Below are 72,089 nucleotides of genomic sequence, written 5' to 3'. Positions count from 1 at the left end.
GGATAGGTGGTGGTGGGAGGGGGAGCTTGGCATACAGCATTAAATTTACGTTTTCTATCACCTGAATTAAAAAATACTTTCTTCACTTCAGAGATGAGAGTGTTTGTATTTTGGAAATAATCAGGACAGAGTGTTGCTATTCTGTTCAGACCATGAGCTAGAGAAGTGGCATGCAACATCATTGGAGAATGTTGTTTAAGCTTTTCGGCTGCTTAAATATAATATGAAGTTCTGTCGGTAATAAAACCTTCAGTCTTTAGTCTCTTAAATCTGAGCCAAGAACGTTGCTGATATTTTTAACGGCAACACTTGTAATAGTTTTATTGTCGACTTTGGTAACATTTTCCAAATTAATGTGATAAGGACGACTTAAAAAATAACCATTTAAATGACCAACCAACACAACACAAGAAACTTAATGAATTATTGTACTTACAAAACCAAATATCAAGTCAATACTTTATCTCAAACTTCATCATGAAGCAACTTTACACGTTTCTAAAACTTATGAAAATAATCAATTCGTAGTTACAGGCTACTTATTTATATATGATTAATCATCATGAATTTTGATATGTTTTCTCCTCAAGAATGAAAAAATAATTATGACAGCTTCTAGTATTATAAGGATACCGACTGCAAAAATCTGCTCCCGCCTTTGAGAGCAAATAATATTCATATCTGCTTCTAGTCTTCCTTGGTGTGACAAATATATCACTTTTTTCCATTTCTAATTGTTGTTCTGAAGTATCTAGTCCGGCGGGCTCAGGACATTAAGTAATTAGAATTAATTCTGAACTCATCTGCTTCATATAAAACAAAAATAAAGACCGAAAATTTCTAAAATTATTCTCTCTGCATGTATTTTTACACACTTTTTTTAAAAGAGATTATAAGGTTTAGAGATGAAAATATTCAAGAATCAACTGTTGAACTGTCATTCGTTTAACCTTGGACTATGTAAAAGGGGACTTGTAACTTATTTTTTATTCATAAAACATTTGGACACGTGTGGGCATGACATTAAATTCAATAACTCAGCAATCAGCAGAAGGAGGGAGGTGAGAGAAGAGAAGAGAAGAAATTGAACTGTGTGATAAGGTCATTTGGATGGATATTATCTACAGAGCAATCGCATAGATGGATCAGCATCCATCCATCCTTCTCCTTCCAAGGAATTATTATTTTTCCAATTGGATATCCAATCCCCATGTCTTCTGCTACGTTTCTCAATGGCATGGTATGTTCAAAAGATCTTGCCTCTTTGTGCTTCACTCAGTGGATATAATCTCCTTTAATGGAAGGATCCTCCATTTTGAAGGTGACTTTTCATATGAAAGTCTGTGAAAGTGACTTTTGATCTCGTTAATCGTTGTCATATATAAATTTATCCAGATCTTTTACAGAATCATTGTATAATCATTACAAATCCTTTTTATTAAAATTTTGGTTGCAAATTTCAATTTGACCATTTTTTGACAAATTAAAGATGGAAATCTTATCTGGACGATCTTTTTTCATCCATATATGTGGGTATGTTCTTTTAACTTTATAACACACTTAGTTTTAAAATTCATAAAAATGTATTTCATGTAATATACAAGTCCTATAAAAAAATGGATGTAAACATACCCTAACGCTCGCCCCAGCAACTCCAAGTAACCCTTTTGCTAGAATAATGTAATTTTAAAATATGTAGGTAGACAAATTGAGTTATAAGTAACATTTAAATGAAAATTTGAGTTTAAATTGATGTCCCTTCCGAAAAACTTTTCTGTACGTGCTGATACACATTTATAAAAAAATTAGACAATTAATAAAATATGATCAAACCTGTCAATTGAAGAGTGTAGTAAAACAAATAAAAAAAGTAACATGACGAGTAAAACAAGCATAAATAATAAAACATTAAAAAAAAAGCAGCAAAAAGTCTAAAATACCCATTAAAAAATTATAACTTCCCAAATGTTTCATATGATATAATAATTACTTTCAAATTTTTAAATATATTACAGATATTTAACAAATTCTACCATTTGATACTCAATAAACATTATCTTATTATTTATTTTCAGATTTTAAAGGGATTAAAATCTGAACATGAAGACAATGACAAAAGACATATTGGTAAAATTTCTACAACAGTCTGTGCATGGAGCGCTGTAAAAAATAAGACTGGCTGATATTTGAAGTTGTACTGCTCACCCTTGTCATCGTTGATGTGAAGCAACAAGACTTGGATTTTCTTGTGCCAGTGTCTAGGTAAGTCTAAAAGATTCATATAATAATTGCATCGTTTATTAATATTAATACCTAAACGTTACAAATAACACATTTTCAAATGACAGGGAGACGGAGGAATGTGATATTTGTGAATCTTTTTTTAGGAAAACTAAATTTACTTCTTACAAAGACTGAGGGGGATTATTTATTAAGATTTTGAACTATCATGATATCATCGTGTAAGGCTAAATTCACCAGGAAATGAGTTTAACTCTGTATTTTTTTATGTGATCTGTGTAATGTGTAATTATGTTAATCGTTGTATTGAACTCATATTTAGGTCTTCCAAGGCAACCCATAGGATGAACAGAGCCACATAATGCCGATATTTTTCCAATAGATTCATTAAATGGAATAATTCCCTTCATTCAAAATGTTTAGAAAGTAATATATATTTGACACAATTGCTGTCCATTCAATGTCAAGTTTAGGAGTTATATCAATAAATACTTTTCGAGACATGCTCTAATTATTAGAATGGAGAAATATTTATGATGGAATTTTCAGCCAAACATTTGCTTATTTCATTGCTTTTTCAGGTAGATATTGTAAAAATCAATCAGTCCGAGAATATTAAAATTTATCCATTCCTTTACTTTTTTGTGGATAGTAGAATTGAGTAACATCAAGTTAACTTGCGTTTCGCCGTTTTTCTGCCATTCAATGCTTAAAACTAAAATTTTTCTCAGAAATGGAACAGTCTTTGATTTTAGATTTAGATTATGCATCCGGATATCACGTGGGGTTTGTGTTTATTTCCTACGTTTCAAAGCTGCTAGTAGTTAATTTAATGAAGCAAACTAATGATGTGAATTATAAGGTCTTATTTTTAAATAAGTAATAATAAATAATTAATCTTTTGCAAGTTATTAAAGAATTTTCCCATCAAAAATTGATTTTTTTTTTAAGGGAAAAATGCTGATCTGATGCAAAGGGATCTAACATTTTTATCGTTGTGGACATGTGCGCCAACATAATACAAAAAAGAATATGAGAATCGAATAATAATTGAAATCAGTATTTAAAGAGAAAAAAAAACGGTTTCTCTTTTGTGAAATACATTTTTGTACTAAAAGAATTGTATTTTTTTCTACTATGTCTAACTAGTGGAATTTTTTGTCTTACTCTAAAATTAATCTTCAGTTTTTTTTTATCAGAGTGTTAGATTCAAATGTAAATGATAAGATTTGGATTTAATTTTTTTTCCTTGCTTTTACAAATTGCTGTAAAATGTGAGATGTTTAATATTCCTTAAAATTTAGAAAAGGGATTTATAAATTGAATTTTTCCGATTATTCTTCGCCACACTTACTGTATCCCTGTTCTAAAGGAACGTAAGTGACCCAATTATACAGTTTAAACATAGGAGAAAGCTTGAAAGTCAAGTTTTAAAAAGATGACTGGCTCTAGGAACCAGTCAGAATTCTCCAAATACTTTCAAATTAGAAGCTATTTTTAGCAAAATTAAAAGAGTAGTTTAATCTACCAAATGCCATCAGGCTCTGATGTCAATAAATAAAGAAAGATTTTTAGAAAAGAAACCTGATGTTTCCAGGAACATTACAACAAAAAAAAAAACCACTTAATTCTTACCTAAGATTTTCAACCTCTAAGATTATCAAGAAATGTAATGAATAATTCTAAAGTTCTCCTTCCTAATTAATCTTTTAATTCGTACATTCTGTCAAAAAGTAACAGGAGTTGCTAAATAAAACACAAATTTCACATTTAATTATTAAAATTTATTTTGTAGCCTTACCAAAGTAATCTCCATTAGATGCAATACACATATGCCAATGTTTTTTCCAGAATTCGAAACATTTTTTAGGCACTTTTTGGGATGGACTTTAGCTCCTAACAAAAGATTTGGTTTTATGGACTCAATAGACTCAAAACAGGTTCCATGGAGTGGTAATTTAAGTTTGTGGAACAAAAAAAAAGTCATACGAAGCTAAATCACGTGAATATGGTGGTTGATCGATTGTATTTATTGGGTGTTTGGATTTAAATTTGCTCACAATTGTGGCTCTGTGCGATGGCAGATATCATCGTGTAAAATCCACGAATTGTTCTTCCATAATTCTGGCCGTTTTTGACAGATTTTATCATGCAAAAGTCTAAGTATGCCCAAATAGTACTCCTTATTGAATGTTTGTCCCTCAAGAACGAATTCATGCTGCATCAGATCGCATATATCAATGAAAAACAATGAGCATCACCTTAACTTTTGAGACTTGGTCTCACGGCCCTCCTTGAACACTTAGTACAACTCATATGAACGGGTTTTTGATAAAAATGATTCACCAATCAGTTTTTCTAACATTTTCAATAACTTCGTTCATTGTAAAAATCGTGGAGCACTAGTGAGGTAGACTGACTTATCCAGCTGACAAAATGACCTACATTTTGTACTCGAACTTGGCATCAAAATCAAAGAATACTGCCGACCTATAAAAAAATGATTTTAAATCCGTTCAAAGCGGGCAATTTAAATTAACCACTCTCGGTACTTTTTTGACATAATGTTTATTAATACCTTTTTTTTTAATGATCTCCATGTCTGGATATCAAGGATTACATTAAGAATATTTTGGAGAGACCAAGTTGTGAAATTTCGTTCATTACTAGAAGTTTCATTGATGATTTATTTTTCTATGCATACGTTGGTATAAGTTTATTCCTTAAGTAGATACGTTTTTCCTAAATATTTCCTTTTATCGAAACAAATATGAACACAAATTTTAAGAAGGTGAAAGAATAACGAGAGAGAGAGCTTATTAGACAGACTCCAAGGAAGGAATTTTACTCTCATGTACATCACTAGTGATGAAAATCGTGTGAACAATGGGTATGTTGAAAAAAAAAACAGAAACTAAAAATGAACATGGTAACCCTGAAAATTTGAAGAATGTTCACGAGGAATTCACCTAGTTTCAGCTGTAACAAGGGAAGAGAGGAAAAGGAAATGAACAAGGACATTGGCAAGAATTACTCCAATGGTGATCCCCAATTATTCTATGAGTCCAACAAACACTTACAATTATAATTCCTCAACAAATCTTAAAGGATACTCTCAGTCATTATGAAAATTGCTGAATAAATAGAAGATTTAAGAAGTTAACAACTCATGAATTAAATAATAATGACAACTGCTAAGGAAAAAAAAAATTCATTCTTCAGATTACCAATTTTATAAAAAAAAGTGAGCTTACGATTTACATCACTGAATATTAAATATGCGCATGCGGACATTCATTTGTATCTGTATACAAATACAAACAATTTCAGCAATGGTCTCTTCAAATTACCAACTTTTAATAAACCAATTTATAAAAGTAGTTATATAACAGTGTTGACAATTTTGGGGACTAAGGCCCCCAAATTATGAAAGCTACTCACCCCCCTGTTTTATATAATTTGAAAGTTTTAACAATTTGTGATAATTGTTTTTTTTTTTTTGACACTTTAGACAGTTGGCATTATTTTTATAAAGTTATGGTAATTCTAAATCGATACACATAAATAGAATAACAATTTGCTCATGGAGTACAAAAAACAAAGGTATTTTTTGATGTCTTGTTAAGTTAATAATGTAATAAGGAGTTAAGGTAATAAAAAAGGAAGTTCAATCACAAAAGATGCATGTTTTTTGTTAAGAGCAAAAGTAAAAAATATATATGAAACATTGTTTTCCGAAATTAAAAACAACTCAGTCAGAATGAAACGACGATAAAAGTAATTTAATTAGTATACAAAATGGTAGATAAATTATTTGAAAGTTAGTATCGGATTTATTTTTTTCTGTTCCAAAAAAAACTATTCTTTTTAATAAACGGATTGACCTAAATTGTTTATGTAATCCTAGTAGCATTTCTATGATTTCTAACTCTTCTTGCTCTATTTCAGTCAATAATTAATAAGCCTTACTCAAATAAAACCATATAATTGAGCGAATCCAATCAAATTAGCTTACTTATTTGTGTATTGAGATGAAGATTCATATTATTTAAGTAAGTTTATATAATCAATACTGGGAAGAGTAGAAGAAACCTTTTTCTCACAAATTAAAAATATTCAACCATAAATTTGATTTAAGATTTTTTATAATATAAAGAGGATTATCGTGGAAAAAAATCAAAAAAGCGTACATTGTACAGGGTGGTCCATTGAAATATGAATAATTACTAATTCAATAATCAATGCTTACTGAAATTAATTCAAATTTCAATATATTAAAGAATAAACAATTTGTTACAAAACAAAACATACTTGAGCTCTTTAGCTTATGTACAAGTCCAAATAATTACTCCAAGCAGTTGGGCATATCAAGGACCACCGTCTACACCTTCAGCAAGTACAAAACATTGGATAGAAAGAAGGGCTCTGCCAAAAAAGCCAAATTGGACCTGTAGGAGATAAGGAAAACAGCCCAGGTATATGGTCAAATTGAAAAAAAATGACTCTCCTCAAGTCCATGTGAGCCCATGAATTAGATCTCGGAATTTTACACAAGTCTGTCCGGAGAACTATCCAAAAAGTGGGTTGAAAGAGCCTTGTGAGAGTGGAGATGTCACTTGTGACACCAGTGGTGAAAGAATCCCATCTCCTCCGTTGCAAGACTCTTTTAACGTATATGGGCTGGGACGCCATCACAAAAGGAATACATCCGTAGTGGGTGCCAGGCCTTCCACATCTGCCTAGAAGCCATCATTGCTGCTAAGGGCAGCTAAATTATGCTGAAATTCTATTGTTTATGAATAATAAATTAAATCTGGTTGAAGTATTTTTTAATAGGATTTTATATTATTCAATCTTAACTATGAGTGAAGAATGGCTACCGAGGTATCGGTCCTTAGGACCACTGAATGGTAAAAAATATCGCACCGACAAAATAAGACTGAAAGGGCGAAGGGAAGACTGATTTGGCAACCAGTCCTACGACTGATCCAACACTACAAATATTAAATCACCGGAATAAAGTTGACAATCCCTTCACTAGAGGGAGCTCATGTAGCATTAGTGATAACGAAACTCGATGGAAAGGAAAGCAGTAAAAATTTCGACGAAGAAAAAAAATTATAACCTTGAATTTTGATATGTTTACCATAGTCTACTGTACGCTATGTTCATTTTTTGACTCTAGATGGAACAATAACTAGATCATGATTGTAAGATTTGATATACAGATATTTATATAAAAAGGAATTTTTTTATTTTGGTTTTATGCAATTTTCTTCAAAAAATTTAAAAAAATTTCCAATTTACAGCCGTAAAAAAAGTTTCCTCTATGTGTTAGCAAACTTTTTGCACAAAAAAAAGTTTGCAAAATTTCTCCGTTGAACAATTTTTTGTTACTTTTGAAGGTACAAAAAAGGTCACAATTTTGGTCAAAATCATGTTTCTCGGAATAATAGCTAACAATTTGTAAATCTACATAAATAAGTAAAATTGCCCCTTTTTCTAAGGTTTTTTTAAGTATTTCAAAACTACAAATATCTTGACAACCAAGAATTTTATAGATGTTATAAAATCCAGGTATATATTTTTTTTTAAATTTGAAATCCATAAAATTGAAGCAGAAAATAAATTTATAGTTATATTATTTAACATTAGTTTCTTAATATAGTTTAATATTTTGTTTGAGATCATACAACCCCTGTATTAAGATTATTTTACCAATTTCGAGTTATTTTTGGATTAAAAAAAAACTAAATAAATATTGCTAAACTATCCTCCCTAGAAACATTTATTAGTTTCGAAAAAAAAAGTTATTCATACATATTAAGAGTTCGTATAACTTCTTAACAGATGATAACATTATATATTAATCTTCCTAGAATAAAATTCTTAAAAAAGAAGATTTTTTTATCTCAAAAATGTACTAATACGTTTTAAAAATCAAAGTTAAATTTTAATGGAAAAAAGTTTATTTTCATGTAAATTTCTATTTTTTTTTTCTTCCTCAAAAGTTGTTTTAAACTTTTAAATACATTTTAAAAACCGATTTGTTATAGAAAACTAATTACAGATTCGTAATGGATGTGTACTTTTATATATGAAATCTATAACTTTTTAAGATTTTTTTTTTTTTAAGTTTGTATCTGGAGTTACCTAAACGTAACTCCAGCCTCAATAATTATAAACTAATCCAAAATTCTGTGGATATAAGCAGTTTCTAGACCAAGTAAAAGTGATGCTCAATTTAGTTAACGTTGTGTTTTATATAGTTATTCATTAAAGAAGAATTGCACACAGGTTACTTAAAATGCTGAAAAGCACCTCTTCAAATTAAGCGAGATCAAAATTGTAATTTTTATGGTACAATAATACATGATTTAAATTCTTTAATATATTTTGGCTAACATTAGAAATAAGTTTGCTTCTGTATACAAAACTAGAACTTTAAAATCTAAATGTAAGTTTAAGGAACTTCTGATAGTAAAATATATTTTCCATAGAAGTAAAAATGTACAGTTGCAAACCAGGGTTGTGGAGTTGTACAAAAAATGGCCGACTTCGACTTTAACTCCAGTATTTTGAATGTCCCTTACTCGGACTTTATTTTCAACTACACGACTTCGACTCCAACACATAAATTTTTAATAATACATTTTATAGTCCATATAAGTACGATTGAGTCATTTATGTCTAGAGACTAAAAATATAGATTTAATTTATGGCTATATGTATTAAATAATTGTGGCATTGTATAAATAATATATTGAAATATAAGATATTTAACAAGATGAACAACAAATGAAATGGATCAAAGCTATCACTTGCTAATATATTCATGAGTTTCTTAACATAATTTATGTATTCGTAACAGAGGAACAAAAATGCAAACAACCTCTCACTTCAACGCTACACTTTACATTGTGGGCATTCACTTTTCACAGGACTAAGTAATGAATAATGATAAAAATCCACCAGTGTGTATTGGGCATGTTAAAAAAAAAGAAACCGAAAATCAACATGTTAACCCTGAAAATTTGAAGAATCTTTTGGGGGAGAGAAAGAATGAAACTCATGACGTTTCATTAGATCAGCTACAACTACCTGTGACAAAGGAGGAATGAGAAAAGGATATAAACATGGGAATTTCCTATAATTACTCTGATGTCGACCCTAATTCTACTCAGAGTCCAACAATTATCATTCCAAACAAATCCTCAGGGTTACACTCCCTCTTTTATGAGCATACACGAATTTTCAATCAGGTTTGAATATAATCGAATCTATTTAGGAAAGAATGTTCACTACTCAGGAATTAAATAATAATGACAGCTTCGAAGGAAAAGAAAATACATTTTTCAGACTATCAATTCCAAAAAAACGGGCCAGCTAAAAAGTACACCGCTTTTAAATCATTAGTAAGGAACTAGTATTGCTAGTGGCTAGGCTCTACCCAACATAATAATTTAAACTTAGCGATGTTCGGGAATTGTGATTGTTTGGACTATGGAGCACGTTTGAAATTTGTGAAGTAAACTATTAAATGAGTCAGCTTTCAAGTTTTTTAAATTAGTAGTACTTAATACCTACAATTTATAAGCATTTAGGAAAAAACTTTACGAACATTCGATTTAAGAGTTAGATTATAAATAAGTTTTATTTGCATAAATTATAATAATCTGAGTCGTTACAAATTTTCCAACACCAACAAAAAAATTTACTGACCCTGACTTCACGTCTCGTACTCCAAAAATAAAAAAACCCTGACCCCGACTCTGTTATCCTTAACTGCAACAGTCCATGTTCCATCCATACATATAATATTCATCATAGAAAATTTTTAAGTATTTACAAAAAAAATGGATGGACGACGTGGATAGAATATATTTTATGACCAAAAAATGCAACTTATATTAATTCAACACAGACTTTATATATTTTGACAAAAATAAAGTCATTTATTGAGTCAATAATTATATAAATAGGGGAATGTGTCGTAAAGTATCTTTATTTTATCAGAAAGCATCTTTGAAAATTAATCGATGCACTCATAATTTGACAAGTAGATAAATTGAGTTAATTAAAAAGTTTTGACCTTTTTCTTAATATGTCTTTGGTGATCTATATCTCACAATAGCATAAAAAAACTTAAATTATTCTTAAAAGTTAAGCGTACACTTAACAAAAGGTAATTTACATGTTTGCGTTTTAAGACAGTTGTATAGTACAGCGTTCCAAAATTGGAGTAAAAAAGATAACATTCGATACTTTCTTGAGTATCAACCAACAATTCTTTTAGAAGAAAAAAACACAATTTTTTGTATACTTCTTCGGAACCTTTTCAATTGTAACGACTATAATAATTACACATAAAAGAAATACACAATTTTACAATTAAATATTTTAATCTTTGTATTTTAAAGGAAACTGGGATGCAGTAGTATTTGACGTAGTTTCCTCACGATTTCCTATTTAGTCATGCTCTCTTTGTGTTGAATTTCCGAATCCACATTCTCTCTCTAATCAATCTCATCTCTTCTGTATTTGGAGTCACTTTTTCAATTATTTGTACTTTCATTTAATGGATCTTAGGGGCAAGTGTGAAACGTACTAAAGAGGCTTCTTCTATTCTATTGATGTAATTTATATGTTTTATCACTTTGTTTTTGAATCTTCTTCCTATTTGTCCTACATATTGGGCTCCACAATAGGATTCTTAGTACCGAAATTATCAAAGTACAGAAATATTTTGGAACTTTCACAAAATCATTGTTACAACCATTGTGTCTAATTTTTTGTTCCTTATTTGTTGTGAGTAAAAAGTTCATTTTTCAATGTTTCAATTATGAACATAGGTCTATTCTTTTTTATCAAAGTCTTACTATAATAGTTATTTTCAATGTATCAGGTCTACTTTTTTTTATAGTCTTACTATAATAGTTATTTACATAAATACTCATACAAATCATTTTAAAATATACATTCTAATCTTAACATTTAATAATAATTTTTCCTCAATTTTTCTCAAAAAGGATATAGAAAAACATTCATAAAGTGTTGAAAATATATTAGTTTAACAATATATATACATTTATCTCAAAAAATGTATATATTATACACTAAAAAGATAGAGGCTCAAATATCCATTCCTTCATGGTGTGACTTGTATTTCAATCAACACGATGATTAATTCAATTAAATATCAACATTTAATCAGTCATTTTTTAAAGCTTGAATTAATTTTCTATTATTCATCGTTTCCAACTATAAATAGAAGTTGAATAAACAATTAATATTAATTTTTATATTCATATGTTAAAAAGTAAATAATCAAAATTAAATTGATAGAATAAATAAGCCCAAATGATGAGTAGATGGTGTTGTAGATAAAAAATGATAGTATAATTAAATTATTTTATACATAATAAAAGAAATGTTAAAAATAAATATAGAATTTGTTAATTTAAACTCGACTTTCACATAAATTTTTTGAATACTGTAATATAAATAATATCAACGGAACTTTTACAACTTCAATATTCTATCAACCTCTCCGGCTTTCTTTTTAGAGAAAATTAATTGTAAGCATATATAATTTTAATTTGTGGACGCGTATTCGCCCATTATAATTTTGTATCAGTAGGGTTGAGCAGAAACAGTTTCAATTATATTTTTCAACAAACTACATTTGAATGGAAATACTAGAACTATTTCAGTAGTCTAAGACGATTGTAACACATTAAAAGTCGACTTTTGTTTAAAAAGATTACAAAATTAGACTATAAGTTATTTTTTGTGGAATAAATAACAGGATTTTTAGTGAATTTTAAAATTACTTTACAATATTTATAACTTATCAAGAAATAGATATTTTATTCATATAAAATATATTTTCAATCATATTATTTATAACTTAACTTCAAATCAGGACTTTTTATGGGTATTATACATCTATGAAGAATAAATAACACGGGGAATTTTCCTCTCTGTGAAGCGTAAATATATAAAATAATAAAGTTACGACTGACCTCGTTGTAATACTGTGCGTTATTATACTTTAAATTTATTCTGAGTTATTAAGTTTTGAATTTGAATAAAGTGATATCAATTGACATTAAAATAATCAATAATTCAAATGATATAGTGCATAGCAAAAATAACTGACTCCAGTATTAAAAAATGATATCTTTGATGAGGCTTGTGAGTTCTTTTGAACTCTGTTTGACATTTTTGTCTCCCCCCCCCCCTACAGCACTGATACCAAACCCCTCAAATAAATTTTTTGGATGCATATCGAGAAGAAACTTGCAGTATCCGTCATATGAACATCGAAGGCCTCAGAGCCACTGTCAGCCAGCATTTGCATCGGGTGCGAGGCATTCCACCGTAGCCTGGAATATCTCATTTCTGCTAAGGACTACTACATTAATGATTGAGAGAGCTCAGATACACATCTATTGATAGTATTAATTGTGCTGTAATTCTATTTTTGATTAATAAATTATATCTCATCGAGGTTATAAATGCAAAGTGTTCAGATTTTAAAGGATCATTTGGTATATTTTATAATCGTAAAGCAAAATTTTGTGGATGTAGCTTATTTGATCTTCGGCCAAAGCCCAAGTAGAGACTGTTCCCAGCCTCTCCACGCAAAAGTTACTTACTTTGTTGTACTTAAGTTGAGGCTCATACAAGGGAATTTACTTTTTGCATTGTTTGTGTGTCAACACAAATACAATATTAAATAAATATCAAGAAAAGTGATGAATGTAAGAGAAGGATACATTTTGGGATGAATTCACTCTAGCTTGTTTTTGTGTCGACTGAGTGCATTGGCAATTTTTTACTTATAATCACGGCGTTACTTCACTAGCACAAAACATTGCTCTGTATTTTTTATTGTATATCTTTCATCTCCTTTCAGATCCTTGATTGTTGAATTTGAATTAGTTCTTGTTGATTTGGGACTTTTTTTCTGAAGATTCTAATGAGGTTTTAAGTAGATATATTTATGAAAAATTAACATGAGTCATATTTCATTTCCAAAGGGAAAAAAAAATACGAAAATGAAATAGATGTAACAAAAATGAGAAAAATATGGAACAACAGCAAAGCAACTTTTTCGGTTGGTCAATTTTCTTTTCCTTTGTTTTTTTCCATCTTATAAGAAAATAAATAAAAATGAAGCAAAGAGACGTGCAACCATCTTTTCAAAAATAAAATTTATACATAACTATAAATCGAATTTAGTCATTTCTCCGTAAAATTGCTTTTATTCTTATTCTCCCTCCTCAGTAGAGGAGGGAGATTAAAGAATCAAATAAATACATCACTTCCACCATTTCAAATGCAATGGCTACAAATTATACAAACTGATTTATGTCTAATATATTTCTATATTGTTTATATATGACAGGGCTTGCAAAATCACGAACTGAACGTCCCAGGACTATTAAAAATATACTCGATATCTTGGCTGCTTGAGGATGAGAGAAGACAGCCCAGTCTGAAAATTTTCCGACCGAACAAGGATACAAAATATTTTTTCTAATTTTTTTATTTCATGTTTTAACTCTACAAACTTCTCCCAGCGATGCTCCCATCTCTAAAACCCGTCTAAATAGTACCTTGTGTTTAATTCTGCAATTGTTCACGAGACACTTTTGGTTTTTGTTCCATAACTTGGATTGACTCAGACTTGTCAAATTTTAACACAACATGCAAAGATTACACTTTCAAAACAAATATTTAATGACAGCTCGATCCATGATTTTGGGCATTTTTACAAAAACAAAAAAACTCACATCAACTCACTCAAATGACTGTTTCATAACAACGCCACGTCCAAAATTGCAGAAACTTTCGTGAGTAACTGTCCACCGACGCTAGATATATGTGATTAGTTTTTATATAGGAGTGATTGGAAAAATTTTCAAACCCCTGGTCAGTAATGTATCACATTTAGTCATTGTTTCATACATCCACAGTCTTAAGATATCCCCTCTCGGATACTTTACCCTTTTGTAACTCGGTCATAATCTCATTTCTTCTTATTATTTTTTGACGTGAAGGAAGGCATCTTATCTTACTCCGTATACAAATTCTAATAATATTACACAGCGTGGTGGACAGAATATACTCGTATGTAAGTGATTTATGATTTACTTTTGAACCCTCTAGAATGATAGAAAATGATTATTTTTTTTTCAATTTCTCTTCTTTTTGTAGAACCAAATTTCATTAAGATGATAAAAAATACATCGATTAAATGGTTTTTGTTGTTTGTATAAGTTTCCATGGCCTCAAGTCCAACATCGATGGATAATTCATTAATTTGTAGTTACATATATAGGAAAATAAATATCTTATATGCTTTGCCTAATAGACACGAAGAAAGGAGCGGGCACTCAGGAGAAGTTCTCCTTCCTGGTTTGTTTAAAATTGTCAGCTGCCATATATTCCTATTCGAAATGTCTTAAAGCATTATATTCAGTATAATTAACCACCTATTGGCATATATGTTTATCATAATTGATCAGCTACCGTGAATAAAAAGTATCTAGGCTTCACGTCCATAATTTTTTTTTAGTTTTTTAGAAAGACATAATTAGAAATAAGTTTTGGGATTAATAGCATCAAACGTACTATTACGCTTTCAACCAACTTGACCGTATTTAATTATAATTAATTATTTAAATCTAACATTTCTATTTAATATTGTTTGAGTTTATTAAAAGTTATGATTTTAAAGAGTTCCCTCAAGTATTTAATATTTTTAAGATTTAATTATGTTCATTTAACTTTGAATGAAATCTTGAATAATAAATTTGAAAATGAATTTATAGATTAACATAATAAAACGAAGTATAATAAACTATTTCCTAACCATTTGAAGTTGTATTTGAAAAAGCTCATTATTCACAACAAAACTATCGTCAACAAAAAATTTAAAAATATCCCAAAAATATAATTCCACGACATTCAAATACATAACTGAGTGGTTCATTAAAATCTTAACACTTTACATTTTAAGCTTCAACAAGATATAATTTAATATTTAAGAATAGAATTTCCACAAAATTAATATTTTAAATAGATATGTGTTTGAGCTTTCTTAATCATTAATGTAACTGTCCTTAGCGGCAATGGTGGCTGCTAGGCGGCGGAATTTTTGATACTCATGTACTTGACTCTATTTTCTTTGAATCCTCCAGATCGAGTTTGGTCTTTTTGACAGGGACCTTCTTCCTCTCCAACGTTTCAGACTTGCTGACGGCGTAGACGGTGGTCCTGGAGACACCCAAGTGTTTCAAGTGTGCAATAAGTATTCATCTATTATGTTCAAGTACCATTTTCTCGACTTGTACATAAGCTAAAGAGCTACAATTTGGTTTTTTTTTGTGTCTAGGTGGTCATGCTTTAATATATCGAAATATTAATTTAATTTCAATTACTCAACTTAATTATTGAATTAGTAAGTGTACAGATTTCAAATGACCACCCGTTTCGTTTCGAATAATTAAAAATAAAACGACTTTACAAGTTTTACAAAAGAATCTACAATGTAATTGTATTATCCATGTTGTTTCTACGTAAATAATTTGCCGTACCCCTATCATTTTTGCATAAATTATCGGACCACAAAAGATGGACTATCCTCTCAGATTACACAACAGTATTTGATGATTTTTTAATGATATTTTTCAAGGGAAAATCTACTTGCAAAAACCTTCCCTCATTAGTGTCTCTTTTTGGAGGTAAAACTATGTTTATGATGCAATCAGGGCTATTTTATTACTTGATTGAATATGTGAGGTAGCTTGATTATGGCGACACTGAATTAGACGGAGGAAAAATTTGGCCCAAAATTGACTATTGAATAATCCCACTTGAATCTTCCAAGAAACGATATTCGCTAAATTTCCAAATCTTAATTTGTCGGTATAATATAGTAAAATTTTGAATAGATTAGGCGAAAAAATAATAGAAAACACCTCTTTCTTATTGAAGTTAAACTATGTATACTATGCAACCAGAGTTATGATTACATGATCGGATTTATGACATATCCAGGTTCTGACAACATCCAATAAGATTAAGGGTAAATGTGTCGCAAAATAACTGTTGAATAATCCCCTTTAAATATTTCATTAAAGGAGAAATTATTTTGTACCAAGTTATCAAATCCGGATCTTCAATTGATGCAAAAAATTTTAAGGTATATACAAAAGTGGTGATGATGAGATGCCTGTATCTTGAAAAACTCCTAAAGATCTTGCAAACTTCAAATTTGTGTCAGCTACTAAATTGGACGTTAAATGGTATTTTAGTATGATTAAAACTACCAATAGGACTAATCGAAAGCAAAAAAGTTAAGCGAAAAAAATCTTTCTTACAACTTGATTTGTTAATATAATATAGGAAAATTTACCAATAAATTCTGATAAATATATAACATCCCTAAATAACTTTAAATTATTCTTATAAAACAGCTCAATAATGATGTTTTGGGTCCTCATCTTTCAAAATTTTAATGTTCTTCTTTTTTTTTTACTAATAAAACGCTCAGGGGTATCAGAGGTTAGGTTACTTTTTTTAGCCTTACCATAAAAGAACTTGTAGTAAACTTAACTTACACCAAACTAGTGTATAAATATATATATATTTTTTTTTTTTTTTTCGGAATTTGTTTGAAAAAAATCCAAAAATATTTTTTTTTTTGAAAACAATATCAAAAATCAATGGCTTTGTACAAAAATTGATTTTTTTTAAAAAAAATCAACAGGTGTCACAGAAAGTTGATTTTTTTGGAAAAAAATTCCAAAACTAAGTTTCATATAATAAATATTTGGAATTTATTTTTCTTTTTAAATCCATAATTATTAACAGAAACCTAAATTTTTTGGAAAAAAAAATGAAAAATCCATTAGCTATTCCCAAAAATCATAAAAAAATATTTTGAAAACAAAATTCAAAATTTTACAGGTTTTGCATTTCTTGAGACAAGACTTTCAAAAATTTAATTTTCATATTTTTTGAAAAAAAAAAATTCAAAAAATTAAATTTTCAGGATTTTTTTTTTTTTTTAAACCAGCTATTCACAAAAAAAAATTGACTCATAATTTTTGCATACATTCCAAAAAAAAATTTTAGTCAAAAGCAAAAATCATTTTTTGGGGAGGGGGATATAGCCATCCAGCCCACCCCCTGCGGACGTCCCTGTAGTGGCATGTTGTTTGTTTTTTTATTTCATTAAACACTAGGAAGCAGTATTCCCATTACCCCAAAAAAATTTAAATTACCCCATTTGAGGACCACAGGTCCATATGAATTGTAGATGACGAGAAATATCGATCCAAATCGGTCTATAAAAAATCATTAACGACTGAATCAAGGGAAAAACTATGTATTGGACCGAGTCTCAAAATTAAGAGAACCCCTAACTTTTTTTTTTTTTCCATTCTCAAGAGACACTCGATTTATGAATGGTTAAAACAAATATTTAAAAATATAATAAACTCTATTTCAACGTCAGGCATTTTTAATGTGTGTATTTTCATGTACCATTCATAAAGATCAAACAAAATAAAAGCTACATTTTTATTATTTGATTGAGGGTCTTTCAATGCAGAATCTTCCCCCACTTTCATTGGTACACACAAAAGCTTACATGAATAGCCCAAGTGTGTCAATGAGAGCGATTTCACTCCCAAATATATAATTTTTTTATAAACCTTCTTTACTTTCCCTACAAATCCTAATATAAAATATGTATCGGGGTTTTTCACACAACATTATTCTTAATGGATATTCTAGATGAGTGATTCTCAAACTTTTTACTTTGGAGACCCCATCGGAAAATATCAAAATATATAAAAATCTTAATTTTATTTGACTGAGTGGCACCTTAAAAATATTTATCTATTTTGGATTACAAAACGTTGTCATGGGAGGATATTCTCCCTATTGACCCTTCCACATAACAGAGAACAAACTTTTTTTCATAAATTTGATCTTATCAATGAACAACTTCATCGTTTTTCAACATTAATTGAATACCAGAAAAGGGTTACCCGGCGTTGCTCGAGCCAAAGGCATGTTCAATGTTATTTGTTCTTTATGTTTAGACCCCGAAGGGGCAGGTTAATTATGAATTTAACAAAAAAAAATATAAAAACTTATAATAACATACAATATTTATGCATGAAAAAATTTGTCGGCATGAGAAGTGATTCTTTTACCAAGGTCAAATATAAATTCTCAAAGAAAATTGCAAAAAAAAGGGGGCTATTCTGTACCCAAAACTCTTCAAAAAAAACTATACAAATAACGGCGTTTTCTAAATTTATTCAAAATCAAAATAGTTATGAACAAAATAACAAATCGATCCAAATTGCACTTTTTTTTCAGGTACAAAAAAGGGATTTCTAATGGAATATTGGATTCGTAAATGAAATAAAATTTTGAGAAATTTGTCTGGAGATTCGTTTCATATAAATTTAACACATAAAAATTGATGTTTAACTAAAATATCTGTCATTTTCTGAATAATTTTTCAATTTCTTTCTATTTTTTTCATTATTATTATTTTTCGTCAAACGTCAATTTTCAATTTTTAAGAAGAAATACCACAAAACGATGTATTTTGGTCTAGAATTTTAAACTTGATGTAAAACTTTTTTTTTAAATTCATAATAATACCTATATTATAATGCTCGCATGCACCGAAGGGGTTTAAACATTTAATTAGAAATAATGTGTACCATACGCTTCTTCCTTAGTACGAGTAACGCCGGATAAAATAAAAGTCTTTTTAATTTGAGACAATCGACACAAAGAATGATAGTTAAATTAGTAATAAATATATTTTTTTTAATTTTGGGAAATAAATGTATTTTAAAGAGTTGCAGCAAATTTGATGTAATCGGAAGTAAAGGAATAAATAAAGTGACTTGTTAAGTATATGTTTGCTATTTAAAGTAGAAACTTCTTTACTTGGATAATGAGTAGTATATTATTGAATGATTAAATCTTTGTATTAAAAATTAGAATAAATTACATCATCATAGTTGATGATTTTCATTAAGATATATTCCAAATATATGTATTGTTGGGGATAATTTTTCCTCAAAGTGAAGTTTTGTTGGGATGAACTTTCCTCGCGATGAGTTTATTTCGGAATAAAATTTCTTTTTGATGAAAAATGCACTGTAAATTTTCTGTACATGGTCCAAAATTGCCCCTTATTATTGGAATTATAGAGTCTTTTTAGCGATATTTTCTTTTTTAGTTAAAAAAACAACTTCCAAAAGACAGCTGAAAGTAACACGTAATATGCAGATTAATTACCTTTGACATAATATAGGCATTCCAAGATAATATTTATTTTTTAATGTTTCTTAAATTGGTAAAATGGAGTTAAACTGATTAAGTCTAAGTAAACATTATTGTATAACATTTATTCAATCAAACCTAAGAAACCCAATACATAAAGTATATTTCAATCTCTAGGAATGACCTGGGGGCAAACCTACGTACATTGAATTCCAAAGAATAATTTCTCCCGACTGCATTGTCTATGAGCTACGTCGATTCCATAAGATAACATTTTACCCCACATATTTAGGGCAAACGAATTGAAAAGATGGCAGGTTTAGGTTTAGGTTTAGATAAAATGTACTTTTGATTAACTTCAATATTATTCTCCCTAATTCATAGTCAATTTATTTGTTCAACTATAACACAAAGTTTTTCAACGCCTTTATTTGCCATATTCATTGTACAAGATAGTCCATTTAAAAAGAAAGACACATTTTTTATGTTGATGAATGTTTACGCCCAAGTTTAAATTTAAAAATTTGTTAAAAAAATATATATTTTAAAGAAATTTTAATATATTTAATATATTTGATCATAAGCTCTATAAAAAATTGTCAATGGCAAATTCAGATACTAAAGTATTTCTTTTGAAAGAATAGTATTTATACTTCCGTCTTGCTTTAAGATATATAAATCATTTTTAGTATCAATTAAGCATCCAACGTATAACTAAGAATAAATTGTTTTTTTAATGTCACACGTTGAGCTTTACACGCTTTACACTTAACACGCTCGTTACTACATACATTGTTTATTTTAAATCAAGTAGTCATACAATCCTAAGCTATTAAACGTACACTCAAAAGTGAGTACTCCAAAAACAGACAAACTTTTCTTTGTTAATATACTAACCAAAATACCTGGCATTGTTAGGAGTTATCAGGCGTCGAAAAAACAAAAACAAAAAAAACTTTTTTTATTAACATGATTTTTTTTACCGAAATTTATTACCGTTTAATACACATTACAAAAGAAATACTTAAATCATCAAACAATACTTCAAGTAATAAAAATGCTCAAAGGATCACTATTTAAAAGAACTATAAAGAAATAAATAAAAAATTTCAATACACAAATTCTAACACTCTAATGCTTTATAGTTGTATATTTAACCAGAATCCCTTCTCATCAAAACTGTCAATTACTGGTATTATTGATCTCTTCTACGTCTTCTCCTTTCCTTGAGGTATTATCACCTTTTTATTAGGTTTTATTTTGAATTTTTTAGACTATGTTGACGCCGTTGATAGTAGCCAATCACCCTTTGTGATTCTCGTGATTCTGCAGTTCCATTTTTTAAGTACTATCTTCTCCATTGTTACTTAATTCCCGCATGGAGAGAGATAGGGAGTGAAGGTATGATATACAATTATTAATAATATGAACCTTATACTGTTTGACTACAATTCTTTTTTGATGTATGCTGCAGCACAATTTATTTTAATCATATTTTTAAATAAGTTACATAATTATATTTGATGTGGAGAGTCTGAGTTTATTTCTTCATAATAAAAAATAACACCATAAATGTTAAATACAATAGTGAACATATACATGAGAAAATAGATCAACTGTTTTAATTTATCAATGTCACTGAGTTAATATTATAAACTGTCGCCACATACTTGAAATAAAGCACTACATTTAAAAGAAAGAAATTATATTTCGTTTCAAATCTCGTAAATCGAAATTTTCATTATTTTCATTAGAATTTATGATGAAAGTATTTAGTTAAAATAATGTACCTAAACATTTTTTTATCCAAAAGAGTTTTCTTTATTATCCTTTAAAAACGTCCCATATTCTAAAATAGAGGGCTTACATGAATTCTTATCCCAAATACTAACAATTTTAAGGAATATAATTGGTTGATGTTAAAGTCTACATAATTGAGCACCTCGTTCAGTTCATTTATAAAATAAAAATTTATGTATTTATATATAGTTCTGGTAGTATCTTCAAACCCTTAAGATGTACTTGGCGCTCATGGAGGACCAGGCTTAGAGCCATTATAATATTTTATTTGTGGCATAGGCATATCCTCTATCTTGTTGGAACATCAAGGAAGAATTGCCAACGATACATTTGATCCATGGGAGAACTTTGGTGTACAGAATTTTAACGTACTCATCACCCGTTATCCAAAAAGGGAACCACACTTTATTCAGGGGATTCCTGATGGATGCAACCAGGCCTAACATCATAACTGAAGTAGGTTGTTTATTCCTAGAGACATACGGATGCTCTTCTGCTACATTCTCAATTGTCAATCGTACTGCCAGTTGACGACAGGGTCAACAATAAAGGTCTACTTAACAGAAAAGATTTTTCTCAGCTGTTTTTTCCACCGAGGGCGTGGAATAAATAAATAAAGACTATCCTCTTGCCTTTTTTAGAACTCTAGACACCGCTGATGGGGACTTGTTCATCTTCTTGGCCATGTCAGCAATTGAGGAATTCTGGCTGAAGGCCGTCTTCCGGGGTCCAATTATACATAATGGTATAATGGAGACAATAACTGTTGTACAAAAGTTGCGCAGAATTAGATCATGCTTACACATATGTGAAAGTCATGTCACTATACTACTACTAGAAGACTCCAATAAGTATTTTCCCTCGAAAATCGAGAAACAGTCTTATAAAAAAATGTAAACAAAAAAATAACATTTCAGGCTGACCTCAATAAAAACAACAACCTCCTTAAAAAATTAATTGAAATTGCTCGTTTTTAAATGAATATATCAAATGGAAATCAATATTTGACACGGAATTTAGCATCCATTGGCTTCACAAACAGCCTACAATCTCTTCCTGTACGTCCTTAGAGACAGGATTGTAACAAACCTTGGACATCATGGCAAATTGTTTAATGACTGTGTGGCTTACGACATCAATCTTTTGGTGGCGAGGTCTACAGTTTTTCTTCTCTATTTGAGGCCAGAAGGTAAACTCCAGAGGATCAAAATAAGGGATGCAGGATGTGGTTCTCTAGTCTACTTCTTTTCCATTTTTATTAAACTCGAAATAGGCACATTGTCCTCCTAGAACTTATAAGCAACTTTTGAGGGGATATATGGGACACCATCCAGCTGCAAGACCACTCACCTGGTGGTTTTATAGTTTAAATACTGACATTTTGGGGAAAAAAAATAAAGTTATCTCCATGGGTCTGCATACTCTTTAGCGGGTTGTCCTGATAATACTTATCCATCTTGTGAGTAGTCCCCACTTGGATAAATGTTTCAAAACGGATTATTCGCTAGGTATTTCAAGCATCTTTGATCCGACGATTTAAAAAAAAAAAAGAAGGCTGCTGATAAGTTTCATCTTCAATTAATTTCAAGAAAGTTATGAGAAAAAAATCATATTAAGTCTATAATAAAAATTGTTATCTCAAGTTTAATTGAATATATTAATTCAGAGATATTGATGAAGGATTGTTTGCAAAGAGAGAAAATTCTTCCTTTTTCATTATGGTACGAAAAAGTATTCTTATAAAAAACATATTAGCAAAAATTTTAACATCATTTAGATATATTACATAACTGTTTATAGGTATAATAAATATGTGAGTGTCTAAGATCTAGAGATTTCTTAGTTAGGGTTTAATGTTATTTTTTATTTTTACATGTCATGTTTTATAATAATTAAAAATAGGTATTTTTATCACATTTGTTTCAAGGGAGGAGACAAGTAATTAACAAAATTTTATGGTTTTTATTAGTATATAAAGTCTAGTCTTTGCCGTCTTTCCCTGCTGATAAAAAAAGAAGACGTTCATTATGATGATGAAGTAAATGAAACAGACATAGCTTATGGCCTTAAATAGCCAATACTTTTAGTAGGGGAAGTTAGTGACAAGGAACCATTAAAAGCCATTTTGAACTCCTCCCTTTGTGGACTAAGCTACATCTTAATTTTAACTAATGTACGTATAATTAAAATATACATAAAGAAAGCCAAAAAATCTTAATAGAAGTCTTGGGTTTTAGTCTGAAACCGTAATACTTTGCAGCGGTCAGAAACAAATATTCTATATAAATTGTTCCAAAAGAAAAATGCAGTCCAGATGGATCTCATTCAAAATTTTGGCTAAACCGATTCTATAAATAAATTATTGATGACTTTATGTGAGCTTTATAATTGTGAACATTCACACAATAACGTCATATGAAGTTAAATGTGCTTAAGGGGAACAATCATTTGGTACAAATGAATTCAAACTAAAAAATGAATTTATCTTTGAGCGCACAATACAAAACTAATTTTCAGTTTTTCTCAAAGTCATCTGAATTCTCAAATATCTGGGATTATAATAATTCTAGACTATTATTATCCAGAGTCATTCTTTACACTTAAAACAATTCCCGAATAAAAAGTAGGTTTAATAAAACTTATGTAAAAGTGGTTTTATTAATTCAGTATTTTGTTCTGTACTGGATATATTTACATTTTTAGGCTAAAAAATGATAAAGACCTGACACTCTTCTTGAGACCCTTGTAACTTATTCATAATACATAGTGATGGGGAATATTACAGCCTTTATTATAGAAAAATAATATATGTATAATTTACAAAAAGATCTATTTAAAAACTATGCATTTCCAAGGATTTTAGTTCTATTTTGTATTTTTTAAGTGATCCCATTTTGAAATATTGAAATTCTCTACTCATCGTGAATAGATTGTTTTATTCTTTCGGTCCATTTCGTATAAATTTATGAAGAAGCTTTCATAGACTTTATGAATTGTCATTTTGTACCCCGAATGTTGGGGGTGTTTTTGCGTACCGCCGATTCTTAAGTAACTACTAAGAGCCCCTTACAAACCCCCAAATGTACCCTGAATGTTTGATTGTGGTTTCGGGTACCTCCAGGTTGAAAAACGGGATGCAACTTACTGTCTATACTTGAAAAACAATTAAGTGCCCCTCCCCCCCCCAATGTACCCCAAATGTTTTTGGGTTCTAATTTCCTTAAAATTATTATCTGCTATATGTTTCTCTATATGCTCGGTGTACCATTTGGGGGTTCTAAAGAGGTCTTAGTAATTTCTTTAAGTAACAGCGGTGGGTTGCATACCGTTTTAGGACCCATTGGTACCTAAAAACACCCCCTAACATTCGTGGTACAATTGGGGGGCTGTTAGGGGCTTTTTAGTAGTTACTTAAGTATCGCCAATACCCGAAACTACCCCCAACATTCGGGTATAAAATGACAATTCATAAAGTCTATGCCACGTTTCCTCATAATTTCATACGAAATGGTTTTATAAGAAAGTGTTTTATACGAATTGTCCTCATAGGAATATGTTTAATACAAAGTTACTTATTACCAATTTTTCTATGTTAATTAATCTATTTCTAATATTTAAGTGTCAATGATAATTACTGAAAGCAAGAATTTTTGACAATGTGGAGATATTTCATTAAAAAATTACTTATGCAGTGGACAATTCAAAGGTTCAAATGGAACTAGCTACAGATAATAAATAAAAGGTTTACCCGGCGTTTCTCTGGCAAAGGAAGGGTGGGAAATCATATTGACAATGGGAAATATCATTTTTTTCTAATATTTCGACCATATTATTATAACAGTGCATTTGTCTAGATGACAAGTCCGACGATGGTCGTTAATTCGGACTTTTAGGTGCTTGTATTAAAAAAAATCAAAAAAGCTGGGATTTTAATTGCCTTTTTCCCTTTTTATTGTTTTTTCTTTTACCCTTGTTAGATATTTGTAGGGGTTGGATTATTTTTAATCGGAATGTTTATTTTTTGTTAGAAATATATATAAAAGTATGCCTATTGGGCTTTACAAATAACAGACCAACATATGCATAAAAAATTGTCTAGATAAGAAGTGCTTTATTTTATTTTTTTGTCAAAAAATTACCAGATCGAAAAACCTTTTTTTTTTCCTTATTTTGAAAAAAAATAGTTCATAACATTTATTGGTATTGTAAAGAGAGATAAAAACTTACCAATATTTTTTTCGTACTTGCAAAAAAATTACGGAGGATAATGCGCTCGAAAAAGTAACCCTCAATAACTAGTTCATTTTTGCAAATATTTCAAAAATTATGTAATAATATGTTCCAGAAATAGAACCTAGGAGTCTAAAATTTGATATATAACATGCATCACTTCGCGGCATTTTTTCTTAAAAATTGAAAATTGTCGTTTGATATTTGACAAATATTTTAGTTAAACATCAATTTTTATTTGTCAAATTTAAATGCAAACGAATTTCCAGACAAATTTCTACAAACTTTATTCACTCAACGAATCCAATATTTCAATAGAAGTTCATTTTTTTTGCACTTGAAAAAAACCAAATTGCAATTTTCACAATTTCCTTTCCATACCCATAACTTTTTTGATTTTGAATAATTTTAGAAAACGTTATTATTTTTATAATTGTTTTTCGAGACGACAATCACTTTTTTTATTCATAATTCAACCCCATATCTAGTCTCTTCTAGCTCCAAAAAACGGTTTTTGTTTTTGGGTATGGATAAGCCCCCTTCCAAAAATCGGCACCCTTGTCTTAACCTGACCATGTTCGAAAGAGGCACCCTTGCAAAATTTCTGCCTCCTAGATTCAAAGTTGTGGGAAGACATAAAGGAAACCCAAACTCTATTTTACACGTATACAGATAATGGTAATTAATGATGTTCAACAAAGCAGGAACATGTTTGGAACAATGGAATCTTACTAAAACAACAAACTTATATCTAGGTCTTCTTTTTGATATACCCCATAAATAAAGATTTTGTAGACAAAACTTGCAGTGGCATTTAATTACTATCTTATCCCATTTCTTCGATATTACAAGGTTTCCTTACACAATCAAACGACAGTCGAAATAAAAAATAAACGAGTCTTCTTTTTATTCCATGTCTCTAAGTGTAAAAATAATGCTGCAAAAACAAAAAAGGTAGCGCGTAAGCGATTTCTACGCAGCTCTTTCCAGTGCCGAAAAGACTGAAAAGACCGGACTACCTACAACATCAAGAAGTCCTTTAAGGATAGGTATAGTGTTTCCCCTCCAATCCAGCCAAGAAGAGCTAAAAATCTGCACCAAAAATATATCTGACTTCTAGCTTATTCAAAAGTGTTTTTTTTTTATGGATTCTAGTGATGTGAAATTTGCCTTTTATCCCACTGGTCGGATTTTGATATTTAAACATTTTTGTCGGGTTGGATGGGGGTTACAGAATTGTAAAAGTGCAAAATGAAGACAATACGAATATACAAAGGATTTTGACTAGCTTTTAATTTATTTCTTCTTCTGAAATGTAATAGTATTTATTATTTACTAGTTAGGGTATCCCGATATTTAAAAGTTTGTTTTCCAGAAAAGAGAAACTAAGTTACCCACTACCCTCAAAGAGTAGTAGTTAATGCTAACATAATATTTAGATATTTTACTAAGGTGATGGAGCACAACTTGTAGAAACTTGCTAGAAATTGGAGACTGTCAATTAGGTCACCTACACGTAGTTATCTTTACTATCTTTTCATAGTATTAGTTTATAGTTCGTCAATTCTTCTCAACTATCGAATTATTATTTGATAATTGTTCATCGCTTAACAAGTACTCATTCTAGCTCAAACAACCAAGGGGAAAAGAAGCAGAAACAACCTTCAGCCGACAACAAAATGCAGTTAAAGTTTTTGTGTCAGAGCCTATTAGTCAATCTCCCCAGGAATCGTGTATATAAATAAATCTATACATTAATAATCTCATTTCCATACTGAAAGAATGAGCATAACTTTAAAATTACTCTTAATACCGAGTAATCCATTAAAATCTAAACATTTTTAACTTTCAACAAAATTAATACTATAAATAGATTTATGTCTGAGCTCTCTTTATTATTTATGTAGGCGGCTTTAGTGCCAATTAAACCTTCCAGGATGTATTCATCTGTCATGAGGTACAGTGCTGGCTGGATGGACACTGCAGGCTTTCTCCTATATTCTCGTATAGACGGTGGTTCTGGAGACGTCCAACTCTTTGGAGAACGTAAATGGTAATTCGTCAATCATGTTCAAATGTCATTTTCTCGACTTGTATTAAAGATAGAGGAACTATATTTGTTCTGTTTTATAACTAATTGTTTATGCTTTAAAATATCGAAAAATGAATTAATTTCCTCACTCAAGCTTCATTAATTATTGAATATGTAAGGGTTCAGATTTCAATGGAACACCCAGTATTTAGGCAGTAGATGAGGTTTTGTTTGCCAATTTTTGGATGAATTAAATGTTATTTTATGGAATAAAATCAAATGATTTTTTTTAGTATATGTTATATTTATAAATATATGCAACTGATTTAACTAAAGGGTATGAAGAACGGACTAAACAAAGGGATTGAATTCGTGTTAAATGACAATTAAATAGATAATTGCTTTGCTTATTTCCCGAACACAAATAAGTCTATGAAAGTACGTAATAACATAAACAAAGGAAAAGGTACTAAAGGTGTATATTTCTGTCCTAATAATATGTAGTAGTAATAGTAGAGAGACAAAATTATAAACAAGGTTATTGTATTATTATTTGACATATAGTTTTTCTTTAAAAATATTTCTCAATTATTATTGTTAGTAGTATTAGTCAACAAAGATAAACAAAATTGCAAATGAAAAATCATTATTTGGCTTTTTTCCTCCACACTGTCTCTCCTTAGACTTGAAAGAATATCCTCCAAGATACATTTGACAGGAAGAAGAAGAATATGAGAGAGAACGACTTCAACAAACTCCCTGACTGTTGATGCGATGCCAAACTACTCTTATAGTGGGGTGAGTGCTTCCTTTCAGGGCGGATGATTTGTGGGCTCTTCTCATCGCCATCAGAGGCTTGAATAGAACTCAAATTATATTTTCCAGAATGCCATGACTCTTTCTTTTGGGTGTTATCCAGGAGATCGTCATCTATTGGGGAGGATCCTTGGGAGTTTTGAGGAGAATCTTTGATCTCTATACATATAAAAGGATGAATGGTTATTATAAATAATGAAAGACAATAGTATGGTTGCATGGGTAGTTCCTTCGTGATATTAATAAACTTCCCCATTAACCATTCATTATAATTTAACAAAAATAAATTAATATAAAAAACAGTCTAAAAACTTTTTTATAGTATTATGTTGCTAGTTTTTAATTAAAAAAAAGTGTTGATTTAATTTAACCTGTTACTTCACTGTAGGAGCTCATCCTTAGATTAATTTTCTTTCTATATATACATATATTTTTTCATTCAACAGCTCCCAGGAAACTAATTTATCCAATCAAATTTCTTAGAGGTATACATAGATGAATTAAAAGAGATAAAAAGCATGCGTTCTTACTTTGTATCCCCTCGTGTTCCTTGGAATCGTCCTCATTGCTTTCTTCCTCCGGAGTTGTTGTGTAAAACTTTCGAATGTGAGATTTATCACTCCATCCAAAGGAGTTCTTGGCTTGAACCTGAACTTCATAGAAAGATTGAGGAAAGAGATCATTAAGGTGATAAAAACTATTTCTAAAAGATGGATCCGAATGGGGTGAAAAGGTTTGGAGATGTTCCTTGAGGAGAACGTTCTTCCATTTGAAAGCCGGTTCAACATCCATTTGTGAACTCTTAAAAGGAATTAATAATAAAGGAACAATTATTTGTACATACATATTTAACTTTAGCCCAAGGGTCTTTTTTATATTATATTTCAACCTCTTGTGAAAATCGTTTTTAATTGCATTTACATAAAATAAATATTTGAATTTTGATAACTCTTCATTAAAATCATCAAAGAAAGAAATCATATTTAATGATTTCTTTAGATAAATGATATTTGATCTTTTTTTATGAAAAAAAAAAAACCACATACATCAAACTACAGGATTTTGAACTTGAAGTAAGAAATAAAGGGGCTGTTTTATACACAAATAAAGATATTATGTACATATGTAAGAAAGACTTTGAAGTAAAAGAGAAGGAGGAGGAAATAAAGTTACTTAAGTAATGTCATATGCATATAAAATATTTCACTTATTTATATTAAAAAACCTCCAAATCAGATAACTTTAATTTCCTTTCAATAATTTCTGTTATCTCTATTACTTATGAACAATTTATATATGTAATTTGTTATAACTCTAAATACATATCAAAAAGACATGCTGCTACAATAATATCCAAGTATTTCATAATGCCTAATGATTTTTGACATCTTGGGCATTTTTGTACAGTGTGTCCCTGGGAATTGTGATCAAAGTCTCCAGAGCTCAACTTTCTCAATACTATCAAAAAGTAAGACAAGTGAAAGATTTTATATAATATATGAAAACAATAAACAATTCTATCTAAAAGTGGCATCCCCCATGGCCTCAACCCTAGACCTGAAGGTATTTGACGTCTTCTTTACATATTCTTTCGACAAATGAGACCGCTCTTTATCCGCCGAAGCCTTATGGTCATCCATTTTATATTGGAGGTGGCACAGATGGGATTTTTAAATGAGTAAAAACTTTCCACTTTTTCATTCGCAATTCCTTGGGATGTTTATCTGCCCAGAAACTTAAATATCCTTCTAATAGCGGGTGCGACGAAAAAATAAATACACTTTGCTTTTGCTACATAAATCAAGGTTTTTGTGAATGCGGTAAGATTGTTACGGTCAAATACTAAAAATAAACAAAAAAAACTAGATCTTCCTATGTGTGTTAGAAGCCGAGAAAATGCAATCTGAACAATACCAACGAATTTCAGTCTGCACACTTTTGGACACTGGCAAGAAACCAATGGAGATCGCAAAGCAGTTGATGATCTCCAACATGAACCTGGACAGGAACGGGGTGTTCCAGCAGGATGGTGCACCTGCTCACACGTCCAAAAAAGCCCAAAAGTGGTCGGAGGACAACTTGTCTTTCTGGCCAAACAAAATGTGTTCCCCTACTCACCAGATAACAACCCATTGGACTTTACTTATAGGGTGCATGTTGAGTCCAAGGCCTGCACCGTTCGTCACCCAAATATCAACAACCTCAAGGACACTGTCAACCCGCACTGTGATACCATGTCTGAGGACTCTGTCCCCAATCGGTGCAAGGCCTTCTTTGGACACCTCGAAGCCATCATTGCTACCAAGGGAGGCTACATCGATGATTAGGGTAGCCAAGGCATCATGTTAGTTATTTTTATTTTGTTAACATACCCTATTATAACTGGTTGCTAAAATACATCTCGATAAAGTTCTAGATTGAAATTGTGAAGATTTTATTCGCCGTATTGTGTTTATAGCATATTCTTGCTCCAATTTCTTAGAAAGTTCCTTTATCGAATGCTTGGAAGATACAGTTTGGTCCATTAAAATATGAACATTTACTTACTCAATAATTAATGAAGGTTTAGTGATTGAAATAAAGTACACAAGCTGGTGAGCTAAGGTTTGTTTTGTTTAGTGACTTTTTGTTTATAGTCTAATTTATCGAAATATGAGTTAGTTTCAATTACTCAACCTTAATTAATTATTGAATTAATAAGTGTTCAGATTTCAATGGACCACCCAGTAGCAAAATCTCAATTTTTTAAATGAACACAGATTATACATTGTACAAATTACAAGCAGATGACAAAAAGCTACATGAAATGTTTTATAGAAGAAAAAAGAAAAAAAATATATAATGTATACTAAAAAATTTTAAGTAATCAAATATCAATTTTTACATCAAAAACTTGAAGGAGAGTAAGTTTAGTACAATAAACAACTCTATTTAAAAAAATAGGATTTAAATAAAATTAACTATATTTCTTTTGTAAATGTACCTTTTATATTGAATTAACAATGTGAAAGAAATAAAAAAAATGGATACGTCACAATGAATAAATAACAAAGTAACATCATTTTGCAATTTTTATTTTAAATTTTTTTTTTGGTTATTACATTTTTCTGAACATCCTTTCGGACGTGTTTTTAGGCTAACCGAAAATGTTTCTTTTTTTCAAATTTATATAACTTTGAGTAGACAACAATCAGAAGAAAGCAAAATATAATATTAATGTTTTGTTCTATATCCCTTTTAGAATGTAATTATGTTCATTTATATACATTATATTATAATATATAACCAATAATAACTAATTAATTAGATATTACGTATAAAAGATGCTGTTGAGATTAAAACACTTTTGAGGGAAAATAAGATCTATTATATTATACATACTGGGTGTAACTTAGAAGTTAGGACACACCTTTAAATCTTTTACCCAACTCAAGGTTTCAATAAAAAATTAAAAAATCTTGAAATTGCATCAGAAACTGCTTATTTTATGTTTGTTGTCCTACATGGGACGTCTCTCTCGCGGTAAAAATGAGCTCAGAATGGGACGTTTGGAACCAGATATCTGCATTTCTTTGGTCAGAAATAATTCTCACAGAGAATTCTGATTAGCTGTCCAGGAACACAGTTTACTTCGTCAAGTAACAGCTTGCCAGTAATAGAAAAAACTCTCAAACGTAAAACCTTTAGTGGGAATCCGGGAAAAACTTCTGGCTCAAGTTGATGTGGCCCTGAAATAGGACTGACTTGACTTTACGGCTGCTCGTGGAGTCAAATGCCTGCACCATTCATAAACCAAATATCGCTCTCCTGAAGGCCCCTATCAAGAAACACTAGTATGACATGAGCGAGTAGACTTTTCTCAACTAGTGTGCAGCCACTCAACTCCCCTTGAAGGGCATCATTGTCACCACATGATAAGTGATTGTTCTCAAGGAGTGTGTGAAGAAAAATGACAACAATGAAGCTGTGGCTCTACTTATTTTTCATAGAAATATATGTCATTGAAAAGTGTCCTTATTTCTATGTAACACCCTATACCTATCTTATAATTGCCTATAAGTGTATATATAAATTATTCCAAACAAGTTAATCAAAAACTATCGTTCTGAGATAGAAAACTATTATATAGTTGAAAAAGTTTATTTTTTATGGCCACATAGATTTATTTTTTTTCTTTTCTTATGGTCTGTTTGAAAATAGATGGATTCTTCTTACTTTTTTTCATATAGAATAAAAAAAGGACATATATAAACACAAATAACCTACTTAATTGGGCCTACATTACAACGTACGAATGCATAATATTATGTGTAATAATTAAATTAAGAATGGAACTCACAGGAAGGTTTCTATACATGATTCGAAATTGAAGGAGAGGCGCATAGCTAAAAGTATTCCAGGAAATCTTCCACAATCCATCATGGAGCCTATGAATTTTATCAATTTCAGGACGTTTTGGTGATCCAGTTAATCTCAATACTTTTTTATCCTTTCCCAGACTATTTACAGCCGAGCAAGTGTATGTGGAGAAATCCTCAATCCCTACATTAGAGATATGGAGTGAATACTCCTTCTTTCCGTTGAAAAGGGCTTTGGAGTGTCCCAAAGGGTCAATTTGATGGGAGTTTTTGTACCATTTGACATCTGGATCTGGTTCGGCATGGACACGGCATGTAAGAACAGCTGTTCTGTTAATTCCACCATGGATGATACGATGAGGGACACGGACCTCGGGCTCATCTATAAAGAAAAAAATAAAGGTTAAAAAAAGCAATGATAACTTTGGAGTAAGGATGGCACTTTTGTAAAGAAAAAATATGTCTAGAAATTAAAAAAGAAAAAACAGTTGTTGCGTGTGCTCTTTCTTCTTTTTTAATCATTATTTAATAGATTCTTGTGGTGGTAACTTATCCCTATGAGTAAGCATCCTCGTCTATCCATGCATTTTTTTAAATAAAGAATAACAGGCAGCTGATATTAAAAAGGGAATTTAATCAGTAGTTGCATAAGGGAGAAGAAAAGGAGAAAAAAAGGAGGGGACGAAATCTTATAAGCATTGAATCTGTAAAATTACATCGTAGCAGAGATATATTCATGCTGATGTCACGTTCGGATACATATCAAGATGTTATTTTAGCAATGATTGCTCCATGAAATGGTTTTTGGGTTTGATTTGGTTACTTTGTTAAGATTTAGGACGTGACCGTTCCTCAATTTTTTGGGATCCGGTATGTTTCTATTTAAGAAAAAAAGAGTATTCCATTTATAATTATTAACACGTGTTTATCTACTAACAAATCTGGATTAATCGTACATCTTTGAAATTACCTGTGATAAATAATTTCTAACACGTTTTGTCTAGAATATAATAAAATAAAAGTAATGCTATAATTATCGCTCCCACCTTCCCCTCGCGCTCTTGCAAAAAAAAAACATCTTTACTTATAAGTAAAAATGGGGTGTGTGTAACGAAAAAAAGTTTTCATTTTTATCCTGGGCAAAGAAAACGTAACTTTATTGTTTCTGACCTAATTCCCTTACCTCCAGTACTTATCGCCACACTCTAGGAAACTTGATTAAATGCAGTAGATTTAATATTTCAATAACTTAAAAGTAATTAGGGAAATTTTAAGCAGCTTTAATGGACAAACATCATCGGTTGTTAAAGCTACACAGATTATAAATGATGAGTTTGTTTATGAAGAATTATCAATACTAAACTCAATCCAAGTACCGATGCCATTACCACTTTATGATGGATATCCCATTAACTTTTAGGATAACTATTGTTGAAAACTTAACCATCTATTTCAAGCTGGAGCTATTCAAAACCAAATTAAACATATTTTTAGAAGAAATCTAGCATACAACGATTTACAAGACCTAGCCAATTCTGAGAAGACAATTTATATGAACAAACCTATTGTAAATTGTTACTTAGAGAGGATTTTGAGCATGTTCAGAGCCATTTATAACAAAATGAGGTCTTTTCTATCAGTAAGTAGTGTCAGGTACATGCTAATTGTGAAATGGAATGCTGAAATAACAGATTTGTGGGAGTAAGTATTTATTGAATACCTTTTTTTTTCTTTCTCTTTCTTTTTTTTAAACTATATTTATTCATAAACTCTGGAAAGGTCAAGAACAACTGTCTGGATGGTCTCAAAAGAGATTTAGCTTCAAATGGTTTGCAAGTAGTTTTTCTAACATCAGTTTCTAATGGTGAATACTTGAGTAAGTGATTATTGACGTATTCAAAGATTCTGAAAATTAATTAAACAACTACTTTTTCAAATTTAGGATTAGCATATTGCTAAACGTTCATAATCTTCGAGATAAGGTGTTATAAAAATACGGTAATAGGGACAAGAAAACCTGCTTGAATGATCTCAAAGGGGATCTTAGCATCAAATTGTGTACAAGGCATTTGTCTAACGTCAGGTTATTCGGTTAAAGACATGGGTATGCTCCATATATTTGAACATGTTTATTTATTTAAGATAAATTTTAGTCACTTAGAAGAATACTTTAATTTACTTTTATTTTTTAGCTTTAAACTGACTTACAAGACGAAGAATAAAGTATGATGGAAAAAAAAGGATTTTATTCCTACCCATAATTATTATATATTTTTTTATAAAACTGTCTCATTATATTTTGTATATATATAGATAATTCACATTAGTCGCTAATCATTTGATTAATCCATTCATAATATTTACTATGAATAACTTCTATATGGTATCATTTGTCATTAATTATTATTAATTTATTTGATTTTCTCTGTTTAATTTCTATTAAAATTTCTAATTGATATTTAATCATTTTTTTAGTTATTTTTTTTTTTTGTATTTTACTTGTAGTTATTTAACTTTATATGATAAATATACGATAGTATACTTTAGTTTATGAATTTACTAGTAATTTGCAACTACGAGTAAAGCAATAATCATGATTGATCACTCAATGTATAAAATATCATATTAATGACTTTAAGGGAAGAAATTTTAGAGATCTTATTGTAAATAGATCCATAATATAGTGAACACTTGAGTAAGTTATTATTGACGTATTCAAAGATTCTGAAAATTAATTAAACAACTACTTTTTCAAATTTAGGATTAACATATTGCTAAACATATTTTTCATATAGAAAAATGACAGGTTTTTTTTTGATGAGTTTCCCGGAGTATTCCTGAATTGGAAAAATGAAACTATTTTTTTATATTAACTCTTCAGGTGTTATTTGAAATATAGAAGATTCCCATTTCTATAGCAGTATTACAATTAACTTGGCCTATACTCTATCCTCTAAAACCACAACATCATAAGCAGCTGATTTCTGCTCCCGCCCTTTTCTCATGCTCGCTCGCATGTCCATCCCTATTGATAAGTAACAGGGTCTGAGGTTGATAGGAGCTTGCCAAGAGATATTAAATATTTTACAAATTACAATATATATATTTATTTATCGTATATATGTATTAATGGTCTGTTTTTTTGAATGGGTGATATTTGCAGTTTTCAAGGGAATTTATTGAATGAAATCTAAGGCTCAAATATTATTATTATTATTATTTATTTATTCCACTCTCAAGTAGTTTTTATGGGCGTTTAGTTATGTTGGAAAATGTCATAAAGAAAGAAGGGGTCCATATTTTCTTTGAAAGGTCAGAGTTTTATATATTTTTTAGGTCAAAGAGTCAAAAATTACTCAACTCATTCCTAGAAATTAGAAGTAGCATATAGTTAAATAAAAGTGTCAATATAAATTTGAGTATAGAAAAAATCCATATAATTTCAAATACAGCATGTCAAGAAATTGAGGATACCTTTGAAAAAATCATAAAAATTAGGGAAAGATGCAATCATATGAAGTTCTTCATGCTGAAAAAAATAAATTTTCAATAAGGTTTTATATTTAAAGAAGTAGGCACTTTTTAATGTATGTATTCGTTGGAGTGAGGTGTTCCCATGGTTATGTGAGCAAAGTTTAAACACACACTACATAGCTGTTGGCTTGCTTGAGGGAGGCAACAATCAAAAGTAAGTTGGCAATGATATTGGAGTATCGATTATTACTGTTAATAGGTGGAGGCCAAACATAAAGGCTAGTGAGGAACTCCAAGACAAACCTGGCTGAAAGAATGAACTTTTAAGATAAGATAAAATTATCATTGCCAAGTCCATGAAACAAAGACGTTAATCTACAAGAAAATTGGAGGAAAAATGACGAAGAATGGCGAAAAGGTGTAGCATGAAACTGTCAGAAAACAGTTGAGAGAATATTTATATTTTCTTCCATATAAGCCAAAATAAACCAAATATAAGCAAATAAAACGCCTTAATTTCTACAAGGAGAGAAGATATTGGGGTATTTTGGAGTGGAGGAAGGTTTTAATTTCTAAAGAGTCCCCATTTCAGTTGTTTACCCTCCCAAACTTCAAAATGATCGAGTATGGCCTTGAATCAAGGAAGACTTTGAGCCCCCGGAATCTGAGAACTTTCCTCTGAAAATTCTAGTATGTGGACTTATGAGTTACAGAGCACTGAGTGACTTGCATATTATGCCTCTCAGGCATACAGTTAGAGCCAAAAGCTAAATAGAGAAGATCCTAGAGAAGTATCTTCTCCCATCAATACTGGTGAGTAGATAAAAGGGATCAGCTTTGAATATAAAACTTTTACATGATATAAATAAGAATTTTTTTTACCAGGACGAAGCTCCTACTCATCACTCCCAATTGGCACAGGATTGGCTTCAGACGAATTTGAATTCATTTGGGCCCTAACTTGCATGCCCTAGTAAGAGTCTAAATTTGTCTCCATTTTAAAATCAATGAGCCTATTTTATATGATTTAATTCGATGTATATGAGAACGTATAAAAAGGTTTATAAAGCTTAAGGCAAACAAATGTTTGTGTTATTTACTCTTCCTTAAGATATCATCCATTTCGTGACATATAGGTAAAGTACACAAGTTTAGACATCGAGTAGGTAATCTTTTGTCAAAAATCCTTAAATATGCTTATGTATTCATCATAGTTCGAGCCCTTAGAGAAGGAGGGGTGATATCTTAGTTAGGGCACTATTTTCAGCGGTACAAAGTTATGACATTCAAGGCTAAATGTCTTCAATCTAATCAGACTATAAATTGGTGGTAAAACACTTTCTTAATTGCATTTAGGCCAAAGTTTATGTATTCAAAAACTATTTAATTATCGTTTGACGAAAAATGTATCCCCCTCTATGGACATCATCAAAGGTTACAATGCATTCTTCGAGAAAATTGAGGCCGGTGGAGGTCATATGGAAAATTAATATGTTATTAAATTTAACCAAAAAATGATTCGTAATACACTTTGTTAAGAATCTGGATGAGGGCAAAGCTTATAACAGCCCTGAACAATAATTACTAGTGAAAGCACGATTAAATTGGAAAATCGGATGTTTTTTCTGGAATAGGACTTGGGAAAATAATATTTAATTTGCGATTCCGATTCTTATAAATTATTGTTTATTACTGTTATTTAACTACTTATTAATTTTTAAGTGATAAAAAAATAGACACCCGTGATAAGAAATTTTTGTTTTTAGTAGAAAATTTAATATTTGAATTAATTGGTCACCAAAATTAAAATTTGAAATATAATTTCATTCTACAATCTTTTTTTTTCCAAAAAAAATTAATCATTCAATTTTTTTTTCCAAGACTTCATAATTGAAATCTTTTTCTAAAAAATATTGTTTTTGTGTGAACAGCTGGGGATTTAGGGATTTTTTTTCAACTAAATTTAATTTTTTGAAAAACTCCATGTGTTTTTGAAATTTTTTCCAAAAAAAATTTAATTTATTGAAGAAACTCAGTTGTTTTTGAAATTTTTTCCAAAAAAATTTAATTTTTGAAATTTGTTTCCAAAAAAAATTTATTTTTGAAATTTGTTTCCAAAAATTTATTTTCCTAAAAATCCAAAAATCAAGCCCTCCTCCAAAAACTATAATCCTGTGGACGCCCCTGATAGCAAAACGTTATTTTTTAACTATTATTTAAAATATTAAAAAATCGGCATCCGAATTTTGTTTCGAACCGTCCAATCACAAATAATGACTGTTGTACAAATACAAACTGATGGTAAAACATTTACCATTTAATTTAGACCACAGTTTACCTTGCTTTCAAAAATTATTTGACGTAGACTGATTACTCAAAAATTATTCAATTATTGTTTGATAAAAAATGTGTTCAGAAGACATTTTGTTAAGGATATGGATGAGGGCAAAGTTTTTTGCATTTACAGTAGAGTAATCCTGTACAATAATTACTGTAGTACAAAAACAAACAACCATGTGCCCAAATCCTTTTGATTTATTTTTATATTGTCTTGAATAGCAAAGTGCTTTTATGAACGTATGAGTGTATCAAAGTATTATCTTCTTAATATATTTATAGTGTTTTATGTAGTATGAACAATAAGAAAGTTTTTATTTTAAATCATGTTAAAACACGCGAAAAGGGTACTTTTATTTACATAAATATATTTATTTGTTTACATAATAATCAACATAATACAACCATTTTCCGGACTTTGTTGTTGAATTTTTATTCACCTTTTTTCTTTTTTTTATATATATAATATAAACAAATAAGGAAGGGAATTTAAAAATATAATAATATTCATGTATATTCATTGCAAAGCTTTTTGTCTGTCAGTCAAAATACACACACAATAAAAATAGAAAAAGGCCACTTCAAATATTATGTAGAACATGAAGATTTTGACTTCTCTATCTATAGCTTAAGTACATATATTTCTAATAGTGTTGCTTTTCGGTCTTGAAATTCTATACGGATCTTAGACCCGTATGACTTTTAGTGGACATAACTAATTCCGTCCTTTACAGGAGTTTGGTCCAGACTGGTCTCAAAGAAAAATTATGTCTAAATGGATCTAAAACGATCGAGCAACAGAAAAGAAAATGACATTCTATGCATGAAAAAAGTTGATATTTTTATTACTTTGCTGACCTGAGTTTTTGCTATTTGTTCAACTCATCAATCAAGAGTGGGAAGACAATAGATTGAGACAGAAAAAATTGGTTCACGATTTGAAAACAATTAAGTATTCTTCATATTTGTACAGCACATTGAGAAAAAAAAACAACCTATGTATTAGTGTTGGGTTTGGGTCCGGAGGTCCGAGACCGGTTTGAGACCATAATATTATTTGTTGGACAGAACTAATTCAGTTCAACAAAGAAATTCCCTCTAGATCGGTTCAAAGGGAAAATTCGATATAGCTCGGTCTCGTAAAAAATCGGTCTAGACCAATTTTATAGATTAATTGTTTATAACATGACATTATATGTATTTTCAAGTACAATGACGTCATAGGAAGTTTAAACAGGGACAGTTCGTAAATATTATTATACCGTCCTTTCGTGGAATACGGAATTCTGAATTTGAGCATCTCTTGAGATTCATAATCAAGTTGGAAGTATATTCCTTCGGTTCCCTCTATTTAACCTTGATAATAACTCTTGGAGAACATAGAAGTCCACTTATCCCGGTGTTAAGGAATTAAGAATTATTTTAGGCCCTAGCAATAGTCAAATTAAAAGCACACCCAAATTTCAAATTGTCATATAATTTAGTTGTGTGACTACAATTTTATATTGCAATAGTTGATAAAAAACATATTTTTATTTTATATTTGATATTCAATGCCCTTCACCTGAAAGTGAATGGATCCTTTTATAGTTTCAACCCTCCAATATATTCATAGTTATATAAGGATGGACTGTTTAATATTCGGCACTACTTTCCAACTCTTCTCTTTCCCCACATCTGGTCCTCCTTCTAAAGAGTTGATTGAATTTAAAATCCATACGTATAATTAAGTGCATGAATTATTTCTTGAATTTAAATTTTGGGGATAAATATTTCAAAAAATGCACAACTATTCTTAAAAAACAAGTGAAAAATTTTGAAAAATTCAACAGCTGTTCTCAAAAAATGAAAATTTTGGAAATTAAATTTTCTAGGAAAAAAATTTACGAATTTGTAATTTTTGTAGAAATAATTTCAAAAACCCAGAGCTATTGACAAAAAATTTAAAAATTCAAACCTTAAATTATAAATAATATTTATTTAGTAAATGCCACTTACGTCATTTTAATTTTTAATTGTTCTCCTGTTTGTTTGTTTTTTTCCTTTATTTTTTGTTTGATAATTGTCTTGCTTTTACGGTTTTTTGTTTTATTTAAGTTTCAAATATTATATTTTATGCGATGTGCTAAGCCTTTACTTTATTTCGTTTCTGAATAAAGTTACGCTTTGTGGCCAAACAAAAAAATAATAATAATTTGTAGGAAAAATATTTAAAAAATCGAAATCTATTCACCAAAAATTTGATTTTTTGTGTATTATTATTTTATTTGGGAGGGCTCCAGCCCACCCCCTGTGGAGCCCCTGAATTCATTCTGGCTGTTTAACTCACTAGGATGTTAGACGAAAATTATTACTAAAAAATTATTAAATCTGAAAAATTCAAGTTGAAAGCAAAGTTTGTATCAAAAGAAACCCGTGCACCGGAGTCATTGGAATGTATAGACAGATATTTGATTTTCTCTTAGTATTCAAAATATGACAGATCGTGTCATATTTTGATAAGATATAGGGGGCCCTAGTGGCTATTATTATATATCAAACAGTCCTTATAAAGCTAGGGTCAATCAATTCAGCTGCTATAAAAAGAGAATTGGGTATGGATGTCCTTTTTAACATCTTTACTTCTTTACTGCATTCTTTTTTCTTAAATTTAAGCTGTTAATACATACAAACAAACTGGTTATATATATATATATATTAATTACTCTATTGTTCTACTCATAAATCAGGCATGAAATCTATGTACAGATAACTGTAATAAAGACTGCATTTTACAATAATATATCAGAGTAAAATAGGGATAGTGCATAACATTTTTAAAATGTCACACTACAAATTACAGCAACGATTGGTCCTACTCACATATTTCTTATTACAAATTTCAATCTGTACAATTATTTTTGCTTGAATTTTAAATCAATAATACATTCCTTACCAAGGTAATCGTTAAATATGTTCCTCACCAATGGATTGCCAAGGAAAAGGGGCTCTAAATACATATTGTCCCCTAAGAACTATAAGTTTGTAAATATTTGTTAACAGCTTAAATTTAAGAAAAAGGGATTTCGTAGAGAACAAAAGATGTAACTAAGGACATACCTAACCAATTATATTTGTATAGAAGATGAATTCTTAAATCCGAACTTTATACGTAATAAACAGATCTGCTTCAAAACGCCCTAACTGCGGATAAAATAAGTTGACTCATAAAGAAAATAGAGAATATAGAAAAAAAAAAGTCAATTTCAAATGGCTATAAACGTCAAAAATCGACACTTTTTCCCCAAAAAACATAACTTGTTGATTAAAATAAAACAGAAGATGGAATTAACAGGTCCCCCTAAAAATTAGATAGCCTACACCCCACATTAAAATAATTTTTTTGGAGAAATTGACCTTTTTTGTGAGCTTTGACGTTTTACAGGACCTTCAAACTGTACTTTATTAAATTAAAATGCTATATAACTATCGTATTAAAAATATATTTGCAATATTTTTCTTGTTACTTTGAAAATAGATTAGAAAAATACGCATTCAGGGGTGAAAAAGTAATTGTCACGGGTTTTTAGGCGGAAATTAAAAAATATTTTTTCACAAAGTGCTTAAAAGACTTTCTTGCATCCAAAAAGTTGGGCTAAAATTGAATTGGAATTTTAACGTCTCCCCTCCCTAGAAGAATAAAAAAGTTGGATCAAGATTTGAAAACTATTACATTTCCGTCTAGGGTCTCAAATTACGGTCTGGACCGGAATGTCAGTCCAAATTCGTCTTGAAAAATCCCATAAGACCGAACCCGGAAGAAATCGATCCTGGACCGAGTCTCAACTCTATTTTCTACCTTCAAAATAATGTACATATTTATATATCTATAAAGAAAAGGAATATAAAAAAGGGATACTTTTTTTTTTTTTTTTGAATATTGGTAGTTGGAGCTAATAGAACAACAACATTATAATGATATAAAAATGAATATTTTTTATGCTTGATCTATTTTGAAAGCGTATTGAAATGCCAATTCCTTTTTATATAGAACCTACAAACAACGATATATATACATATATATAACTACAAAGCATTTTCCCCTCTCTATGATAATTTTTGTATTCTGTTCCGAGGACTACTTGTTCCTTTGAGACTATCTACAAATATGAAGTATGTTTTTATGTTAGATTTTGCTGTAAATATCCTCAACCCGTCTAAGAATGTTCAAATTTGTCGTGGAGCAAACTAATTCGGTACTTTAAAGAAGGTCAATCTGAATCGATCAAATGAACGGTTTTAGTATCATTTAAAATACGGTCTGAACAGATTTTACAGCTGAATTATTGATGTCGTCATGTACATATGTATTAAAATCGTCAACATTTGTATAATCAGACTTTATTTCCAAGAAAACTAAGTAATCATGCTCTAAAAATAACCCACGCCCACCTGCTACTATTTCTACGGCCTGATTGCCACGTATGATAAAAAAAGAAGTTAATTTGTATAGGAGTATAATCCTGTTTAATTAATTATTTTTGAATGACTTGTCTAATGGAGTATGACTTTTCAGTATCAACAAAAAGAAATAATAAACTAAAAATAGAAAAACAAAGTAATGTCGGCGATAAGAATAACTTATAAATAGTTTCTCCTTAGATGATAAGGAGAGGAAGAAGAAGACATTCTTGGAGTGAGTGAGTGTATTTATTTAAGAAGAACATATATATCAGATAAAGAAGAAAATAAAAATTAAGCTCATTGTCTTAATGAGGAAATAAAGGAATAAATAAAGAAAGTCAACTATAGGATCAACCAAAAAATATAAAAATTGTACTTCTTTGAGGGTTCAAACTTAACTTACATAAGACTTGAAGATGAATCACTTGGATTGAGGGATTTCCCACTCCATTGGAGGCCCGACACTTGTATGCTCCCGAGTCATTCCGCCCCACATTGTTCAGAGTAAGGGTCATTCCATTATTGGAAGTTTCTGCCCCTGGTCGGTTGAAGGGAAGTCCTTTCCTTGTCCAAGTGACGGTAGGAGTGGGATTTCCATTTGCGCGGCATTCGATGGTGATGGATGTGCCTTTACGAACAACGATACGTCCATTTCGGGGCTGTGACATAATGGAGGGTGGAACTGATGAAAGAGGAATATTTACATTATATAACAATCGATTAATAGATTTATCGGAAAGCTAAGGATATTTCCGATAATATTGAATGTGTCAATCATATTCACTTACCTAGAATTTCTACAGTATGTGTCATAGCAAGGGGTTGAGGCTCATCTGTTTCAATCTCACAGCTATATTCGCCTCCATCATGGATATTCAAATCTAATAGATAACTGTATATTAGTCTTGTTTTTCGGTATACGGGTATTGAGGCATTTAAAATGAAAATATACTAAATTGAGTACATACAAAAGCAGTATGTAATGAAAAATACATCCACCAGTGATGTAACCATCTTAACTAATCCCTTTCTCTCAAATAAAGTTCAAATTATAAAAAAAGAGGAATAAAAACTGATTTTGTTATATATTTATACAAAATAGCAACAAATTTTGGAAAGAGCAGACTCCTTCACAGTACTCTAAGTTGATGTGAAATGCTTTTAACGATATTTTTGTAAAATAACTTTAGTTCCAAAGAGTATCTATAAAAAACATATGTGGACCCAAAAACTGCAGTAGCATTTAAATACGATTTTATCCCCTTTAATTTTAATTACAAGATTTCATGGCGTAACCAAGTGACTGCTGAAATAAAAATAATATTTTCTTATATCAGGACTTTAAGTGTAAAAATGTCGAAGCAACATCAAAAAAGACAATGCGTGTGCAATATCATCTGCGCCATTGTCAGTTGGCATCTCTATCCAGACTGTATTCAACATCAGAAGTCAATTACAGCCCCTTGCAGCTAAGAAGAACCAAAAATTATGCAGCAACAATATGACTGTCTTCTGCCCTGCCTCCTTGTGGCCCTGCTCAAGCTCTGACATCTACACCCTGGACTTGGCAGTTTAAGATGTCTTTGAGAAGAAAGTCTGTGGCATCTCTCATGTAAATATGGATTCGCTCCAAGCTGCCATCATGACAGCGTAGTACGCCATGGACATGGTCTACATCGTCAAATGCTACCCACCTGTTCGCCGGTGTGACGAGTTTGTTATTAGATATGAAAGAGAATATATTGAATAAAAAATATAGCTGAATATACTGGGTGCGGCAAATAAATCTTTACACTTCGTTTTTCTTACATAAATCAAGGTTTTTGTGAATGTGGTAAAAAATTTCAAGTCAAATACTAAAAAAAAATTGAAAAAAAAATCCTATGTGTCTTTGAAGCTGAGAAAATGTAGAAGAAATTTGTTTTACAAAAACTGTTTGTTTTTATTGCTCTACAGGTGATATTACGGAAAAAGTCGGTAAATTATTTTTAAATGAGTAAAAACTTTCCACTTTTTCATTCGCAATTCCTTGGGATGTTTATCTGCCCAGAAACTTAGTTATCCTTCTAATACCGGGTGCGACGAAAAAATAAATACACTTTGCTTTTGCTACATAAATCAAGGTTTTTGTGAATGTGGTAAGATTGTTACGGTCAAATACTAAAAATAAACAAAAAAAAACTATATCTTCCTAGGTGTGTTAGAAGCCGAGAAAATGCAATCTGAACAATACCAACGAATTTCAGTCTGCACACTTTTGGACAAGGGCAAGAAACCAATGGAGATCGCAAAGCAGTTGATGATCTCCAACATGAACCTGGACAGGAACGGGGTGTTCCAGCAGGATGGTGCACCTGCTCACACGTCCAAAAAGGCCCAAAAGTGGTTGGAGGACAACTTGCCTTTCTGGCCAAACAAAATGTGGTCCCCTACTCACCAGATGGCAACCCATTGGACTTGACTTATTGGGTGCATGTTGAGTCCAAGGCCTGCACCGTCCGTCACCCAAATATCAACAACCTCAAGGACACTGTCAACCCGCACTGTTATGCCATGTCTGAGGACTCCGTCCCCAATGGGTGCAAGGCCTTCTTTGGACACCTCGAAGCCATCATTGCTGCCAAGGGGAGGCTACATCGATGATTAGGGTAGCCAAGGCATCATGTTAGTTATTTTTATTTTATTAACATACCCTATTACAAATGGTTGCTGAAATTTATCTTAATAAATTTCTGGATTGAAAGTGTTAAGATTTTTTCCCCGCACCCTGTAGTATTTAAGCATATATTTCAAATTGGTTTTGAGTTGTCTTTTCTTAAATTAGTCATGCTACTGCAAGTTTGGGTCCCTACTCTATAGACTTACAAAGTTCATTATTATCAATGAGGCTTTTCACAATCCCAAAATGAACTTACTCGTGAGCACCAAATGATGTTTATGAAGTGTGATCCTTTTATCCCTCTTGACAATCATGGATCCTGCTGTAAGGACTCTTTGACCTTTTTTCCACATAAGGACCATGGGCCCTAAATTGTGAACATCACATGGGAGAGTTAATACTTCTCCGACTTGAACTCGATAAAGTCGTCCAATGGAGGATATTGCTGGAGCTCCCTTATATTTGGGACTGAACTTGATTGTAAGACCTGGAAAATATAAACAAAAGAAAAAAGGACTCAGGAGGGAAGAAGCATAAATCACGTTACATACATTTGTAATAAAATAACAATAATCATATATCAAATAAAAATTAGGGGAAAAGGGACTCTTCACGCCCACTCCTAAATTAATCTTAAAATATTTATTTATATAAAGAAACTGAGAGACAAATAAGTATTTTATTTTGTTTTTTAGTTGAACAAGCACGTTATATACACAATGTACTCTTTATGGTTTCATTTCTTCGATCCGTGCTAGTTTCGATGGTGTAATTAATTAATTCTTAAAGGAATATATAATATCTATGTAGAATAATATAATAAAGAAAAGGAAGAAATTGCAGGACTACTTCCATTACCCCCATTTGCAAAAAAAAAAAGTGTTTCTATTCGCACAAAAAAAAAATTTTTTTTATTCATTCCTTTTATTGTTATAACTTTCTCTTTTAAGTATTTTATGTCCTTTATTGTTATTATTCAATTATTAAATCAATACCAAGTGTACACTGTACCTATATATGTACCTAATAGAACTTCCCAATGAACTAGTTGTACACATACTTCAACAAATAGTATATAGGCAAATTGAAGTATCATATTCATAAGTTTTAAAGATTCCATAATTGGTAGAAAATTTATTTCAGCACGTAATCTGCCAATCTGATTTCCTTAAATTCAAACACCCGGAACAAACCTCACAAAAGATATTAAAAAAGTGAGCATAAAAATATAATAATCAGTCATCATGAAACTCACTTCTGTGAAAGAAAAACGTCCTAACAAATTGACTGGAGGATGGGTAACTCTATAAACCTGTATATAATAAAATGTTCGAACTGAAAGTTCTGTATGACAAGTAGCTGTGATAGCAAGTCATGAAGCGGTCATCTATGATTAGCAAGGATCCGGAGGAACATTGAAAAGGTCTGATTCAAAATTCAAAATGGCCCCATAATTTTGAATTTGCCAGCCATCAATGCTGGTTCAGAATAATTTGAAAATGAAACCTTTTAATCTACGTTACAATTAGAAACTCACAGGGACTCACGAGCCAAAAGAATGGAAAGGTCCCTGAAATTGATAGAAATTCGTATGCTGGAAGCTTTGGATTGTCTTTAGTGACGAGAAAAAATGGGATATGGATCAAAAATTTGACCTGTTCTTCTTTTTTGATTTAAGGAACATTTCTCAGATAACAAGAAAATCGTTTTCCAGCAAGATATTGATTGAAAAATCTCATGAAGGGCTGATAGAAATAATTCCATTATGGGAAAAATCGATATGGCCTCCTTCGAGTACAGATTTCAACCTTGCTATTATTTTGTATATGTTTATCTAAAATCAAAGGTGAAGGTTCATTCCTAATCGAAGTTAGTGTCTCTCCACAATGCCATCGAAGATGCTTGGGTGGACTTCCAGAAAAATACATCCGTACAGTATGCCACTTTCTCGTCTACGAGGTGTATTGGCTAACTGCAGTACTTTTATTGAATAAATTATTCATAAAAGATAAACTCAGAAATATAGTTTAGAACTTATATTTTTACAGATTCCTAAATATAATTTTACCTGATTAATTATGATGTAAAATATTAACTTTAAAACCTATGAATAGCCTGTAAATATGTAAAAAAAAATGATTCCATGGGTTTTTTTTTTCAAAACATTAATTTAGGCAATCATGGATATGTATTTGTTATTGGTACTAATCATTTTTATTTTCTAATTTACGCCATAAATAAAAAATATAACTCTAATTTTTGAATAGTCATTTATAGTACAAAATATGAGATCTAAAATTTATTATAATTATAATAGTACGCACGTGGTCTGAAAAGTTTACGATTTCAACAAGAAGGTGGCAGCACTCATAACTATCTAGCATCTGTTGACAGTTATTCACCAAATTATTTGCCATTTTGGACACAGGGTTGTTATGTAGCCGTCATTTGAGTGAGTTGGTGTGAGGGTTTTGAGTGTGAATCACTGAATCACAGGGTACTTCCAAGATTTTGGTCTAATGAAGAGTCTTCCTAAACAATTATTTTACAGAGAAAAAGGCAGTTTGCTATTTGGAAGGGTTACAGAGATGGGAGAATGGCTGGGAGAAGTGTATATAGTTACAAGGAGACTATATTGAAAATTTTTATAAAAAACAGAAAAAATGTACTGTACCTTTGTTGGGGTATAAGCTTTTCAGACCACCCTCGTATAAGTAACTCAAATGAAGACGAACAGTTATTTTTAACTATACTTATGTTTTTTCTTAAAAATCTTCTTTTATTAGTACATATGTGTTAAGTTAACATAAAAATAATCTTGAACAAAAAATGTCAAATTTATTTCCTTACATCATATTTCAATACAGCCTAATATTTCATAGGTATATTTCGGTTAATGATAGGCAGAGTAATGCAGTTTTTGGGTTCAGTTGAGATACCCAAGAATACATCAAAGCTTTTTATGGATTAATGTGGTTTAATTTGATGTCAATTATAGTCTATCAATCTTTAATTCTCTAACTTTGACGATTAATTTTTGTTACTTTAAATTTAATTTAGATTACTTTTGATGAGAATATACATTTATAGGACGAACACAGCTATTATATACTTCTTTAATGGTCATTAACCATACAATTAAGACCCTTGTTGCACTTTTTATTGAGGGAATAACTTCTCAGTACCTAGATACAATAGTTTTCCAAATTTATTATTATTGGTTTTTGTCACCCAGAGAAATAATAAACATTTTGTATTTCTAATTAAGTATACTTTTTTGTACCATATTTCCTTCATTTTATTAAATAAGAGTTGAAAGGAGAAGAAACTTTGTTTATGAAAGGATGGGGGAGAGGTTAATTGTTACAGGATTGGAGATTTACAAAAGTGTTGTTATCTTATTCAATAAATTCACACTATGTATGAAGAGTCTCTCTCGTCTTTGAGGTTGATTAATAAACTTTTTTTATTAAATACACTTACTTATTTGGAGAACATAATTTGTCCTTATAAGAGTCCGTTTGTTAATATTATCAAGTCATAAAAGAGATTAAAAAGGCAGGGTTAAAGTATTAAAAAAACCAATAATGTATGTATTTTATTGAGTTTAGCAATATATCAGGTGAACATACAACTTTATCAAAATCTGTAGTGGTAATAAGAGCTGTGGCAACAACAGTGTTCAGAAAAAAAGTAAGACATGTGTTTCATCTGTTTATTCTTCAAATATTTCACTATTAGCTGACAGGTTGTTCCAGTGGAGGTCAGCAGCTGTTTTTCCATAGACTACATTTGGATGCTGAAAAGCACAAGCCTTCTGTTTAACATGTAACTCACACAAAATAGTTCCAGTTCAGAGTTGACAGCGGTCAGAAGTCATTTTCCTTGGACCCCAGCTTATTCTTCGGGTAGTTTAGGACGATGTTGCATGTATGAGTTCCGGATCTACTTCCCCACTCTCCATAGTAGCTGTTGAGGGCAGGAATTATAGTGTGGGCCATATTATACTTGTATTTATTACCATCCAGAGTCCCATCAATCCTAATTGAGGACAGCTTGTCTCCATCACTGCACACAACTCACAACACAATGCCTTGGCAACGTGTTTGGAACAAGATATTAACTGATGCTCTTCTCAACATCACTGGGCCTGCATGCAATGTACTGACCCTTCCTCATGTTGAAGTTTTATTGTCACCAGGAATTTCTACTCATTGCTAAAAACCAGGATTCTATCATTTGACTTGAGAAAATTAAAAATATTTTTTCATCTTTCAAGCCTTTTCTCTCACTGAACCTCAGTGAGCATTTAAACTGGAACAACTATAGAACTTTTCATTCTAATTCATTGTTTACCACATTAGCCATGGTTCTCTTGGTCAAGTTGAAGACGCAGCCAGTTGCCAAACCCAAGCATTTGGGTTTTACTCAAATTTGCTCTTAACATTTTGCAACAACATTTCAACGAACAGATGTGGGTCGTGCTGCTATGTATTACGTTTGGCATAACTTTCAGTGTTGTTGTAGTTGTCTATGGCTCTGTGTACAGTGTTGCAAAAGAGGACTTTAGCTTGTCTCCAGGCAAAATTTGCACACGATTTTAAAAATGTTTTCACATTGCTTTAATCAGTTATTAACTACATAAATTTTAAAAAGTTTCCGCATATTTATAAAATCAAACATACAGGGCCAAGAATTATCAACGAATATGAGGGGCATTTGAAAAGTCCGTGCAGAGTCCAAGAAATGGCACTACTGGGATGTATAGATGTTATGTTTTGATAGTACTATCTCTAAGAAGAACACACAACAACTTTCAGCCAGATCGGTCTATTTCTTTCTGTTTGTCATTAATTTGAGTCGAGGAAGTGGAGTAATTATCAAAAAATGTACGAAAAAGAATTTCCTGAGTTGATCAAACATTACTTGATCAAATACAAAACGCCTCCGGAGACTAAAAATAAGCTTGATAAACATTATGGGGACTCTGCACCTTCGATTAGAACAGTTTATAAGTCGTTTCATATGGGCACAAGTGACGCTGAAAGGTCTGGACGCCCAGTTGAGGTTACTACTCCATAAATCATTGATAAAATCCATGATATGGTGATGGATAACAGAAGAGTGAAGGTGCGTGAGATTGATAGTGTAGTGGGCATCTCGAATTGGAACCCTATTTCCATTAATTTTGCGACCACAATTGCTGAGAAGTGAGCTGATTCATTGACATGATGGAAAAGTACTTTTTTGTGGGCCAATAATAGGCGTTTTTCTTGCAGCTGAGTTTTGAAACGGTCCAATAAAGATGAATAATCTGCACCTCTAATAATTTTACCCTTTTCCAGAGAGTCCAAAAGACAGTTGCAATAATCTTTCCGGCCTATTCTTCGATATAAACGAATGCCAAAGAGAAAGAAATAGACCGATCTGACTAAAAGTTGGTGTATGTTCTTCCAAGAGATGCACCTAACTTAACATAACCTCAATACGCGCCAGTAGTGTCGTCCCTCGTACTTTGCACGGACTTTTCAAACGACCCTTGTAGAAGTATTGGAATATCACTTTTATTATGAATTTGATCAGAAACGTAACGAAGCTATGTAGTATCAGCAAAAAGGTATTGGGAGTTTATTGTCTTCTATTTCACTTTTGCTTATCAATTGAGCAAATATGTTCTGGCATGTACCCCATTTTTGAGGGTTGATTTCTATATATAATATCGGGAAGAGCAGAGCTAGTTGAAAGTAAATTCACTTTTTGACATGCTTCCCGACTTGTTAATGTCGTATTGGAAAGGATAATTTAATGCAAATTCTGGCACCAATTTCATATAATGATTTTGTTGAAATACATGAGTGTTAATATCAATTTTACAGATGGTAATTTTTTGAGTCGATGTGTAAGAAGTAACAGCAACTAGCTCCGTCCTTTCTTACACTGTTGAAGATGAATTAGACAATCGAGTATCTTGGGGTATCAAATGCAGTGGTATTTAATTTTCTTTTAGAATTTTACTACATTTTATAACACAATATATTTAATTCCGAGGTTTCATTACACAACCAAGCGACAACTGAAACCATAATAATCAATTTTTCTTTTTATCCCATTTCTTAATGTGTAACAATGTATGAGTAACGATGAAATGGGCAAAGCAAGTGTGATCTTCTCCGGTGTCAGTGCCGAAAGACTGCAGAGACCGTAGGCATCTATATCCGGACAGCCTACAACATCAAGAAGTCCACTGCAGCCTCATAAAACAAAGAAAGCCCCAATCATTTGAGACAAAAATATGTTTGCCTTTCTCCAGCCCAGACCTCAACCACCTGGACTTTCCAGTTTGGGGCGTCTTGAAGAAGAATTTATGCCTCACCTATCATTCAAATTTGAATTGGCTTCGAGCTGCAATCACGACATCGGGTTGCGCCATGGAAACGTTCTATATTGTCAAAAGCTACACATCTTTTAGCAGGGTGTTATTGCATGTGCAGGAGGAGTTATTAAATAAAAAATATAGCTGAATATAGTAATTAAATATATATCAAATTGGCTTTGAGTCGTCTTTTCTTGATTCCATAAAAATCACATTTATCGTTTTTCAATCATGCTCCTGCAAGTTTTGGGGTCCCACTCTGTACATTTTGCTGAAGGATCGTCAATTTGCAGAAAGTAAATTACGCCTAAGGACCATTTGAGATATTTGCCCGAAAAATATTTCGGTCAATAGACGGCTCACGATGTTTAGTAATAAAAAATAAATGCATAATCCGCAAAAATGCAAAGTGATCTAGATGCTAAGACAAACAGAGTAAACCCACCACAAAATAAGCCTACGAAGTACGTCTCATAAGACCACAAACAGGATATTATTTATATATATCATTAAATTATTCTCCAAAATGCAAAAAAAAAAAAATACAAAGTATAAAAATAATATCAAATGAATAGAATAGAATATAAAAAAAAACTCAAACAAATGAAGCAGACCTAACAAAGGGAATTAGCAACCATTAATAGACTTAAATTTTCATTCTACAAACATAATACTTAGCCCTCTTGTCTATTGTCTTAGAAACACATGTTTCTTTATAGTGTGAGAAAGGGAGCCATTCAATGAATAACAATTAATCAAATAAAGAAAGTTAAACCTCTTTTTCCACGCGCTTAAGATCTAGATAAATTAATCCTTCATTTTATGTAGGGTTGAAGAATATAAACTTATTATTATTAGTGAAAGATTTTTTTTTAAATGAAAGTACATAGGAAAACGTTAGTTTTCTATTCTTGTCATGGAAAAAAAAAGAATAGTTTTTGAATATATATTTATATTTACAAAAGAAAATTTGAAAAAAGAAAAAATATGTCATGGACTTAATATATCAGTAATAATGTATGGAAGAAGAGAAATAAGGAGAGGGGGGAGGAACAAGGGTTTAAAGTTTTTGTGGTTTTTTAAAATCAAAGGTTTTGCCGAAATAAAAAAGTTATTTAAAAAAATGGAAAATGCATTTTAATTGGCTTTCCTACAACAATTTCTTCCAGATTTTTATTTCTATTTATTTTCTTCTACGTACCTATCTTTTTTCCCCCTTCCCTACATAATATATATCTATTTATTGATTTACGTTTATTTATTTATTTCCAATCAGCATTTTTTTATTTAAAAATATCTAATAGATAACAGAAATACAATAATACACTAAATCATGTGTATGAATGTTACAAGAAAACCCAAGCCCCCTCTGTATCTGAATCCTTTGTATAATCCCTTTTGGTGATTAGGGAGAATACATTGGTGATTTAAGTAAAGAAGGATTCGTTTACCTCGTGGTACATTAAAATATGAACACTTTGAGGCTCTAACTTCAGCAAGATATAATTTAATAATTAGCACTATAATTTCAACAAAATTAATACTATAAGTAAATGTGTTTCTGAGCTCTCTTAATCATTAATATAGCTGGCCTTAACAGCAATGATGGCTTCCGAATGTAAGACATGGCACCCACTACGGATGTAGTCCTCATTCATACCGTTTTAGTGCTGACTCAAAGTAGCTTTGAGGAACCTGGTGTTTAGATAAAAGACACTGCAGGCATTTCTCTCGACATGCACTCTCAAGGTGTAATCAAGGGGGTTGGCATCAAGGGTCTAGGGGCCAAAAGAGTTCAAAAGACCTCAAAAGACTCATTGAAAAGAATTTGGCAACGAAAGAAATGAGTTTCTTTCATTGTTGTTGTCAAAAGTGGCCTTTCCGCCCTCTCAATACCCACTTTTTTATAGCTCTCTGAGCATTATTATGTGAACCCCTGAGATCTCTTGCATGGGTATCCATGGACTTTTGAGGATTGGCCTGGGCGGTTTTCTTTAATCTTGCGAATCTAATTTGGCCTTTTTGATAGAGCCCTTCTTCCTCTCCAACGTTTCGGACTTGCTGACGGCATAGATGGTAGTCTTTGAGACACCCAACTGCTTGGAGTGCGTGAATGGAAATTTGTCGATCACTTTCAATTGTACAAAACCCAGTGAACTCAGGTTTGTTTTGTTTATAACTAATTGATTATGTTTTAATATATCAAAATCTAAATTAATTTCAATCACTCAACTTTCATTAACTATTGAATTAGTATGAGTTTAGATTTCAATACTCCATCCGGTATTGATTTCTTTCATGAAATACTCTATAATAATTACTAGTGATGTACCGTAAGCTAAATTTTGCTACTTGAGTATTTGTTAGTTAAAAAAACACTCGAGGAATTAATCATTACTCGTCCTAATACTCGTTACTCGCTTTAACACTTTTTTCTCGTAAACAGACTCATCAATCAATACCACGGAGTAACTTGAAATTTAGCATGACTTATTTAAATTGTGGTCATAAGCGTAATTCAACAGCTTATCTAATCAACACGTCGTTTTTACTATAGTCGAGCTATAACCAGTATATTTTTAGTGGAATTGATGCTTATTAACATAAATTCAAACGGATTCAAAGTACATGAAAACAGAGTAAGTAAAATTGTACCATCCAAAAGATCCAAGTTTTGAAACAGCTTCGGCTACTTGAAAATTTACGAATCTTAAAAAAGATGCAAGGGGTTTTACGGATCCTAAAAACCTATGGTGTTGCTTTATAAAGATAAAACGGGCATTGAGTACGGGTTCGAAGTACCTGGGTACAGTATAAGTAAAATTATACTATCCAAAAAGATCCAACATTCGAATCGGCTTTGAGTACTCGAATATTTATGTATCTTAAAAAAGATCCATGGGATTTTCCAGATCTTAAAAAGCCAATAGATATGCTTTATAAAGATAGAACATGTTGTGAATACGGATTCAAAGTACAGGGGAATATTATAGGTAAACTTTACTATCAGAAAAGATCTGAGATCCGAAACGGTCTAGGTTACTTGAACTTTTACGGATCTTAAAAAAGATACAAGGTACTTTTCAGATCTTAAAAAGACGATATTGATGCTTTATATAGATAAAAGGTGTATTGAATATGGATCCAAAGTACCTGGGTATAGTATAAGTAAAACTGTACTATCCAAAAAGATACGAGGAGATCCAAAACGGCTTCTGGTACTCAAACTTTTACGGTTTTTAAAAAGCTTACAATAATATTTAAGCCTTGTTAAACAAAAAAAAATATTATCCATATCAAACGTAGCATTTATATATTTTTTAATATGTGCTTGGAAATATATTTACATAAACAGTTGGCATTGCATTAGTTAATCTAATGATATTAAAAAAATAATTTTAATAATAACTACTTATTATGTTTTAATACTAAAGACATTGGGTTATTCATTTTTTTGGATTCAGCAATCGATAAAAATTTAATCTGTACTCCAATTTTATATTATTTAGGTCCAAACTTTGGGAAAAATACTCATAAAATTCGAAATAAGTATTTGTGTAATAGTTGGATCTGGATTGGAAATTTCGGTTACTCCAAATGTATTCAAATATTAACATTTGAAGAGCCAATATGAACCAGACTCGAGAAAATGTGAATCCGTCTTATCTTTAATTATGAGGTCTATCAAACATTAGTCAGTATGTTTCAAAGGACTAAAAAATTAAAAAATGAGTTGCATTTTAGTAAATTTTATGTACTTTTTGTTATAAAGTGTTTTTTCCTAGGAATTTAATTAACTACAAAAGTTTGTTTTGTACACTGGGGGCACTAAAGGTGCCTTGATGTTCATTATAACCATACACTTTTTATATTTAGACTACTCAAGGGTGATTTAGTCCACGTTGTTTTGGAAAGCAATACCTGATTGCTGAAAAACTTATAATTATTGTATAAAAAATTGTTTTATTTAACGGCATATTTTATTAAAATATGCCGTTAAATGAATCAATTTTTTCGAAGCTTTCACTTTTAAAGTCCTTACTTTATTCATACTGCCATCGACGGACAACTAAAAGTGGTTTTTGATTCTCTTTTTTTCATTATGCTTAATTACTTAACTATTATCTATAGTCTATGGCTATAGTTAACTTTGTAACCTCCATAGAGAGCAACATACCCTAGTGTGTGTCGCAAAAGCCTCCAAGAAAAATGGTTAAAAGACAAGAAAATTTCCTTCAATGTGTTAATTTCATTGACTTTGGAACATAGATGCCTTAGTAGTATATAAATAGGAAGGTTTTTTGTATTTTTCAATTTGATTTACAGGAAATCAACTACACAATTATATCCGATTAGTAATAAAATAATCAAACTATTCAGACATTTGATTTCGATATAAACTACTAATTTTGCTTTATAGGGCTCTACTTTTACCATAAATCATTGGGTTGCCATTTTTCTATTCACCCTGAATCGTTGTAAAATACTCTTTCTCGCATTTAGTATCAATTTTATTTCGTTAAGAAAGAAAATAATATTTTATAAAATGTTCCCGTTTGGTCTTGTAATCGTCTTTCAAAAAACATTCTTCTTCAAATATATTTCATATAGTCAAAGCTGAAGAAATTAACACTGCCTTGATTGATACTTTTATAACTTTTTTAATAAGAGGAGCCATTAATATCAAAATTATAACAAATTTATCAGTTTAGTTTCCAATTAAGTACAATCTGGTGATAGGAACAAATAAATATATAAAGGCAACCATACGTTAAGTCCACTACAATAAGCCTTACAATATCATAGTTCATCAAGTCATGACCTATTCCTTTCTTTCACTTCAGTTATGGTCATATTTATATACAAATATTTTGTTTACTGGGCTATGAGCATACATAAACCTCTCTTAATCAATTTCCCCATTATTTCTGCTGAGTCAAGGATAATATAAAATATACATTCAATATAAAAGCAATAATGGAAGAAAAAAACTTTAGTTTTTTTCCCATATTTTTTTTTTTTTTTTTTTTTTTCCTAAATCTTCCAAGAGATTTACCCTGAATTTTATTAACAATACATTTAGTGTTATTAACTTCAAACTCAACTTTCTCTCGGTTTGTAGCAGTCAAAACTACCATCCCCTCTCCATTTGTCACCCATTTAATCAGTTAATAAGCAAAGGAATGAATAACATACTTTATACATAGATAAACCTGAGGGTGTGTCGTACAGAATACTGTTTTTTTATATTCTATAAAGGTAATTAGAGAGTATTTGAATTACGTGAATATGATAAATAGATAGTAACTGCAATTCTCACATTAATTACTTATAATAATCAAAAAGCAGGCGATAGTAAGTCCATATTGTGTGTAGGACTAGGTACTGGGTATTAAAAAGAGAGGTTATTTGTGCACACAGGCGTTTTTTTATCAAAAAAAACCTACATTTTCTTCAAGTGTACATTAAGGTGAGGTTAGTACCCAACAAATTCTTAAATTCGGAGGGTACTGTGTGTGTCCATAGCGTGGTATGAGGTCAGCAAGTTCTTGATCTCACTCATTCTTGTTGATTATTTTTTGAATGTCCCAAATAAATAAAATTTAAAACAGGCATTATCAACAGGTGGCCACTGGCCAAGTTTATGGAATCGCCGTAGCTCATGAACAACAAGCTCAGAATAAATTATTCTCTTGAACTCAACATGCGTAAGTTTTCGCCCCGGTCATTCCTAGAGGAGTAAATTTACTTTATATATATGGATTTCACACAAGATTCTAAGGTCAAATGGAGTAAATGTAATACTATGTTTACTTATACTTAATCTCTGATACTCCATCTAAATAATTAAAGGAACAATAAAAAAATAATCTATCAAAGGATTTATTAGGGAATGTGATAAAAGATTTCAAAACTTTGCTAATTGTGATGGTGTATTTCAAACCTTCCCAATAGTTTATTCAAAGAATTTTATTCTCCAGAAGAATTATGGATTGTACTACTGCTAGGATTTGAGCTTCTAGAACAATTTGGGTTTACGTGTTTGTAGAATGTTCGGATCAACATGGTTGCAGGGGTCTCCAGGATAATATTTTGGGGTGGGCTTGGTTTTTGGATTTTTTTTGGAAAAACAAATTTTAAAAATATTATTTCTTTTGAAAAAACATTTTAAAAAAGTACAGCTATTTACAACAAATAAAAACTTTAAAAATCTAGAGCGGTTCAAAAAGAAATAAATTTTTTTGAAAAAAAAATCAAAAAGTAAATTTTTCTAGTAAAAAGAAAAAAATCCTTAATTTAGGAGAGGGGGGTCCTGCCCACCCCTAGCAGACGCCCCTAAGTAGTGCAATTCAGCTTTCGCTTGAATGAATGTCGTGAAAAAGGGTATTGTACCAAACTCAGTCATTAGCAATTTGATTGATGAGGATTACCAGAACTAGTGGGGATGCGAACTTTAAAAGATAGCTCAGAACTTACAAGAAAATTTGTCGTTAAAGTAATATTTTGTTTAAATAAAAATATTCAAACGTCAATTACTTCTAACATGTGTATATTATTCACTGTACAATCAAAATTTAGGCCAATACTTCGTTAGTGTAGTCGGCGATATTATCTCTTCATTTCATTTTTTCTAACACCTAAAAACTGTTGAGAATCCCTGATTTAAAACACATTTTTATTAAATGAATATTGTAAATGGTGATACACATCCACCTGGACGGATCAACCTAACATGTTAGCCTAAACTTATAACCTAATTGGTTCATTAAGGGCCTTACTTATTTCAAAATTAGGGCCACTACCCAGGCACTATTTATGGGCATTATGTACAAATCTGTAGAATTTGATTGAGATATATTAATGGAATAAACATCATCAGATTAAATAAAAACGAAATAAAAATCCACACCGAAAATAGTGCATATATAGTAAAAATAAAAAATTTCAGTAAATATTTACATTTTTTGAGAGGCACATTAAAAAATCCAAAAATGTATTTGATTTATATATATATGCTTGTTACTTTTTCCAAAATTTCGTGGCCTTGTACTAAAAGTATAAATCAATATGTTTTAAAAAACTGCATTGTTCTACTTTCGCCAACCACAAGTGCACTACTGTGATTGGTGGGAGCTCAAATAAATAAAATCCACGCTTGGGACATGTAGATTTTGTTTAAAAAATTTGTCAGATGAAATATTTTAGTTGTTGGGAACCATCGTAAAGAAATCCCGAAGGTTATTTTAATATTACGTAGTTGGCTGTCTGATTCTTTACCTTGCTTCTTTACCCGCGTTTAAATGGGGGAGGGGGAAGGAGGGGAACGAGGCATAGATATTTCAATTAAACTTTTAAAACCCTGCCTTGATGAAAAACATCAAGCCCACCTTGCCAGCCTCTTGCGTTCCATTCTATATATCGAATAAGGCTTTTAACTGTATATATTTGATATACATTGGGGCTTCATTAAGGTGCGTAAAGGCCTTCTTGGACGTAACCCACCTTCAGTTAATAACAAATGGGATCACCCTTATATTTTCTAATTTAAAATCGTCACTGAGTTTTATAAGTGATTTTTTTAAATTCTACCGACACATACAACCGACTCTTTTTATCCCCACGCTTCTCCAACGTACATTTGCCGGAAACAATGGTTGGATCCACTAAATAAATCAAATTGTCTTTGTGAATAATGATGTTAGGCTTCTCTGACCCCTTAGGTAGAACCCTAGTTTCCCAAAAAGTTATATCTGGTTTGCACAAAGTTGGGAAATTCAGCCTCACCCTAGAGTTATACAATAAATGTATGAACTCGTAATCCCCAGTTGAATTCTTGACTGAAGTCCTTGAACTCATTGAAATAATTAGTTTTCCATTAAGTGACGGGGTTCTTTGACTCCTCTACGTCCATTGCTTTGTTTTTAGGGTAGGTGTTGCAGATAAATTGATTTTTGTGAGTGATTGGACCTTTGGGTTTTACAAGGGAAAATAGAAGGGGGGAGTGGGTTCAGGAGGACCTTGACATGTTTAGAAATAAAGGGAGTATGAACAAAGTCATCTGTCAAATGAATGGTGTGGAAGTAATCAATTATTAAAAACCATTTCATCATAATTTAGGTGTTGTTTTGAAATGAAATATTAAAATAATATTAATATTTGTTTTTGGCAATTTATTTTAAGAGTTATTCAACTCTTAACATAGAGCAAAAAAAATGTAACCAACTGCAATTACTTATATATATATATAATTATTGTTGTCACGATATCAATATTTTAATATAGTTTCTGTTACCAAAATTAGTAAGAGTATTTTCATACTTTTTTCCTTTTTATAAATGGCAAATAACTTTTTTTCAATGAAATTTTTTGGATGAGACTAAATTTGAACGAACATATTTTTTTTTAGAAAAGGCAAATTGAAATTTTAAAAAAAATCGACAAGACGATAATTTTATAAGGCGATAACGATAAAACATTTACTAATCCCCCCCCAGACTCCTCCACCACATGTTGCAGACGCCCCTGCATATATATATATCAGTGATGGGACGATTTAAAAAAAAAACCAATGCGATTCTTGTAAAAATTATCGATTTTGATTCCGATGCCGATTCTAATATTTTAAATAATAGTTATAAAAAACCATTTTTCCATCAGGGTAGCCCACAGAATTAATTATATTTTGGTGAGAGGGGTTGGTTTTTAGAATTTTTTGAAAAAAAAATATATATATATAATTTTTGGAAAAAAAAAATATACAATTTCATATTTAATTTTTTTTCAAAAATACACACTTACTCACAAAATAAATTTTTTGTGAAAAAATTTTTTTTTAAATCCACAGCTGCTCACAAAAAAATAATGACAGTAATCTGTAGCTATTTTTGGGAGAAAAGTTTTCAAAATCTATAAGATGTTTATCAAAAAAATTTGGAAAAATATTTCAAAAATGCCAAGTTGTTCTCAAAAAAATTAATTCTTTGGAAAAAAATTCAAAAATTAAATTTTTAATGTAAGATTTTTTGGAAAAAAAAATCAGAATTTAATTTTTTTTTCAAATTTTTAATAGAAAGTTTGGAAAATTAAATTTTTTGTAAAAAATGTTTGAAAAATTAAATTTCAAATATTAAATTTTTGGAAAAAAATTTCAAATACTACATTTTCTAGTAAAAAGCAAAAATTCTTTAATTTGGAGGGTTTTTTTTGGGCTTTTTTCATAACTATGAAAAGTAATAAATAAAAATTGGAATCTACAATTACACATTATTTTCCAGATGCCGATCTGATTATCTAATTCCCGAATCCAGTTACGATTAATAGTCACATATTGACATATACATATGTCAAGATGTTCTTCTTACTTAATTTCTTAGAATACGACTTTTTCAGAAAGAAATAGGAACATTGATATAATCATGACAATAAATGTAAAGTTTATGGACTTTTTTTGTTTTCAGGAAAACAAAGTGTGGATGAAATGACATTTAGTATTTATCAGGAATTAAGAAAACATTTATGAATATTTGAAGGAGGCACTGATAAAGGCGTAACATATGATGCTACATTAATAAAATATTTAGAATATATATATTTAAGCAATTTAAATCAATTATTAATTTGGGATTGCCCTGAATGTGGAATTGAGATTTTGTATAAAACGTTATAAAAGTAATATCTCTTCAATGAACAAAAAAGTCACAACAATTTATCAAAAAACTTCAATTCTATTATAATATTTATTTTTAAATGGCTTTATTGAAGTTCTGAAAAATAGGTTAAAGAGGTTACAAAATAACCATGGATCTAAAAAGTACACATGACGGGTCTCTCAAACTTTTTCGACTTTTTAAGCCGGGTACTTAGGGTTAACATATTTACATGTTGGTCATAAATTAACACCTCTTCAATTTTTCATGATTTTTCGCCATTTTCAAAGTTTCATTCAGAAGATCAAATTTCCCCAAGTTAGTAATTTTAAACACACATTGAAAACCAACTTCAATCATACATTAGTATCGAATTGCAAAAAATTACCTTCCTGAAGGCTAAAGTACTGCCTCGTATCAAGGATGAGTTTTTAGGAATGCCCTTTCAACAGGATGAAGCACCCGCCCACAATGCCAAAATTGCCTTATAGTATAGTCTGGGTCCAATTTTGAGTATTCTGGGCTTCCTTATTCAACTAACTTCACACCCCAGACGTTACCATGAAGGTTATGGTAGAGAGGAAGGTCAATGCTGTTCCAAGAGTCAGGAAGGATCTGTTTATTGCAGTTGCAGTTGCTAATTGGGAATATTTAAGAGGCTTAAGACTGAAGTCCATACCAAAAAAAAGATATGTGTACTGTGTCGAAATAAAAACAATCATGAACAAAAATCAAGAAATGGAAAAAATCCTAATTCTTTTTTTTTTAATTTATATATACGAGATGTGTTCAAAAAAGTAAGGTGACCTTATATTTTTAGGGAAAAATATCAATTTATTCATCAATATTGATGATGTCCCCTTCAAAGTAATCCCCCTCAGATACAATACACTTTTGCCAACGCTTTTTCCAAGCTTCAGAGCACTTCTCATAAGCACTTTTCTCGGTATAGCCTTGAGCTCTTCACGAAATTCAGTCTTTAACTCCTTAATAGTTGTAAATCCCCTTCCTTTATAGGTTTCTTCAGTTTTGGAAACATGAAAAACTCACATGGGGCCAAATACGGTGAATATATTGGCTGAGGCATGATTCTGGTATTGTTTTTGGCCAAAAAACCTCTAACAAGCAAATTTCGGTCTATTACAGCTTAAACAATTAGTTAGACGACAAAACAAATCTGAGCTCTTTAGCTTACGTAGAAGTCGAAAAAATGATACTTGAACATGATCCACGAATTTCCATTCGCACATGCCAAGAATTTGGGTGTCTCCAGGACCACTGTCTGAAAGGTCGGAGAGGAAGGAGGGATCTCCCAAAAAGGCCAAAATGATCCCGGAGTAGCTAAAGAAAGACAACCAGGCGAATCTCCTAAAGTCCATGAGGTACATACAAGAGATCTGGGGGGGTTCACACTAAACTGTCCAGAGAGTAATCAAAAAAGTGGATGGAAAGAGCCTTGGGAGTTTGGAGAGGCCACTTTTGACACCAGCAATGAATGAAACCCATCTCCTCCGTTTCAAAACTCTTTTGAATGAGTCTTTTGAGTTCTTTAGAACTCTTTTTTACACTTCTCCCCCCCCCCTACTGCCTTGATGTACCATAGACTACACCTTTTGGGTGCATGTTGAGAGAAAGGCCTGTAGGCCTTGCACTATTGATTGGTTTATACTTCTACGTTCTCTGTTTAAGAATAATTAGTCTATAATTATTTTATCTCAGGGTATTGTAAAATTGTATTTTAATTTCACAATCAGCTAAAGGAAATAGGTTGATTGTTAATGGTTAACTTTTTATTAGACTATCCGAGTTGAATATTATTCATACATCTTGTTGGAATTGTGGATTTTTAATGTAAGATAACATAGAAATGTGACGTCATATTACTCCTTTTGTCAGCTGATAACCTTTGCTCAATCCTTTGTGCAGTTTGTCACCTCTCCATATTTGCATATCCATGCCTTAGACCCAAAAAACGGCGCACATCAACAATGCTGACGTCATTTGAAAATGTTTAGATTACAATTAGACATTGAAAGGAAGTTTAGTCAAATTTATTATGTCAGTATTTTCAAAATAAATTAGATTTATTTAATTTCAAGTTTCCCCTCTCTAACAATATCTATATCATAATATTCGGCCATGAAAGTTAATTTGAATATATAATGAGTGGTACATATTAATTACTTTTTTACACTGAAATATGATTCTTTTTATATCTACTATATAGTATGTACTACCTAGATTAGGGTTATTTCTTCAATTCGAAAGCATATTGATTCCATGAAGAATCGTCATAACTTAACAAGGGAGGGGGGGGGAAATTTTATTATTATTATTATAAACTTTTTATACAATAATTTCTTTGATCCCATAGACATTTTTTTATGAGCAAGAAAATCATAAAAAATGACTTTAGTTGATATCTATAATATATAAATTTGTTTCTTCTACTTGAGAAGAGTCATCTCATTGAAAATAATATAATATGTTAAATGTTCTATGAAGAAATAAAGAAGAAGATTGGGAAAATGATGATTTTAGGACAAGAAATTTACGCCGAAATAATAATTGGATTTACCTTGAGCTGTTAGGAGTAGTACAAACAAGAAAATACTTCTTCGCAAGAGTCTTAAAGGATGCCTCATGCCGGAACCATTGCCTGTTGTGACGTTGTGTATGTGTTATGTATAATATACTACTTTTTTTTTGCAAATGAATGAAATTCAACGCCGTCAAATGACGGCGTCGTCGTGCGACTACTTTCCTCTGTTTTTTTTTCTTTTAAATACTTTCTTTATGATTTTTTAACTTGCATGCTCTCCAATTGTTTCTTGTATGATATTTCAGGAGAACGGATATCCCCATTATGTGTCCTTCTTAGGGTTAAATTCTATTTTTTTCGGATCTATTGGATGATGAACGACAGAAATGGATTTGATCCTTATAACTATAGTTCTATCTTAGCTTGCTTAAGCGTCAAATGGCGAATGAAAAGGAACTGAATATTTTCGATGGTTGCGAGGAAATTTAAGTAGAAGGAAAAGAAAGAGAAAACCTTCGGCGGGCGAGCTTTAACTTTTCCCCTCCTCACCTACTTACTCCCTCTAATGCTTTCGAATGGTTCAAGCTAGTCAATGAATAAAGTATTTACTTTTATAAATATATATATCTTTTAATGATGCAATTAAAAAAGAGATTGAAATATAGAGTTGTAGTTTCTATTGAGGGATTTTGGAAGTTATGAGAAGATGAGGTTTTCTTAAATACAGATTCACTTTTGAGCTGTTATTTGATCTGTCTGACCATTAAGCTTTTTAATTTATATTCTAAAGTTTTCACTACTGAGATTCTGGGATGTATCAGGGTTATACACCTACAGGATATTACCAGTAAATTCGTATTTACCGAGTGGTCCATTAATATCTGAACACATTGAATTTAAAAAAACTTCAACAAGATGTAATTTATTAATTAACAAATAAATTTCAACAAAATTTATAATATAAATATATGTGTATCTGAGATGTCTCTATTATTAATTTAGCCGCCCTTAGTGGCAATGATGACTTCCAGGGAGTGGAGAAAGCCCAGGCATTCGCTGCGGATGTAGTAGCGTCCCAGTGCTATCTGACAGTGGCCTTGAGGGCCTCGGTGTTTGGATGAATGACACTGAAGGCCTTTTTCTCAACATGCACCGAAAAGGTGTATCTGAAGGGGTTGGCATTGGATTGTGTATTTCATAATTGTATCATATCCAGCTCCACCAAAAATTTAGCTCGTTTTTTACTTACAATTTAAGTTTTTTTGTTATGGGTTGGATCAGGTTATTGAATGAACAAAGTAGACCCACGGATTCCATAAAACAACCCATGCACTATTAGTGATAATGAGAAAAGGAGAATTGATTACATATGGGTGATTCAAAAATAGGTGCCCGTCAAACCAAAAGCAAATAAAATGGTTTTTTCTCAAAATCCAGTCTCGACTCCAATTGCATTCTTCGACAAATTATTGTCAATTTCTATGAGCAAATTATTCCTGCATTATAAATTGCACTTGAAGATATTATTAGATAAAAGAAAGAGAGATTGATGTATTTTATTTTTGAAATGCATATCTGTCCCAAGTAATGTGTCATAAATATAAGACTCTAAACTGTAGTTAACAATCTTGGATGTATCTATGTTATACGTCTCATAAATTTAGCTACACAGACCACAGACTATAATTGACCAACATGTGTCTATAAAATATCTGACTGTATGTGTATATATGATGAAAAAAAATTTGGGGGATTTCATATTTTCGTGATTCTGGTTCTAAATTAATTTTGTATAATCTTAGCATATATATTAGGTTGGGGAAAAAGTAATTTCGTACTTTTCGCTTTTTTTCAATGCTTTATAAGAAGTGTTACAAATCATCACATTTCAGCAAAGTTTGCTCCGTTTTGTTATTTAACTTGTTGCCAACAGGAATATAACTTCATAATGTCCTTCTCGTAGAAGCCCTTCTCCCTATAGGCAAAAATAACTAGGACAACCAATTTTCACAGGGTTCTATTGAAGCCAAATTTGTGCCCCCGTGCGTGTTGCTCATATTAAGGAATAGGTAGTTGTCACTTGGTGCCAGGTCTGGACTGTAGGTTTGATGCATAAGAACTTCCTATCCGAGCTCCTGAAGCTTCTGGCGCGTCATCAAAGATGTTTGCAGCCTGGCATTTTCTTGATGTAAGACGCTTCATCTCCTATTTGACTTTATTTTATTAACCAGCCTTCTGAAAATGGTTCAAAATTATTTTATGATCTATTTTCAGCTCCTGTTTGAGGCTACGACTGCTAACACGACGGTAAATCTCGATATTTTCCATGATTTCATTGACATTTCCGACAACAGGCCTGCTAGTGAGTGGCCCAAAACGGAATTGCTCGAACGATATTGTAGATACAACACGAATCAAAAGAGTATCGTCCCTGTATATATCACAAATTTTCTTGGTGGCTTTCGACACTTTTTTCCCTTTCAGATATTATAAATGTAAAATATGGCGAATTTCTTACTTTGAGACCACCATAGTCGACACACGATAATTCACGACTGACTTGGTCAAGAGTAGTACTGCTCAAAAAGTATACAATCATAACTTCTTATCGTATGTCACCGAAGGGACGAATAAAGATGAAGATATACTTACTTTAAAAAAAAGAGTAGGGAATACGAAATTACTATTTCACCAACCTATTATACTTGAAATAGTAACAATATAGCAAAATAAAAGAATGTCATTTTATGGGTCTATTTCATTGAATTTTTGATAAACTTTGAATAATGATGGAATATCACTATTCAGTGTCCCATTATTGAAGGTGGAGTGGCCAATCACTGTAATTTATTATTTTTGTTACTCCTATATGTAAGATGACCAACCGTCTGCACTGTTCCAGACGTTCCCTCTTTTTACATCCTGTTTAGAGCGTCCGGGGTACTTTTCTATAAATTAATGAAATGTCCATTTTAATAGGTTGAGTTGATTTTGAGGATGAAAAAAAGAAAATGTTCATTTAAAAGAGGACAGCTGATCTTTCTGCTATAATAATAGGTGAAGTAAAAATTTATGAAGGTATATTTGCTTAATTGTTACAATAAAATTAACATAGTCATGATTATCCAATTTAGATGGTTCCAAACAGTTTTCTGGCCAATCTTCAGTTCCTGGGCAATAGAATAAGTGCTCATATGCCAGTACAACTCGACTATGATTTTAATGACATTTTCTACGTCCATATTACCAGAATGGAATTGTTGGAACTACTGCTTGCTGTTGCATTCAATAATTTAAACAGGACAAAAAAAATTAGCCGCCTGCTCTGCCTTTTTATTTAGGCCTTAGTGATACTGAAGAATATTTAGAATTTTCTTCCATTTTGGAACGCTGTAATGCACAACTGGCTACACCAAACACAAAAGTGTAAATGATAGCATACTTTATGTTGTTGCTTTTAATCCAACTCACGAGGTCAGAAGTCACTATAATAGACCTTGATATGAAGGGGCACCTTTGCAAAGAATGATCCTTCAAATAAAAGAGGCGAGATACCTTCAACATGAAGTTGAAGAGAGGATCAGAAGACTTATAGGATATTCAAATGCAATATGAATTCCTAAGAGCCCAAAGAATGCACATATTCGAATGCTTCGTACGAGGATCCCTCCAAATAACTATGAATTAGATGTATCAGTATTTCCACGCAGTAAACAACATTTTTTCTAAGACAGTCATAGTATTAACGAGTTAATCGTCCACATAGGGAGGGGGAAAAATCTTCCTTTTGGGATATTGTTTTGGCCAATCATTTAATCAATTTCATTAAATTAGCTGATGTAAAAAATAAAAAAAAGTGTAATTTTAACGTTGAATAGTCCGACTTTGTTCTTTAGTCCAATAACATCCCTAACCATTCCATTTTTATAGCAGAGGAACTCTATTCTAGCGAGCTGTATATTCAAAAAGACGGCTCCCACACAATTCCAAACTGCCATCCAAAAAAGTATCTTTTTCCCTCTATATATTTATTTCTGTATGGTCTATATGGAAAAAGCAAAGTTTAGCTGTATCTATTGATGTATGTTTTGATTTTTGAAAAAAGGTTTTTTTGATCTAAAAAATTACAAAGTAGTCATAATAATGAAATCTAGCAGACGTTTTGCATTTAGCATCGAGTGTGTATATAGTGCTCTCTGATGTATATAATCTACTTATACAGTATAAAGAAAAAATGGTTATAATCTACAGGAGTACTGATTTACATCATAATTCATATACATTTACAGTATATGTTCAGAATTGTATAAAATATGAAATGTAAAAATGAATGAAATCTTGCAGGCCATTAGTTCAACTCATATTAAAAAAGAAAAAAAAAGGGAAGTTCTCTATATAAAATTTAAAAAGAAAATATGTGAGCTTGGATGAGGTAGCAACAAGCTAAAGTACTTCCTAGCTTATCAAATGATATTTATCAAGCCTGATATTATCTTTTTATTCTTAAGGAGAGATCGTCTAAGCATTGAGTAACTACGTTTGAGTACGCTCGTCAAAAACGGCGATTAATACCGAGGATTTTTGAGGAGTTACTTCCTATGTTATTGAGCAAAATATGTATGATCGTAGACGCGTTATGACTCCGATCAATAACAGGTAATACTGCTAGTAAAGAATATGAACTTATTTTTTATCAATAAATTGACTACTAGTGTAATTCCACAGAATAATGATCAATGCGTGATTTTTTCTACTTGAATCGTAAAACTTTGTTCTTGATCTTATCTAGTGAAACACATTATATATTTTTCTCCGGAATGGCGGTAGTAAAGAGCAAAGAAGATTTTAAATTTTCTCGAGACCAACAAAAATTTGGCAAAGTTTTGCTCTTTTCTGGGGAAAATTTTTTCACCGTTGATGCTACTGTTAATTAGAAGAACATCCTCTATATCACAACCGAACATCCAAACAATGTATCAGCTTGAGTGTGATATGTCTTCAGAACAAAAAAATCAAGTGCCCAGCACAGCCCAAGTCTGCCCTCCATTTTTGTGGAGAGGAAGGAGCAGCTAAATGCAGATACTTACATCGAACTTCTACGTATAAAAGTCCTACTTTGGGCCAAATAAAAGTTTGGGGACAACATTATTTTTACTCAAGACGGAGCCCTGTGTGATCGTACTCCTAAGAACCCAGGTCTTCTTGAGAGACAACTTTTTAGACTTTTGGTACCTGAACATGTGGCCGCCCTCCTACACCGACGCTAGGCGAGTCAGGAGGAGAGGGTTTATTAGCGTGGAGCTTATTTTTTAAATTTGAGAAATGTTGATCTGCGAGGGTTGCAAATTTTTACTTTTAGTAATGTATTGTGACCTGAATATCCTTTAAGCACTTCGTGTTACAATAAACCTTTGAATACACTAAATTTAGCTAAATAAATTTGCAAAAGAAAATATTAATAGATTTTCTACTAACTTGTTATTCTAATTGGCCAAAAAGAGCAAAGATTCCTATAACTTTCCTTTTTTGCTATTTGTAATTATGTCTGCCCATAAAAGAAATGGTATCCATATTTACAAATTAAATATTGGTCCCAAATTATTAGCCATTGCAAAGTTATTGCTCAAAATAGAATAAACAGGTTATGTTAGGATATTTCCCCCCCCCTTTTTCCGACGACCTTTTACATACCTTTTTTCTAATAAAAAGACTTTATAAGCTAAATCCATTTAATAAATCGTAACTGAGTATTCAGAGTAACCTTTTTCTGAACTTTACTTGATCCAAAAAGTCTTAATAGACAGACTATAATCAATAAGTAAAGCAATTAAACCTTATTTTATTCGAAACTGAGATAACATTACTGAGTACTACTATTTTGTTCAAATTTTTCATGACAGAAGATACATGATCAAATTCACTAGTTCAAATGCATGTAACACTACTGGACCTTGTGCTCTTATTCGAAAAAAATAGGAAAAATTATATACATCCCAGCATTCCAGTCATGTATTGGACCTACGTCTTCTCCTGACGTTCAAATGTTCAAAATATTTCAAGAAAAATGGACATCTAGTAATACAGCTAAGTATGGTACTAGAATTAAAGATCCTGAATTAGCTAGTCTGGAAGGAAAATATGCGACAAGAGTCCCTTCATTATTCTAAGAAATGTATGGAAACAAATCTTCCTCGACATAACTATAAAGAATTCTTAACCAGGTAATTATATTCCTTGGTAATGTGGATCCACAAGAGGTAAAATTTATGTCATCTTGTGTTATACACCATGTCCAATGGCTATCAAGAGTTTTATTCTCCTTAAAAATTTTGATGTTTCGATCTCAATTCAAATGGATAGACATGGAGGAGTGAGGAATTTTGGAGTATTTTTGTATTTACAGTTAGAGCGTATCTACGAGCCTAGATGTCTGCTCCTCAAGCCTGAAGTGCACTTAATAATAACTTGAATTTAATAAAATCCCTCCATTAATTCAGACGTATCAAAGTCAACATCAAAAAAAAATTCAAGCACTTATGATACTTGTCCGAGAAACTTGTTGGATTAACTTATTCGACAATGCATTAACTTCCTAATCAAACGGATGCAACTTGTAAAGGGCTTGCAAAATTTGAGAAAAGAAACATAAGAAAGGCTGTTCTTTACTCTCAATGAATTAAAATACAAAAACATTGAAGATTTCGCTACAAAAGCATCAAAGAAACTTTTTCAAAGTCTGCACCTCATAGACATATTTTTTGAGACAGATCCAGACTTATGGAATGATTGAGATTACTGTTGACAAGTCCTTGATATAATTTTCCACTAATATGTGATAAATCGTAGCTCCAATACTTCCTCTAAGTGTTCAAAGATCATAAAAAGCTTAAATATCCTTGATTCAAGGAAAAAATTCTATTAAAATTTTAATTCAAGACATATGAGAAATAGAAATTACTAGAACTTTATTACGTTATATTCAAAATATAGATTAATAATACATTAGGAAAATATATGAAAGTTTTATTAGTGAAAGGAAAAACATATTTTTTCTTTACGCTGTTAAATTTGTTATGCTTACCCCATAATAAAGTTGATCTAAAGTGATAATTTTCAAATAAAACGAGCCTATAATAGTTTTTCATTACGACTACTACGAAGATTTTGGATATATAAGATGAATTTAGGTTATAAAGGCTTTTTTATCGAAAAAAGGTCAGTAAAATGTTCCATTTAAAAGTAATTTAACCTTCTCTGTCTATTAAAAGTAATAAATTGACCATTGCTAACGATTTGGGAAACAGAAGTTTTAAATATGGACACAATTTCTTTTAGAAGCAAACAGATAGATATATAGTAAAAAATGACAGTTATGGGAATCCTTTCCGCTCTTTTTGACCAATTAGAACAAAACGATAATTGAAAACTATAAAATATTTTCAATTGCAAATTTATTCAGCTAAATTTAGTGTGTTCTAAGGTTTATTGTAACATGAAATGCTGAGATGATATTCAAGTAAAGTACTTATATATATTTATCGTCAAATTTCAAAACTTTGCAGCTGTTGAGCTACCTTTAAATATTTCCGTTCAAAATTTATATACGATTTAAATTAACCCCAAAGGAGTAATTTGCGACCTTCTAGGCTATATACTACTCCTCACAGTCTCTAGAGGCTTCCATTAAGAAGGAGTGGACCCGTCTTGAGTCAGACTACATAGTTAAGGTCCGCAAGGGATTTAGGCAATTATTAGAGCTGAGAGTTTCCCATATTTAATAAATGTTGTCCAAACACTATTTTCAGA

General features: G+C 31.0%; 1 protein-coding gene across 1 annotated transcript; it reads right to left on the bottom strand.

Moving 5' to 3' along the window:
* Positions 1-28,096: 28,096 nt before the first annotated feature.
* LOC121129719 (protein amalgam) lies at positions 28,097-64,743 on the bottom strand. Its single transcript, XM_040725438.2, has 7 exons — positions 64,320-64,743; positions 45,978-46,208; positions 43,851-43,943; positions 43,466-43,744; positions 32,790-33,190; positions 28,981-29,251; positions 28,097-28,609 (listed from the first exon to the last, which is right to left on the bottom strand). The coding sequence occupies exons 1-7, from the start codon at positions 64,384-64,386 to the stop codon at positions 28,314-28,316; spliced, it is 1,638 nt and encodes a 545-aa protein (XP_040581372.1). The 5' UTR covers positions 64,387-64,743; the 3' UTR covers positions 28,097-28,313.
* Between the last annotated feature and the right edge of the window lie 7,346 nt (positions 64,744-72,089).

This window comes from Lepeophtheirus salmonis, chromosome 14 (assembly GCF_016086655.4).
Source record: "Lepeophtheirus salmonis chromosome 14, UVic_Lsal_1.4, whole genome shotgun sequence".
In the NCBI taxonomy this organism is placed as follows: domain Eukaryota; kingdom Metazoa; phylum Arthropoda; class Copepoda; order Siphonostomatoida; family Caligidae; genus Lepeophtheirus; species Lepeophtheirus salmonis.
The sequence above is the reverse complement of the archived record's forward strand: the minus strand, read 5'-3'. Positions and strand labels throughout refer to the sequence as shown.

What these genes read in the sequence shown, in the direction of transcription:
- LOC121129719 (XM_040725438.2), bottom strand. Translation starts at nt 64,386, where the DNA reads ATGAGGCATCCTTTAAGACTCTTGCGAAGAAGTATTTTCTTGTTTGTA. An exon ending in ACATCATTTGGTGCTCACGA is followed by an intron (nt 43,944 to 45,977) that starts GTAAGTTCATTT and finishes GTTATCTATTAG; the next exon opens with ATTTGAATATCCATGATGGA. An exon ending in ACATACTGTAGAAATTCTAG is followed by an intron (nt 43,745 to 43,850) that starts GTAAGTGAATAT and finishes CTCTTTCATCAG; the next exon opens with TTCCACCCTCCATTATGTCA.